The 71,003-nt window shown below is 39.6% G+C and overlaps 5 protein-coding genes across 7 annotated transcripts; 4 read left to right on the top strand and 1 right to left on the bottom strand.

Moving 5' to 3' along the window:
- The first annotated feature begins 5,395 nt into the window (after positions 1-5,395).
- agtr1b (angiotensin II receptor, type 1b) lies at positions 5,396-8,138 on the top strand. Its single transcript, XM_015009788.2, has one exon. The coding sequence runs from the start codon at positions 5,514-5,516 to the stop codon at positions 6,603-6,605; it is 1,092 nt and encodes a 363-aa protein (XP_014865274.2). The 5' UTR covers positions 5,396-5,513; the 3' UTR covers positions 6,606-8,138.
- Positions 8,139-13,587: 5,449 nt separating this feature from the next.
- Positions 13,588-19,250, top strand: cpb1 (carboxypeptidase B1 (tissue)). The gene is made up of 11 exons (XM_015009787.2): positions 13,588-13,690; positions 14,705-14,780; positions 15,036-15,160; positions 15,267-15,366; positions 15,459-15,560; positions 15,655-15,759; positions 15,858-15,968; positions 16,066-16,156; positions 16,765-16,967; positions 18,574-18,658; positions 18,887-19,250. Exons 1-11 carry the CDS (start codon positions 13,626-13,628, stop codon positions 19,072-19,074), a joined length of 1,251 nt encoding a protein of 416 aa, XP_014865273.2. The 5' UTR covers positions 13,588-13,625; the 3' UTR covers positions 19,075-19,250.
- Positions 19,251-20,852: 1,602 nt separating this feature from the next.
- Positions 20,853-31,277, top strand: gyg1b (glycogenin 1b). Of its 2 annotated transcripts, XM_015009784.2 has the most exons (8): positions 20,853-20,961; positions 22,195-22,330; positions 22,435-22,609; positions 22,702-22,864; positions 28,575-28,701; positions 29,466-29,682; positions 30,363-30,401; positions 30,623-31,277. In XM_015009784.2, exons 1-8 carry the CDS (start codon positions 20,955-20,957, stop codon positions 30,770-30,772), a joined length of 1,014 nt encoding a protein of 337 aa, XP_014865270.2. In that variant the 5' UTR covers positions 20,853-20,954; the 3' UTR covers positions 30,773-31,277. The 2 variants fall into 2 exon arrangements, with proteins under 2 accessions (XP_014865270.2, XP_014865271.2); XM_015009785.2 differs by lacking the exon at positions 30,363-30,401.
- A 793-nt stretch (positions 31,278-32,070) lies between these two features.
- Positions 32,071-35,596, top strand: bdh1 (3-hydroxybutyrate dehydrogenase 1). Its single transcript, XM_015009782.2, has 5 exons — positions 32,071-32,536; positions 32,773-32,883; positions 33,211-33,352; positions 33,433-33,585; positions 34,393-35,596. Exons 1-5 carry the CDS (start codon positions 32,324-32,326, stop codon positions 34,857-34,859), a joined length of 1,086 nt encoding a protein of 361 aa, XP_014865268.1. The 5' UTR covers positions 32,071-32,323; the 3' UTR covers positions 34,860-35,596.
- A 913-nt stretch (positions 35,597-36,509) lies between these two features.
- On the bottom strand, positions 36,510-57,870 carry nck1b (NCK adaptor protein 1b). 2 transcript variants are annotated; one of them, XM_015009779.2, is made up of 4 exons: positions 57,818-57,870; positions 55,629-55,869; positions 42,607-43,364; positions 36,510-41,027 (listed from the first exon to the last, which is right to left on the bottom strand). In XM_015009779.2, exons 2-4 carry the CDS (start codon positions 55,852-55,854, stop codon positions 40,827-40,829), a joined length of 1,185 nt encoding a protein of 394 aa, XP_014865265.1. In that variant the 5' UTR covers positions 55,855-55,869; positions 57,818-57,870; the 3' UTR covers positions 36,510-40,826. The 2 variants fall into 2 exon arrangements, with proteins under 2 accessions (XP_014865265.1, XP_014865266.1); XM_015009780.2 differs by lacking the exons at positions 55,629-55,869; positions 57,818-57,870 and adding an exon at positions 51,699-53,894.
- Between the last annotated feature and the right edge of the window lie 13,133 nt (positions 57,871-71,003).

Below are 71,003 nucleotides of genomic sequence, written 5' to 3'. Positions count from 1 at the left end.
ATGTGAAAGACCTGCAAAGTGTCTACTTTAGCCTTTGAAATGGCATGAAGGGAATTCTGCCATATTTTTCGCAACCTATGCAAAGTAGCGTGTTCATAGACACACTGGATTAGGTCTGCTTCCTGACAAAACAAGAAGATGCATTCCTGCTGAAATGCCCAATTCTTAAAGAATGCTATCTAAAGGTGAGCGGACATTGTTTGGGGAATAAAATCATGTGGGCCTGTGTGAATAAACAAGCATGAACTTCTTTCGGAAAGACTTTATTCTCGACTAGAACGTGAGATGTATCTAGGTCTAACTTTTCTAGATGATTCGTAAGCCTTTGATGGTTTTCATATTTATAACCAAGGCAGCGTCAAAGCTCCGCAGCAAAGTAATCCTCTAATGGACTAAAAATAAGTAGGTGAGAAAATGACTTCTTATCTGTTGTGTTGTAAATAGACATGTGAGTACAGTGCAGGAAATGAATGGAACTCCATGGGCAGAACCTTGTTCTGTTTAATTGTGCAGGCCACATGTGGACTCAGTTCTGTAAACAAACAACTGTTTGGACCTGACATTTGAAGTATGCAGTTTCCATTATCTGCTCTGCAGCAAACCGTAAGACATGACCCAGTTAGCTTATGGACACCAGGAGCGTTGCTAAACGAAAAGCCCAACGAGGGCACAAGATCTCAATACAAATAAAGTCTAGCTGTAACTATTTAACTTATCTCTATGTTTATTTCAAACTGCACAATACAATAATTACATTAGAGCAAAATTATTCTGTGCGATATCGCAATCCCAAAAAAGTTACTTGGTTGCAACATTTGGTTGGCATATATTATGTAAGATATTTAGAATAAAAAGAAACATGGTTTCTAAGGATACTTAAACTGGCTACTTGGAAAGACTTCCATTGTCCTTCATGCCTACAACTGGATGTAGATGTAGGGAGAACAGTGTAGAGAAAGAAAAAGAGGAATGATGAAAATATGGATTATTCACAATAGACAATGCAACAATCAACAATGTCACAATTCATTTTTATATCTTAAATCTTGCAGTTATTCACACCTTTGGCAAATATAGATTAAAAGTCATATCCATTCAAACATAGCGCTTGTTTTTCAGTGGGAATGAAACCGGTGTATCTGAAATAGTAAGAAATATATGTTATCTTCATTGGCAGTATAGTAAATATAGATATACATCCATGCATTTACTGACAGATCATGTTCAGCTCAACCCACATATATTATCTTCTTCTATTTCTCTTGATGAAAAATGCATCCCCACGTCACAATGCTGTCATTAGTCTTTGAGGTATGAATGAATACATACACATTTTTTTTAAAATAGTTTCAAAACACACATTTACTATGAAAAGCTGGAAATTAGAAGAAATCACTGCTTCAAGTTTTCTTCAGCATACCTAATCTTTTTCTAAAACTATTCCCACTTACAGTTGGGCAAATATTTTTAAACTTTTGTTGTGCAATTTTATTTGTACAATTTCGCAACAGTCAGTTTCTATACATAATCTTTTATATTACCCCTCCTTCCAGTCAGATTGTTTTTGTTTATTTCCTAAAACAGATCTTCAGTGGCTTTCGCTGAAATTTGATCAGGGGCACATGGATAAAATGTTCATGGTGGCGACTATGCTGTTACTTATTTATTCATTTTTCTGCACATGAAGATGCAAAATACTTTATATGCAACAATACAAACAGTAAGAGAAGCTTTGAACTTCATTTGACGTGCCGGCTTAATAATATTGAGGAAAGTGGTGACAGGGTATGGTTAGATCTAACTAATATTAATCCTCAGGGAGAAACTGATGAGTCATACTGTCTTGCCAGTTTTAATGCAGGCATGAATTAGTTGTGACAAACGGAGGTGAATGTGTGCTCTTCTAACTTGCTAAGATGTGCAGGATGTGAAGAGCTGAAAGCACCTATTGTTGAAGGAACTTCCTGTCGACCAAACGAGGCTGAAATGAGAGGACGATCAGGAGATGGCTAATGCATGCCTCCTAATGGCATGGTGAACCATGCATTCGGAAGCATGGTGAACCTTGCTTCCTAATGGGCTTTGTATAAATCATTAACTCCATCAGCCAGAGACTGTAGTTGCTTCTCGCTATGGCTGACCAGATGGTGGTGCTCATGTCAGAGCAGATTGGTGCTGCAGCTGCGGGCAGTTTCAAATAACTCGGTTGATGGGAACCTCATTTCTGTTTAGCCCGGGTTGCTTTCTCCAGCAGGATTCCCATGAGTTCATGCAGGAAGAGGCACATTTGAATGCCCCCAAAATAGGATTAGATGTGGGATGTTGCAACTACAGTGTCACTCAGAACTCAGTCAGCACGCCTTGGGTCGGAAAAGTCCACAAACGTTCTCAAAACTTTGATTTTTATCTTTCATTGTCAGCAGCTTTGTTTGTAGACGGGCACAGTGACACACGGACCTTTGTCTTGTCTTAGAGGATGCAGCTTGGTTGATGTTTACCTTCCTGAGTGTGGTCACCCAAGGTTTATGGCTACCGTTTAGTAATGTGCCATCTCACTCAGAGCTGAAGCTCACTGGACAGAGCGGCGTTTATTAACCTGTTGCAGATCAACCTTCTTTTGGTACCACCTTACAATTTTTATAGGATTCTCATACTTTCAGCTTTGCTTAAATAGCACTGCTCTAGCAATCACTATCCCCCCTCATGGAAAAATACCAGTGGTCAACTAATCGCATACTGGTATATAACCTGTACAGTCCGCATGTTGTCAGATTGTTTCCACTTGTGGTCATCAGAAATGTTTTGACCACCAAGAGATTCACTGTAACTCTAGAGCCTGAATTTTTTTTTTACCTTGTGTCTTACTATAACTCCAAATTCTATGCATTTCATTGGATTATGTTACAGACTAGCGTTAGCCATAGTTGTGACTTTTACTGGACATTTACTAAATCATTTAAATCATTTCATTGTAACCATGGTTGTAAATTTAGGGTCATCATCCTGCCGGAAGGGGAAACTTTACTCTAATCTAGGCATGGGCAGCTTCTAATAGGTTTTCTTTCAAGATAGCTTTACATAGAGCTCTATTCATCTTCCTCTCAACGGCGCAGTTTCTCTGTCCCTGCTGAAGAAAAGCATCCTCACAATCATGATGTTGTCAAAACCATGTTTGAGTGGTAAGAAAATCACAGCATGATCTGTGACTGAGCCATGGATCTCTGCAGATCCTCCAGAGTCACCATGATGGTGCCATTGTCTGGCCTGTCAGATTAGGAGGACAGCCATGTCTTTCTGGTTTTATAGTCTCCAGTTGATGAATTGAGCAGTGGTCTGAGAGATGTTCAAAGTTCTGGATATTACTTTGTAGCATTAAACTTTAAACTTCTCCACAGTCTTATCCTTGACCTGTCTGCTGTGTTTCTTGATCTTCACTGACGTTCTCTCACAGACCTCTGAGGCCTCCATTAAACGGCTGCATTTATTCTGACGCTAAATTACACACAGGAGGACTCCATCTACCAGTCAGATAACTTTTGATGGCTTCATTCAGTCTTGAGGTAGCAGACCAAAACGACTGAAGCAAAATGAATGGCATCAATTTGTATAAAATGCTTAAATCTATGCATCATTTTCCTTCCAATTCACAAATATGTGATGCTTTGTGTTATTATGTTACCTAGATTGCATTAAAGTTTATTAAACTATGGAAGCGGTCAATGATTTTGAATGCATTTGCTAGGCACTGTAATCTTAACCTCTAAAATAATGGCATGGTCCTGCTTTGAATAATATTTTGCTTCACAGACAAAAAAAAAAACCCAGAAAAGAATATGTTTAGGAAATCCCAGCAATGACATCTCTGGTCTCTCTTTGCTTTGTAACCATTACAGAGGAAGGTCTGTGCAGGAAACTCCGAGAGCTTTTCATTACGGTGTTGCCCTTGGCAGCCGTGCACCTTCCACACTGAAGACGCAGTGCCCACATCTGCAACCGATACCATTGTTGCTTTAGCACTCGGAAAATTCATCACCTAAAACCTGGTGGAAAATGAAGAGATCCTCCAATCTAAGATAAAAGAGTTTCACTTCACGGCTCAGACAAGCTTTAACCTCACTCCGACGGCAGCACGAAACGCAGTTTCTCAAAGAACAAAATTTAATTTTAATTTAACAAACACTTGCCTGTTATTTTTGCCTAAATCGTTCACACTTTTTTTTGCTCTCTACTGAGACGTAAAAGAACATTTGAGTGCAATCGTATTGCTAGAGTGCCATCTTGTGGCAAGACACACAGTTTTACCAAACTGGTACTTTAAGGACTTAATTTCTGCCTTTTGTCATTATCTCAACAAAACAGTCAACTTAATTTCCCTAAATCAGCCCATTTAATTTTTATAGCATCATCAAGCTATTTACCTGTTCTTGAGCTCAAAGCTCAGCACATGTCTCTCTGTGTGTCTGCCTGGTTTAATGAGTCCACAAACATCCTGTTTGCTCATAATTAGTAACAGAAAGTGTCTTTATGGCCTAAATGTTACATACACACGCCTTATGCTAATATTATTGCATCAGTTTCGCTAATGACACCACTAAGCTATTCTATTAAACATAAAGACTATCAGCAAATGGGAGGATTTTTTTATTTTTACAACCATCTCTCATTCTGCACATACAAATGAAGTTAAAAAAAAAAAAAAAAAAAACTAGCCCTGGGGCAAATTTTCTGTGGCACGCAGGTTTGATTTTCTCACAGAGTGAAGTTTCCACAGAGCCGAATCCCTGCTGTCCTGTTTGTTTAGGTGTGTGCTGATTAGAAGTTCTCAAGCTGGGTGCGACGTATCTCCGCTCGCCAAGGGTTTCGAACATGACAGGTCTTTTTGCGGCGCCCGGAGCCACGGAGCTCTTTAACTCTCTCCTCGCTGCTCCCTCTCGCACCTCTGCCTTTAACGCCATTGTCATCAGAGCTCGGAGCTGTGCCATGAAAGCCTTCAATTAGCACAGGTCATAATGCCGGGTGTAAACATTCATCTGGGCGCTGTCAGTCCACAAGTCTGATAAACACCCCCAGCTCCCTCACCCCCTTTTGCCCTTCATTAGCTGAGGGAGAAATTAGAGGAGGGAACAGAAAACAGACCGTCTGAATAATGATCTTTCAAAGGACATTTTTGGAATATTGAAAAACATGTGACATCTGTTTCTCATGGCTTCTTCATTTACAGAAATAACATAAAGCTTCAGGATGGCTTTAATGTTCAGGTCTTTAATGAGCTAGTGCAGGGCGGGCACTTTCATGGGTGCTCGTGTGGATTAGCGTTTATGGACCATGCCAGCAGTAATGACGGCTCCTCTCCCAGACTGTCTGTGACATTTCTGTTGTGTTTTCTTTTATAGGACGTGCCGAGGCCCTCGCCCAAGGCCTGTATCAGTCGCCACAGACGCACCCCCCACTGACACGGTTCCCTACTCTAAAGGATCTGGCACCGCAAAACAAAACAAAAAAGGGTGGGGGAAATGCCAAACCAAACGAGAGGCGAGCCAGCGGGGATAAACCTGACATGTGGCATGTCTGGAAGCCACGAGTTCATCTTCACCCTGGTGCCCATCGTCTACGCCTTCAACTTTGTCATCGGCATCATCGGAAACAGCATGGTGGTAGCGGTCATCTACTGCTACATGAAGCTCAAAACGGTGGCCAATATCTTTGTTCTCAACCTCGCCATGTCTGATCTCACCTTCGTCATCACTCTGCCCATGTGGGCGACCTTTGCAGCCATGGGTTACCACTGGCCTTTTGGAGGGTTTCTGTGCAAGACTGCCGCTGGACTGGTTATGTTCAACCTCTACACGAGCATCTTTTTCCTCACGGCACTCAGCATTGACCGTTACCTGGCCATTGTGCACCCGGTGCGCTCCCGGCAGTTTCGCACCGTGGTGTACGCACACATCACTTGTGTGATGATCTGGCTGTTTGCCTTTTTGCTTAGCGTTCCCATAGCCTTGACCAGGGATGTCCACTACATCGAAAACTCTAAAACCATAGTTTGTGGCACCCTGCACCCAAACGACAAAGACGTCAAAAGGCTAAACAATCTCCTCCTGTGCATCAGCCTCATGAAAAGCCTGCTGGGTTTTCTGATACCTTTCGTCATCATCATCACTTGCTACTGTCTTATTGGGCGGGCCCTGTTAAGGGTGAAGCATATCCAGAAAAGCTCCTGCTCCCGGGACGACGAGGTGCTGCGCATGCTCGCGGCAGCTGTCCTGGCCTTCTTCCTGTGCTGGGCACCCCACCAAGTATTTCACTTCATGCAGATGCTCACTCAGCTTATCTTGGCTAACAATTGCACCATCCTGGAAATCATTGACACTGCCATGCCGTTCACCATTTGCATTGCCTACTTCAACAGCTGCGTCAACCCCATCGTGTACAGCTTTGTAGGGCGCAACTTTCGCAAGAACTTACTGAGACTGCTGCGATGCTCTCCAGGCGGTGTTGCAAGGCCTCATCCCAGCATCAGCTCTAAGATGAGCGCGTTCTCGTTCCGTGCCTCTGAAGCGCTGAGCCTCACAGTCAAGAACAGCGTTTCCTGCGATGTCAAATGACAACGGCCAAAGACAGAAACTGTGAACAGATGAGTTGTCCTCCGTCTTGTGGACTGCGGTGAAGAGACTGAGAACTGAGATGTCTGAAGCTTTTAAACCTCAGCTGTAAAATATGAGCAGTGAAACATTTAAAAGAAAAAGACCAAAAAACAATCACTACCTTTTTATGTTGCAAATTCGGCATTACCTCATATTTTGTAAACCATAAACTTTAATACATTTTAGTAGAGTGACCCAAAGGAGTCCTTTATTGTGAAGTGGAAGGGAAATGATGCTTACATTTTTGTGATGAATGAAAATCTAAAACGAATGGCATGAATTTTGCATTCAACCTCCCTGATTGAGTTTTCAGTAGAACTAGCTTTTGCTGAAAACACAGCATGATGCTGCCGCCACAGTGTTTAAGCATGGCGCACGATGTGTCCAGTGTGACAGTTTCCACAAGTAGCCTTTTGCATGTTGGCCTTTTGACCAAAATGTTTAATCCTGGTCTCATTTTATTGGAGTGATACTTTCCACGTGATCTGCCTCCAACAGGACATGGGGAACACTACAAATTGGATTTCTTACTGCTTACATACCACCGTTCCCTAGTCTAAATGATGCTGTTTATGCATTAATGTTCTCTAACCAGCCTAGAATTATGTCGATGTGAAATTACCCACTGGTGGACTTCATTTAGTCATTAGATGGCTTTTGAAAGGAATTGTTGGAGCTGGATTTTATTTGGGGACATCAGAGTAAAGAAAGCTGAAAACATTTTTATGCCATACTTTCTAGGTTTTTATTTGCTTGTGTTATAATTTCCATTTTACAAGTATGCCTTACTTTGGTTTGCTCCGTCACATAAAATCACAAAATGTAAGTAAGTTACATTGAAGTTTAGTGCCTGTACTGTAATAAAATGTCAAAAGAAAATTGAAGGGATATTATTGCTTTTTTTGCAAGGTACTGTAATCATCCACCAACATTACGTTCCCAAATATAAACTTCAATTTGTATTTGGGAATTTGTATCACTTCTGAATAACTCCTGAAACTACTGTATCTACATGAGATAACATTGCTCTAATAGAAAGGTTTGTGACTAATTAAAGCTCACTTATCCCATTATTTATAAAAGATGTGCATGTTCTGCAGGATTTTGTCAGCGCTGCGTCCTAATGAAACAGCATAGTTATATATTGCAGAAACCTCGGTGTGCATTCTGTGTGCTCAGCAGGTTTTCCAAATGCTTTCATCAGTGATCAAGTGTTCTGATCCGACCCTGCATGCTCTGCCTCAAAATGTTCTGCACGTTGTCATGTACATTTAAAAATGTAATATATTAGGCTCAGATAATGTGATATTGCTTTGTAATGCTGACAATTTATGTAAAAATGTATATGTGTGTGGTAGAGTTCCATGTTGGGTGATATTTGTCTTTGTGGTAAATATGTACTATTATGTTTTTTTGTTTTTGTTATTTTACTCTGTAAGTGTAAAATTTGTGACTAAATATGAGAGCAGAAAAAAATTTAAAACATGTCTATGAGTTGTTGTTTTCTTTCTTTTTAGATTTTCTACAAAGATTAGTCAAATCATACATGAATAACATGAATTATGTTTTGGGGAGTAAATGAGGAGTCTCCAAAAAGACATATTAATTACAACAGTCCCATGAAGGCAGCTAATTCTTTGCTTTGCACACAAAAAAAACAAAAAACAAACAGGTATTGATAAATAGCAATAATAATAATTAAATTTAACAAATGCATATACTTTTGAAGGCCATACATGTTTATCTTCAGTGATAATGATATTTTATTAATTCTGATTAACCTTTCCATTACTACAAAAATCTAACTATGCTATTAAACTACGTTATGTTTGAGTTTTGCTTTTTTGTTTGTTTGTTTGTTTTTCTGGCCCATGGTCATTTTTAATTAGACAATGTTGGCATAATATTTGGACACTAATTTTTTTTTTTTTTTTTTTTTTTCAAGATTTTTCAGGTAGAAGGGTTTTGGACTGAAGTTGAGGCTGGATGAATATCTCATTCATTAGGGATGCGACTAAAATCACATAAGTATATTTTTACCATTTCTCAGATTTAAATATGTACTAATATTGAAAAGGCAAAAATTTGATCATTTTTATTTAGGAATAAACACAGATGATGCTGAGGTGTAATAAAGGTGTAAAACATTAAAGATCTGTTGATGATCAAATGTTAGAATTATTGAACTTTGGTGCCCTCTGCAGGTCAACCTTTGGATGCCAAACAGTTTGACGTTGGGGTTTGATGATCATCGCCATCAAGGTGTTCCTGCGATGTACGTTGTGTAAACAGTGTTTGGGTTGAGCATCAGTATGGAGTCAATGCAAACTTCAAACTTAGCGCATTATGTTCAAATGGAAAATTTAAACTGTAGCGGAAAGCATTGTAAAGCTGCGATGAATATTTAAAACCATTCACTCTTCAGTATTTTTATCAGAGATGTTCAGTGTGATTTAAACACGCAGCTGACGGTGACTCTTCTACCAGAACATCTGGAGCGAAGTAAGAGAGAAGATCAATGTCAATTGGTTGAGTCCATGCATTAAAGTACATAAGAAATTAAGTTTTATAGTCTAAACCTTAATTCACACAAACCAATAAACAAGAATCAACTATAAATCTGTTGTGTACCTGGTAGCTATTACCTAAAAGATCAAAAAATAATAATACATCAATTTAATCTACAAACTACTTATCATTGCAAAGGGGATAATCAATAAAGGAGCACTTAAGCTGACCAACTGAAGTAGGCAAAAGAACAGTGTTTATAAGTGAAAGCTCGAGTTAAAGAGATGTGTTTCAGTACAAATCCTGTTTTACTTCCAATCATAACATTAAATGTAGGTACCTTATATTATTTATTCCCATATAGGTCCGTTTTTGTTTTTTTGTTTTTACAGATAGAAGAATGAGCTAATTCCATTCCCTCTTCTAAACCCAATCGTATCAGCAAATGATTCAAAGGAACCGCAGCTTCATCACACCTGCAAAGAAAACGTCTCTGACCAATGAATGTTGTGGATTTTTATCCACACTAACAGGTCTGTCATTAAAGTCTTCATCTCCAATCACTCCCACACTCAGCTGCTGCTCTTCCACCAACCAATGAGGTTACTCCAGAGTGCAGCAGGCAACAGAGAATTACCATTGAAATAAACATGTGTGAGTCAGAGTGTAACTTTATGTACATTTCAAAGAACACTTATGGAGTCATAATATGAGGAATTGTTCTTTCGTTAGAGTTATTAATATTTTCTGTGTGTCAAGGCGTGATTTAGAGGGTGAGTTTTCAACTATTTATGTCTAACCTCAAATGTAGAAAAATAAACCCCAGCTTTCAAAATGTCAACATTTTTTTAAGCAACATCATCACAATTACAAATCTGTGAATGAAAAACTAAATATATCTTTGATGCTTCCACAAAATTTAACTGGAAAAATACTGATCAAAACAAACTGGTCATTAGCAAATGTCATTCCCAATCGTACTAGGAATGGGTGTTTCCACAAAAACACCCAAAGGCCAGATTATGCCTTTGGCTGTTTTTGAAAAATAAGATTCCAATGCAGACTATATCCTCAGTTATCTTTCAATGTTTAAGTTTGCAGCAGGGCAATTGCAAAATAAGGCAAAACAAGAATGACATTTTTGGATGATTTGCAAAGAATAAGCCACCTTCTCTCCTAAAATAATTCGTTTTCAAAAGTGTGAATGAACATTTGAAGAAATATCAGACAATTGTTCTTAAGGCAGATGAAGCTAAAGTACATTGAATGAAGAAAACAAACTAGCATCTTTAAAATATGTTAGCAGAATGGTGACGATTTTGTAACATCATTGAGTCAAGCTTTCAAGAGCTAGACAGCGCTCGCAGGTTACGAGTGCATAAAAACTTTTGGTAATGTCGTCTAATGCGTTTCTGAAAGCTTAACCATGAACTCACCCCATCACTGTGTGAGTCTTATCTACAGGCCACATTTAGCTGCAGCAAACCATTTACTCCCCACTCACATGCCTCATTCTCATGGCTCTTTCACCTCTCGCCGGGGCGTCCGAGGGGTGCACAGTTAGAGCCCACACCCCTGCTCTCCAGCTCTCACACTGACTGAACCTCATTGCACGGCTCTGCCCCCTCTGTTGCTCGCTTGTGATTTAGGCTCTCCGCCGATACTTTACCAAACAAAAGAGCTCCAGGGATCCTACATAACTCATGTGTTCCCTGGGAAATATAATTTCCTGCACATGCCTTTCTCTGGAGGGGCTGGAGGTTAATTTCCTTCTAGCAGCTCACGGAAGTCTACCGTTTCCTTTTTCGTTTGTTCTGTTTTGGTTTGGTTGTTTTGGTTTCATCATTTTGCTGAAAAAATGAGGACCAAAAACCGGTGGTAATACAGTGGAGCCCCCTTGTGTAGGCTCAGGGTTTATAGGCATGGTATGAATTAGGCTTGGGTTAAAGTTAGGGTTAGGAACATAGTAGTAACAGCAGATAGGGTTAGGGAAAATGTCTTCTCAGCATCAGAAGGTGACGCAGTCATCCTGTCCTGTCCTGATGTGTTCAAGATAAAAGTATTCCTACCCCTCCGACTGACAATTTTTCTGCCAAATCACACCGGAGGTGGGTCCACGGATGGAGCCATTGCAGTGGTGGAGGTCTGATGCCTGGGGGTGTTTGTCTTTAAGGCTCTTAGTCCAGCAGCACAGTAGGTGACAACCATAAAGCACCGTTTTGGCAGCATCTCTGCCCTGTGAAGCATCTGCCTCAGTCTGGAAAATGAGCCAGTGATCTGTAGGGAGTTCACATACGCTGCCGCAAATCACGCTGGCAGTAATGTGATCTATGTTTATCTATTTTAACAAAATGAAATATTCTAAGTTTTTAACAAGTCTTTGTATTTTTGTCGGCTGTGCTGTAAAATAACCACAGTTACATGCACTTGTTTGTTACAACTCAATTTATAAGCTATTGGTAAGAGCCATCTGTCAAAGCTCCATCAACTGTTATGCTGCTGCATTTGTTTTTGCCCACAAGATGGCAACAGAAGATTTTAGCCGAGCAATCTTGTTCCTGGCTTTATTAAATCTGTATAGCAGAATCAAATGTTACTCCTGGTATTAGCAGAAGGTCTGAGGGACCATACTGGCAGCAGGGGATGAAAGCAGAAAGCATCATGTGATCCGGCGGCTGTCCCAGTGGTATAAATTCCTCTTTTGTTTTTCCAGCTCTAAGCTAAAGCAGCGGCGACTTTGACTTTTTCTCCAGCTATGACAGGTATGTGAATTCTTCATATTGACATTTAATCATTGATTTGATTTTATTAATTCAGTTTTTGAATGCATTTTATTTTCATGATTATTTTTATTGTATATTTATTGTTGATTTACAAAGACTTGCATTTGCTACTCAAAGATTTGACACTGTGCATACATTACAACTGTGTTGTATGCGTAATACAATACAACACTTTGAAGATCCTGGGTTCATATCCTGGCCTGTTATAAAGTTTCCATATTCTACCTGTTCCTCTCTGGGTATTCCAGTTTCCTCTCACAGTCCAAAAATAAACAATAGGTCAACTGGTCTCTGTGTATTGAGTGTGGTGACCTGTTCAGGGTATACCAAGCCTCTCGCGCAATGACCTCTACAGATAACCACCAACACTGTCGGAATCAAGTTGCATTTCTGGCTGGGTTACTCCAAAATATTTGATATTACTGCATGTTAGGAAAAAACATATTGGCTAAATTAAAATATTACATTAAGCCTAAATCTGCCAGGAGTATGAATAACTTTGGGTTTAACAGAATATCATCAGGCTTAATTGTGACAGAAATTCAACCTTTGGTTAAGAGGAACATCAGCAGTGCATACATAAGCATGATTGACATTGCCAAGATCCTTCCATTGATTGTTTCTGGTTAGCACTGGGAGAATAGGAGAAGGCAGAGGAACCAGATTTCTGTTTTCCCCAAAATGATCTGTCTCATACTGTACTGATACAACATAGTGACAGTTTTAACAAATATGTAAAGTACATACTGCAGCTTTAATGAACTGCTGCTCTACGTTAGTTATTTAGCCTGTGGATGTTCATTCTTTTATTTTTTGTCTTTTAAATGGTGTCTAATTCCATTAATAGGTCACGTATCCACCACAGAACCAACCCAGACAAAACAAAGAGACAACCATCAACACACAGGAGGACAATCTCCAAATGTTCTAACATCCATGCCTGTGAACTGCGAGATTAACAAGAGCTCCTGGAGTAGACCTACACAGACATATCGCAGAGTTAAGAGCTTCCTCAAAACCACATGTCTCGTTTGGTGTGTATATTGGTGTATTTTACAACAAGGACCAAGTTCTGTGATCTATTCCTGCATGTTCTGTCAGCAGCTGGACAAAAAAATGGAGATCTATTGCATTTTTAGTGTAATTTTATCCATGATGTATGATTAACTAAGACTGTCTATAATGTGGCATTGACAAGTCTTGCTCTTCTTGTTAAAAAGTTGGGAGTTTTTTTTTTTATTATTATTATTTGCTGTCAACAACATAATCTAAAATGAAACGGTCATATAAATTCTCCATATTTAAATATAATCATATTTTCTTTTGTTTAATTCCTCAGAAGTAGATTTTCCAAGACCTAAGTGCTATCTTCAAATTTTACATTTCCTGGAAACAGACACCATTGATTACTCAGTGCTTACAATACTGAAGCAACTATTATTAGCATGAAATTAAGATATTGTTGCTATTTGGAGTAGACTATGTCAAGTGACCTTGGTTGAAGTTTCCATAAAGATCTATTAATCATTGACTAGGCGAATTGGCAAAAATAAGTCAACAGGTGCACGCAGTATGGGGACTTTCAGGGAGGATGTATGATAGGGACGCATCTTGGATTTGGATTGGTGGATGGGTGAACGGCTGAAGGCTATAAGTGCCGTCTGCAGGTAGGGTCAGCTTCATTGCCAATATGAAGCTCCTGTTGTTTTTCGGATTTGTGGCTGTCGCCTTGGCTGAAGTCACTCGCTTTGAGGGGTAAAGTTTTCATTTTATCAATGCAGATGCAAACACTTTGCTGTGAATTTTAGATGAATGTCAGAAGCCGTCGTGCTAATTATGCCGTTGCTGTGAGGTAAAGCATTGTAGAGTTAAATTTACAGTGTGTTAACAAGGAAGCCGTGAGAATCAGGTCCAAGTCTGCAATCTGTCTGCGTTCTCACATTAATGTTCGGCACCACACAAACGTTTTGAAACACATTTCTCTTAATATTTCTTTTCCTCATGCAGCCAGGTGTTACTGTAATATTCAGTCTTAAACAGTATTTCTCCATTTATACACTGATAATTTTGTACATTTTTTTAACTGATTTTTGCCATATACTCAGTTGTTTCTATTTGAAGAGTGTTTGGGTTTGCGTTTGTCAGTGGAATATTTTGATATAGAAATATGGCTCACTATCTAGGGAAGTAAGTCAAGGTAGGCTAAATGTCTATTTCAATGTATTTTAGCTTAAAGTCTAAAATACTTGGTTTAATTAAAACTTAACAGGATGAATCTACGATATACTGATGCCATAATAATACAAGTTGCTAACCTAATTTACTTAGTAGGTCCAACATTTCAGTAAGTCAATTACATTGGTATGTGTAATTAACTCAAAGTTTCATACTAAAAAACATCAGTTTTCGTAGAATTGGCTTTGCTGGGGTAGTGATTGTGTGTCTAGTGCTTTTTGTCAGAAGAAAGGAATAGCAAAAAACTCCTCTGGTATTTGTTTTGCAATTTCATATGGAGCATTGAATTTTTCAACCATCAATAATAATTAGAAAACATACTGTAAAAAGCCCCTGATTGTACTTTGTGCACTTAATTAATTGAAACTTGTCGCAAACACAATGTGCTTCAATTTCTTTGGCTCGGTCTACTGAAAATAGTAAAGATTGCTCAGCTTTACTTTAGCATCTTTCTACACGAGTACACAGAAGAAACTAACGACATCTGTCCATGATGTTTTCTTTATTTAAATCGCTTTCTTTGTTCTTTCTCAGAGACAAAGTCTTCCGCCTGAAGCCGACCCTCGATGCACACGTGACCCTCATTAAGCGTCTGGCTAAGAGCATTGAGGTCTACCACCATAGCCACTCACTCTACACTGCCGTTCTATTGCAAGGCTTCAGATTTGTTGATGCTGACAAGTGAAAAAAAGTGATACACGACCAATAATTTTAAAGCCTGTGTAGATATACTTCAAAGTGCTTTTTTGATTAAAATAAAAATGTACATTGACATTAGTGTTTTAGTCGATATTAAAAGCTTTTTTAAGGTGCTTGTGGTTGAACATTTCAATTGACAAATGTTGGACTCTGCTGCCACCTGCAGCTCGACTTCTGGAGCCCCGACAGTGAGGATCTGGTGACTATCGACATCGATGTGGACATCCATGTGCCTGCCAGGTACCTCGACATGGTGTACATCACGTTGGAGCAGGGTGACGTTGCATATGAGTAAGTCACTGATAGCGTTTTTACGTAAGTGCACATTTATGTAGGTGTAGTTTTGGAAACATGATTTTTATGATTCTACTTACGCTGTTCTATCAACGCTGCTCAGGATTCTCATCGATGACTTTCAGTCTGCCGTTGATGGCCAGGCTGACAGCGGTGCCTCTCCCAGAGCTCACAGCTACACCAAGTACAACACCTGGAGTGAAGTACGAGAGGAAAACGACATCCGTCACGAAAATAATACCAGCCTCTGGTTGTGAGTCAGACTTAATTTATGTTCTTGTCTTGTTTGTTTCAGATCGAGGCATGGACCAACACTATCACCTCCTCCAACCCCTCCCTGGTGAGCAAGCAGATCATCGGAAACACTTATGAGGGGCGTTCAATGGTTCTCCTCAAGGTATGTCGGCTTCACCCAGAAAGAGCAAATGATCCCACCTGTTCATGAATTTTACTTTACTGTTCAATATCTTAATCTAATCAAACAACCACAGATTGGCAAGTCATCCGCCTCACCTAAACCCGCTATCTTCATGGACTGTGGCATCCATGCTAGAGAGTGGATTTCCCCTGCTTTCTGTCAGTGGTTTGTCAATGAGGTAAGTAGGAAACCGACACGTAGATTACAAGCATTATTTTCTGTATGAACGTTGTCTGATTAAACTGTTTTGTTTTTTTTCCCTCAAAAATTCCTCAGGCCATCACTACCTACGGCAGTGATTCTGCCATGACCAGCCTGCTCAACGACATGGATGTCTACGTTCTGCCCGTCTTTAACGTCGATGGCTACGTGTACACGCACACGAGCGTAAGCTTTGGGATATTAAAACCTCACGTTTCAGTCAAACATAAATTAAGCCTCATGTTAGTTTTCGGATGTGCTTCTATCTTCTTGGGAATAACAGGACAGGATGTGGAGAAAGACTCGTTCCAGGAACTCTGGCTCATCTTGCGTCGGAACTGATCCCAACAGGAACTTTAACGCTGGCTGGTGCAGTAAGTGCAAAAATGCAGTTGAATCTTAATGGAAAACCTAACAATTTTATTTCACATCTAAAAGAAATAAATGTGTGAAGAAAATGTTAAAATCTTTGCAACAGATGCTGCAATATCCAGAGTTTTATTTTATTTGACGTGTCTGACAGACACCAAACTTCTATAAATTTGCATGCTACAAAAGAGGTCACATCTCTGCTCTTTACATTATTTCTCATCCAATTGCACACAACCTGAGCTAATGACTGCTTTTAAAAGAGAACAAACCTAAACCTTGTGCGATAAACTAAATTAAACAAACTGTAGGTTGGTGGCAATAAAACAAAATCATGACAGAAAGTATTAGAAATTAGACACTTACATACTAGTACAAAAGGTACGTTTATTTTATTAGCAGTCAATTAGACTAAATATTTCTTGCTGTAGGTTTGTTATGACCAAAAGTATTACAATCCTACCTAACCTAAAACTTGAACAGTATAGTCTAGTTTAGTGGTAGCAAGTGAGGGAAAAAAAAAGGTGTGTTTTTTTTTAGTGTTTGAAAATGTGTCATTTTAAATAAACTCTTTTGATGTCATAAATTGAAGGCTTTCCTCTATTTTTCTCAGCCATTGGCGCTTCCAGCAACCCTTGCAGTGAGACCTTCTGCGGCAGCACTCCTGAGTCAGAGATCGAAGCAAAGAATGTCGCCAACTTCATCCGCAACAACAAGTCCACCATCAAGGCCTACCTCACCATACACTCATACTCCCAGCTGCTGCTCTTCCCTTACTCCTACACCTACGACTTGGCTGCACACCACAGCGAGCTGGTGAGTCCGTGGAGACTAAACGTTACACTCTTAATCGTGGGGTGATGTGTGGAAGAGTCTGATTTTTATGAATAAAACAATCCGTGAAACATATATGAAAAAAAAAAAAAAACATTTTCAAGAGAAGTAGATGCAGCAAAACCTGAGTGGATAAAACTTCTCGTAATGTCTCCTAATGTGTTTCGGAAAAGCTTAACTGTGAACTCAACCCAGTGCCATCACAGTGTGACTCTTATCTACAGGCCACATTTAGCTGCTGAAAACCATTTACTCCCCACTCACATGCCTCATTCTCATGGCTCTTTCACCTCTCATCGGGGCATCCAGGGGCTGCACAGTTAGAGCTCACACCGCTGCTCTCCAGCTCTGCCCCCTCTTGTTGCTCACTTGTGATTTAGGCTTTCCGCAGACACTTTACCGAACAAAAGAGCTCCGGGGATCCACCATAACTCATGTGTTCCCTTGGAAATATCATTTCCTGCTCATGTATTTCTCTGAGGGGCTTTCATTTCCGTCAAGCAACTCACTTAAGCTTTTTGCAGTTTTTCAGAGAAACATTGCAAAACTGTTTTTGTTTAAACAAGTGCAGAGGATGTATGGATGCAACAAGGGGGTAAAGCTGTATATTTTGTAGGGGAATTGCTGTTTGGATCTTGTTCAAGGAAGACAAAATCCCCCAATTGCAAGAGGCAACTTATGGTGGTTAATGTCGGCAAAATGAAGGAAAATCCTGTGTTTCAAATGAATTCACATGCTGTCAGATGCCAAGAAAACATATGAGCAGATGTATCACACTATAAACAGACGCAGTCATAGAAAAAGATTAAGACACCTGCCTTAAAAACATCAAGTTCTTTTCATTAAGATGTTTAAATTTTTAGGACAATCTTTTTTATCCATCTCTGGAAAAACATTATGAGATGAGTGAGACATTTGAGGGGTTTCATGCATGAAAAGCCAATTTCAAGTAATCCCACTATTAATATTAATATCAAGATCATAACCTAGATTTTTATATCGACAGTAGCAAGAGCCTGCTGAAGATATTGTCATGTTGGCGCGTCTTTTAGCATCCACTAGCTGCTCAGACAGCCAGACTTGGGTGTCTTAGAAATCACTTTGAAAGTCCTGACTATTTTCTGGATGGTGGAATAACTAAATAAAAATATTTTGGGGGCCTCTTAATCTTTTTGAAGGCCTCAGAAAGATCTTTTAAGCTTACCATTATGTTCTTCAACAGCCACAGGCACACCAAACCAAATGTCTGAGATTCAAACAAAGCCTCAGTGGTGTTCTAATCAATTCCCTCTCTAAGGTGATGTTTGATTTTGTTGTAGACAAGAATAAATGAGGTGGTGTCCTGATTTATTATTAACCAGATATTATATATTATTTTTACAATTTGAAAGGTGTTCTGGCTGAGTTTTGCAATATTCTTTTTAATCTACCACAATGAAAATTGATATTAAGGATTCATAAGTTCAAACACGATTAGAAAAACCTATAGGGTTTCCCAGTTTTTAGCAATTGTAGATATTCATGTTTGCCTTTTATGACCAGATCTTTAAAAAAATCACCCTTTTGCCTTTTATTCCTTTCTCTATAGTTGAAGGTTGCTGAGGGAGCCAGTGCTGCTCTGACTAGCCTGTACGGTACCCGTTACACCAGCGGACCAGGAGCTGCCACTATCTGTGAGTATATACAGCCAACAAATATTTATTGGTCTCTTGAGGGAAATGGAGTATTTGATGAATGACTGATTGTTTACACCTCAGACAATCTGCATGATGACTTGGTCTGTAAGCCTGTATGTCATCTAAGAGGAGGGACCTTCCAGAGATAACAAATGATGACTACCTATCACTTTACATCAGCATATGTTGCGCTGTGTAACTTTCCCACTCTTTATTTACCCTCAGACCCCGCTGCAGGAGGCTCTGATGACTGGGCCTATGACCTGGGAGTAAAATATTCCTACACCTTTGAGCTGCGCGACACTGGTTATTATGGCTTCCTGCTGCCCGAGTCTCAGATCAAGCCCACATGTGAGGAGACCATGCTGGCCGTCAAGTACATCGCCGCCCACGTGCAGAAGAACCTCTATTAAAAAGTGCGGTAGCCAGGACCCCTACCCCCTGTAGCTCCACTACAGCAGCCCTTACAACCTCTAACCAATCTTCTGCCCTGTTTCCATGGATACAGCCATCTCCCGCCATGTTTTCTCACTGCATTTGACAGAATGTCGAGATGAGTGCAAACAATAAAATCAATGATCCATCCCAACATGCTGAATCAATTTTTTTGTATATATTTATCCTAAGCCCTTTTCAATGTTGAAAAATATAAACAACAGAACAACTCAATAAATTGTAGTGTGTGTAATATTGGCACATCAGAAAAACTATCATGTTTCGTTTTTTTTAGATTCAAACCGTCTTATACAGATGGCCTTGTTCCAATAGACGATGTGTATCTGTTCTTGAGGTTTTCAGTTCAGCAGCACAGTAGGTGACAAACGCAGAGCTGTCCGTGGCAGTGTCTCTGCTCTGCCAAGCATCTACCTGAACATAACCAATGCTCAATGGTAATTTTATCACCCCTATTGGGAAATCGATTTGGAGCGTACTTATTTATTTAAAAAAAAGAAAAAACACAATAGAAACGCCAACACATAACGCAACACATCCACTATTCAAGAAGAAAACAGATAACAGACCTGAGTTTTCTGAAATTGATCAGCCAGCATTAAAAGGGCACTAGAGAAGGACTTCATCCTATTAAGTACAACAGCTGCAGGCACTAAAGAAGTCACACAACAGGCCAAAATAATACAATGCGTACAAAATGTTTCATTGGTACACTTTACAACTAAATAAAGATGTATATGTAAGGAGTCTTAACAGAATACATAGTCTCTGACAATAGTGCATTCAGGGTAATGTTAATTTAATCCTACGAATAATTCATTTAGATCCAGTAATTCTCTTTATTTAGCCTCTAAATGAATCAAGCATTCAACTGAAAAGATTATTTTTGCTGAGTTACTGAGATGTGATGCTCAGAGTTTTCCACAATGTTTTTAACTTCATGGACAATCCACTCAAAAAAAGGCTGATAACAAAGGAGAAAAGCCTTCCTTGTCAGCTTGTTGCATTTTTTTATCACTGTTGCAGCTCTGACAGATGTCTGCAGATCAGATTTCCCTCTCTCCACATTGACGTATTGAATATCTGCCATGTTTTTCTGCAAACACTGAAGGACCTACATTTTATCAAGAAATAAAGTCTGTTCTGTCCTTTCTACAATATTGCTGTTCAGTCTCTTTTTCCCTCCGACATCCGATAAATGTCGAGTCATCATAGTATTTCTGCAGATGAAAGGATTCTGACTTTTAATGGAACATAGTGTCACACCAACCATGGGCCGTTTGTCAGCTAAGCCAAACTGTAAAGGTTTCTCCGTAATACTCGACATAAAAAAAGGTCTGTAGAAACCATTAAAAATTCGCCTCAACTGAAAATGCTTCGCGGCGGTATATGTTTTTTAACCACAAGATGGCGACAAAGATCTTCTTTTTGAGGGAGCCTGAATCAAATGTAAATTTAGTAAAGATAACAGTTGCTTACTTCAGTGATGCTTAGGGATTACCTTAGGGAGAAAAATCATGCTTCCATGTATGCAATTTCTAAACATTTTGAAAATAATCAGTTTAAAAGTGGAAAATATATGGGCAGAGTCCTCAAAAGTATCTGGTGCTTTAAAGTTGTGAATATACGAATCTGGATCGGTTGACACCCCTGAACTGTAGAGGCTGTGAAGGATCATATCGGCAGCAGATGGGTGTGCGGAGACGGCACCACGTGACCTGGCTGTCTCCGTGGTATAAATTCACCTCTGTCTGTTTAGTCAGCCCTTCTTTTTCCACGCAGAGCAGTGGTCTTTGAGTCTGAGCTACCCCAGCAGTAGCTTCGACTACTCCTCTCAGCCATGGCAGGTATGTAACATTTTAACACTTTCTAACGGTGTTGACGAACCAGCCGCTGCGGTTGTTAAAGTGACCCTCACGTCACGCGCAGGCATGTTTGCTGGAAAGTTTGTGTCGCAAACCAGTTTGTTTAATTTTTAGTTGGTTACTTGTTTGACTGTATGTATCCTGGTGTAAAACAATAAAGTGACTTGCGAGGAGTGAATTGTGTTTAAATTGTACGCCTTTCACGACAGGGATTTAACTAATCTGGTCCTAGTGAGTGGGAGAAATAAACCAGTTTGCTGAGCTCGGAGTTTAACTTAAAATAAACTTTTAAAATTGCATTTGTTTATATTTTTAACCGTTGAATTCGATTTTGTAAATTTCAGTACTTTAATATCCACATGTGCTGTAAATATTAAAGGACTTTCTATGCAGTCAGACACAACGCAACCTGGAATATTAAAACTTTTTTTTTTTTCCAGATGTATTAGGGCTACATCACTGCCTCTACCAATTGAAAAGGGGGTGTGATGTGAAAGGCGTGGTGCTGAGACATGGCATGCACAATTAATGGGAACCATTGTTCTCAAACTGGCCCAGATTTAGACGCTACATGCCTGTGCGCTACTTGGTGTTAAACATTAAGTTGCATAGCACCATGGGACTAACATAGTTCTTATGGGATTGCAGTTGGATGATGCACAAGTGCTGCAAAACCATCCCAGATCAAGTGATTAAATCATTCCAGTTTTTTATAAAGTCTCTTAACAAGCAAGTCCTTGTTTGAGGACATTGCTTGGCAGGTAGTTTTTTATTTTTTATTTTTTTTCCCCTTGTAATGTGATGCAGCAAAGCAGTGTTGGTGCCACACTGGTTATATAAACCTTTTTTACTTTTGAACTAGGTGAGTTGTTTTTTTGTTTTTGTTTTTTGTTTTTCTTTGTTCTTTAAGCACTAACATGGGATGATTTGCAAAAAATAGTTTTAAATATAACAACCAGTTTACTTCTAACTGTACCGAAGTCAAACTTGTACAGTCACATTGCTGTCTTAAATTGAGTTCAGTCTTAAATGTAATGCAACCTGGTAGATTATACCAGTTGATCTAAAATTGTTGCTACTATAATCTAAACTCGGGGACAATGAGTTTCCCCCACTTCAAATGTATATCATATCACTGACTGAAATTCTTGCAGTTTTCTTTTTGTATGTTTTAAGGTGAATTACTTGTGTGTGTGTTTTTTTCAAACCCCACAGATCAGGCTTTTGTGACACTGGCTACCAACGACAGCTATGCTCGAGGTGCCATGGTTCTGGGCAAGTCTCTTCGCAACCACAGCACATCCAAGAAATTGGTTGTACTTGTTGGCCCACAGGTGTCTAACCCTTGCCAGTAAGGAAAATTCAGTCCAGTGTCTGTTTTCTTCTGTTGGTATTCCTGTCAGCCCTTGGGTTCCGCTTGCATGATTGATGCATTACTCAGTTCTAACTCGATAGGTCTGTGCTGAAGAACATCTTTGACGAAGTGAAGGTTGTGGATGTGTTGGACAGCGGTGACACAGCTCACTTGGCTATGATGAAGAGGCCTGACCTGGGTGTCACGTTCACAAAGCTCCACTGCTGGACCCTCACACACTACTCCAAATGTGTTTTCATGGATGCGGACACTCTGGTGAGCTTGCATGTTGACTTATCCCCAGAAGCTTCAAGAAGCTGTGGAGACTTGTGTAAACATGTTTGCCTTATACTTGTTCTGCATCTTAGGTGCTGTCAAACATAGATGAGCTCTTTGAAAGAGAGGAATTGTCAGCTGCTCCAGATCCTGGCTGGCCTGACTGCTTCAACTCTGGTGTGTTTGTTTTCCGGCCCTCTGTGGAGACTCATGGCAAACTGCTTCAATATTGCACAGAACATGGCAGCTTTGATGGTAAGCTAAAATGGAGCATTACTGATTTTGCTACTTTTGTGCATTTTGTCAAGTAGCCCTGATTAACAGATTTTACATGAATCTTGCCTGCTGGAGTTTTAAGCGTGGCACGTGCGTGTCCAGACACTTGCTGTCTGGACAAGTGACTATATTTAACTGTAATTGACCCAACTGTAATTGGGTTGTTTTGAAAGTTCTGGACCTGCCATATTTTCTGAAATCATGTCTCTTGGGTATTCCATGATCTCATTAGTGTACATCCCAAACAGAGGGAGACGGAAACATGACTTTGTCCCTGATTTGCCTGGCTTTCAGCCCAGTGATCTTCAACACTTTAGCGTTAACCTGATTTGGGAAGTAAATTCTGAGGTGCATGATGTGAAGCTTGTTTATCTTTAGCTGTAAGTAGGGTCTTTATCTCACCTAGGTTCTGGACACAAGGCCTCCTGTCAGACTTTCTAACGCTGAGCTATTCTCGGGTGTTCACTTGAGGTGGAGTGGAGGTTGCGTCTGAGAGGCCCCGTCTTGCCCAGAGGCACTTGGCATGTGGACTGTTAAAAGCATGGTGCAATTAAACTTTGGATGTTTGCTCCAGATCTCAAATATTGGACATGGTTGGGTAGCCAAAAACAAATCAGTTTTGTTGTGAGATTTCAGAAAATCTTTGACAGGGTTTACACTGGAGTTGATTACACTCAATCATGATGATGTATTCAGACAGCATAGCTTGGTTGCAAGTCAAGACTGGCCATTTGAGCATGGCCCTCCAAGTAGGCACAATAAAACTTGTAGCATTGAAGCGCTATGTTGCCTGATCTACTGAATTTCTAAGTCTGGACACTGCAGAGATTAAACTGAGACAGTCTTAACAAGAGATGTTCTCTAAGTTTGCACTTGCATTCTGCATAGAAGGTGATATGCATATTGGACAGTTGTACTCAAATTGCAAAACTACGATTTTTGACTACTTGGACTTGTACTCTCATGAACTGACTTGGACTCCAGGTCTGAGGTTTGAGTGTAGGGTAACCGCTGACATGTAATGAAGATGAAGCTTCTATATACTTTCTACCATAAAAAGGATATGTGATTAGCCAGTAATAGTACATTATGGGCTGTGAAGAGCTCTTGATTAATGTTAACTGTAGCTTTATAATGAGACAAATGACTATTAAATGACTCAATCATTTCAGAACAAAAGAACATGACTCTGACATTCTCTAGCTGGAATGGAACCATTATTCATGTGTGGGCAAATGGGTAAAATTTAAAACTGCATTACTTTAACATCTCTGGCATATTGTCAAGGCAACTTTATTCTATTTGACCAAAGCAAAACCTTGTCTCAATTAAAATCTAACAGGACTCCCAGTAATGCTAAGCTCATACTAAATGATAAATGGACTGAACATTTCTGCATTAACCCTGTGATGCAGAAACGAGGTCATCTTTTTGCAATATCTTTGTAATGAAAAGTTTCATCACTTCATATTCCAGGTATTCCTTAACAAACATGTTATTGATATCATGCAATTCAAATTTTTAATTTACCTTTTAAACATTTTAAGAAATATCATGTTTTATATTGCTACCCCATTCTTCCATACGTGGGTCCAAAATGACCCACATTCATTTATTTCCTATGGAATTTATTGGGAATCTTTGTTTCTCACCAACTGTGACTGTCAGGAAAATGTTTTTTTGTGAACCAAACTCACTGAGTCCTATGTGTCACCCCTGAATAATATTTTACAAAGCAAGAACTCTTAAATATAAGTATTATCTTTATTTTTTTTACCTCACAAATGTGTTTGTGTGTCAATAATGAGTACTGTGACAGTGTTATTGTCACAAATCAACATATTAGCCTTCTTCAAAGTTAGCCAACACTAGTTATCTAACCAACTAGCTAACATTATTGCCTATACTTTACTGTGCATGTGTACTATTTGTGTGTGCTTGTCTGTGTGTGTGTCTCTGTGTGTCTGGCATCCTGGATGAGAAAACCAAAAGAGGGACAGAATGTGTTAAATGACATGCAAAACCTGTTGATTAATGTGTTGAAGGTTCTTTCTTTTATTATCTCAATAAATAAAATAAAAAATAATAGCTATATAAATAAATGCAAATGAGCCGGAAAAAGAATAGAGTGCCTTCTCCTGGTCAGGGGGCAGTGTCCTGCCCCAAGTGGAGCGGGAGATCGACAGCTGGATTGGTGCAGCATCTGTAGTGAAGTGGGCCTTGTACCAGTCTGTCATGGTGAAGAGAGAGCTAAGTTAAAAAGTGAAGCTCTCAATTTACCGGTTGATCTACGTTCCTACCCTCATCTATGGACACGAGCTTTGGGTCATGACCGAAAGAACGAGGTCACGGATACAAGTGGCCAAAATTAGTTTTCCCCATATGGTGTCTGGGCTCTCCCTTAGAGATAGGATGAGAAGCTCAGATGTCCAGGAGGGACTCAGAGTAGAGCCGCTGCTCCTTCACGTCGAGAGGAGCCAGTTGAGGTGGTTCGGGCATCTGATTAGGATACCACCAGGATATCTCCCTGGTGAGGTGTTCATGTCCCACCAGGAGGAGGCCCCAGGGAAGACCAAGGACATGCTGGAGGGACTATGTTTTTCGGCTAGCCTGGGAACGCCTTGGGATTCCCCTGGAGGAGTTGGAACAAGTGGCTGGGGAGAGGGAAGTCTGAGCCTCCCTTCTTGGAGGCCCAGACTGCTACCCCCGCAACCTGACCCCGGATTAACCGAAGAAGATGGATGGATGGATGGATGGACATGCATACACATACTCACGTGCATGATACACGCAGCACAATAGAATATCTAGGTTAGCTAGCTAGTCTCAAGAAACATGCTCTTTCTAACCCCCCCTTCACAACCTCCACATACCCACACACACACAATGGACCCTGACATTGTTCCAACATTGCTGTTGTAAAATTGCTGTTATTTCATTTTAAAAATGTTGTACCAATTGTTCTAAAAATGCTTAAAAAAGTGAAAAATGAAAATATTTCAAACACGAAATAATTCTTGTTTGAAATAAAACACAGCAGAAAGTATTCTAAACATTATTTTGAATCAAAATGACAAAAGTAGCATAGAAACACATTTAACATGGGTCCAAAAAGACCCACTCATGGAAGACTGTATAGTCAATATGTCATGCATCAGAGGGTTAACCAATCTGAACCCTTCAGCACTAAAAAATCTCTCATTCACCCAGTCGCACACACATTTATCACCAATGCACAGATCGGTAGACAACTTGGGGAAAAGGGCCTTGCCCAGGGGCACATCGACGCATAACAGGAGGAAGCTGAAATCAAACCTACAACCTTCCATTTATAAGATGACTACTTTACTCACAGTGCCAGTTGCCTAAACTAAAGGATGACCATGCAAAAGGAATGGTCTTCCTGTTTGTAAAGTATTGAAGTAAATGGTTTATGCAAGAAGGAATGCCGGTCATTCTACAACTTGTCATGTTAAAAGGTGATCCACTGTTGCCTTCTGGATTTTGCTGTGCTCTCGGTAAAGCAAGGCACCAATTTAATGTAAAACTCGTCTTGGAAGTGGTAGCATACCAGATTCAAAATGTGTCCCATTTAAGTCTTAAACGGTGAACTTGCAGTTTCTCAATTTGACATGATACTTACTATTCAACCTAAATGGCTCCCACATCTCCACCATATTGAGGGCTTCCATTAACCTTGTATGATGCTGGTATCTGCAACAAAGTTGAATCTTAACATGTCAATGCTGACAATGGGCACAAAACTGAGAAACTTGTAAAGGATTAGCGTGTAGACGGCAAATGACTTGCATCTTGTGTCTGTGTGAACGTTGTATTGTGCTCAAATTTAAAGAACCTTAAACTTGGTTTCAAAACTGTTGGATAAACATGCAATTGTTGACTGGAAGTGCTGACCCTTGTTCGTGGGCAGAAATGACTGGCTGCTTTTTTTTTTTTTTCTTTGTGATGCTATGAAAAAGATTCCAACAGGGGCTGTCTTTTTAGAGAAACCAATTAGATGGCCTTATGTAGGCCAGTGCTTTCAGCAACCGGAATGAGTCGGTGCTTGAAAGTTTTCTGGCAAGAAGTTTGCACATAACAACTTTATAAAAGGACTCCCCTTTTTCTACACTAATCCCATTAATAAAAAATAAAAAAAATCTGTCATTTTATTAATTGGGTTTATTTCAGTTTTTAAACTCATGCCAGCGTCTATCAATGGTGTGTTTTTTATTTATAGTCATGGAAGTTCCTATCATATGTGCTATGGCATGTGGTGAGGCTTCTTTGACCTTTAACATTCTACTTCTAGCACATTATATGTGCAGCATTTCTGAATATCAGAACATGTGGGGGGAAATTGCTGAGTATATGAGCAGTTGAACCCAGAGGCTAAATCTCAATCTGTGGCTTTAATGCTAACTGCTGCCAAGACAAACGGGCAAAGTTAGATGCACATTCTTTCTGTGCTCTGCTCATCCCTTCAAAATGAAGATTTTGTTCTATATTGAGTTCTGAGATCCTGAGATGATGGGTTCAAGCTCCAGTTTAAATTGCTGTGTTCACTTTAAACTGGAGCTTGTGGATTCATAGTTCATTGGTCAGGACTCTACAGGGGTTCTAACAGCTGTTAGTTAAGCAACTTGCTACTGAAGGTTAAGTCTGCTTCAGTGGTCAAACTCATGAAATGTTTGTTCACCCCAGCATCTTCATTTGAAAGGGAGAAAATGCCTGTGCAAATATTTGTCTAAACAGATTATTTAAAGTTGGCTGGCCTTGAATGGGACTTGGCATTGTTGGAGCTCTAATCTAGTGCACCTAATTTTAGTTTATGGACAAAGTTTGCTTTTTTTAAAAGGGGAAACAAATCACACATCTCCAGTGACATGTTCTAGTTTGCATGGCAACATGCTGGTGTCTGTAACCCTACTAAGAGTTGGGGGTTCTTCAACTTCTTGACTGCTTAAGAGCTCAAATCTTCCATACTCCACCTAATTGGACTACCTGTAGCATGCAGCAAATCAAATGGCTTTAATTCAAATATCCACAGCAGTCAGTCAAGTAGTTCAGACTTGTGGGAACATTTTTCTATAACTACATGCATCGAGTGGCGATGAATGGAAGTGGAAAGGCACATTCTCCAAGGCATGCTTTGCTTCACTGGTCACCTTCTACTTATGGCATTTTTTTAAGTGTTCCCAATTTTGAAAGTTCTCTTGGCTGGGCCCATTTTAATAAAAAAATCTAAGTTTGACTAAAGGGGAAAATGTTAGCACTGTACTAGCATGTGAGCAATAATGAGATGGATTTAAACTGAAGCTGCTTACTAGAGTCAAAATCTTGCCATGTAATGGTCTCCAAAGTAACTGTCCTATTTCTATGACTAACGTTAGTGTACTAAAGGTTCCTATACATCCATTCAGTTTATGGGTTGTAGTACCCCCACTCACCTGTCAGCTTTTATCATGCAGTTACTCAGTTTTGGCAAAGACTAACTTTCACTTGGCTCAATATCTTGACAACAAAACTCAGGTTGAATTACATTATGCTTTTTAGATGGTAACTTTGGGAATGAGGTTTATTTATGTAGACCGTTCGAAGCAAGAGGTTATTGTATATCATGGAATTTTTTCCAAAAGAGTTTGTTTGGTGTTGGGCAACCCATTAAGTCTTTATCTTGTCACTACAGGAGGAGACCAAGGTGTTTTGAATGGTTTCTTCAGTGACTGGGCAACAGCTGACATCTCAAAGCATCTCCCCTTCATTTACAACCTCAGCAGCATAGCCATCTACACTTACCTCCCAGCATTTAAGCAGTAAGTGTCTGCAGAACTCGTGGTAATGATGAGGGGGGGGGAATTCAACTGTAAATGTAATTTGAATAAACCAGTGCTTTCATTTGCCATTTCCTGTGTATAAAAAACACAATTGTTACAACCCATCAGTCTGTCAATGTAACTTTGAACTTGTCAAGACCAAAGACGTAAGTAGACCCCTGATAACATGAACATGTTGGAAAGTTATGACACGACCTCAAGTTACTGGGGAGATGAGCAGTGGCATTCCAGTCTCAGCTGAAGCGTCACCCAGCAGGCTTCAGCCTGGGTTGGATATCCATCCTGAGGTCACAGCAGCTGACACCCTCTCCTAAAATAGTGCAGATTATTAAAGGCCTTTTTATGTTTGCCTCCTGGATCGCTCATTGTGCACCATCTTAAGCTCCCCCACTCTTTCTAGCTGCATCTGTATGTCAACGCCAGTCTGGATTTAGAAGCAAACCTCTTCCAGAGGGTTTCAGTTTGGCACTTCCTTGTCCATAAATTAGTCTCTCGTGTTTGGTAGTTGTCAACAATGGAGCTTAATGGATTGGCAAAAGGAATGAAAACAAAGTCGGCCTTGGGTTTGCCAGCCTCAAACTGTTTTGAATCCATTTTTAGCTGTGGACTTCATTCATAATGTTCCTCAACACTGTTACATTATGTCTAGGAGACATTATCTTTCATCCCAATATAGCTCAAACTTGTAGATGCCAGGAATTTTGCTTCGTACAGTTTGTCACATCTTGCTTTGCCCTCTACAGGTATGGGGGAAATGCCAAGGTGGTCCACTTTCTTGGAAAGACCAAACCATGGAGTTATACTTTTGACCGCAAAACCAGACAGATTTCAGGAGGTGTACAGGAGCCTGCAATGCATCCCAGCTTCCTCCTGAATTGGTGGACTCTGTATGCCAGCACTGTGGTTCCAATGCTGCAGGAACAGTATGGCGACAAGCCGTTTCACTCTGGATGTGTGGAGGTGATAAAGATCAAACTTTAATTTATACACACTTCTACACAAACTTAATTTGGGTGTAGCTGATTGGGATCAGAGGTGCAGATGTTTAAGCTGATACTTTGTATTCACATTACAAAGAGGCTGATATTGACTGGTTTTTTTTATTTAATTAAAGCAAGTTTTCTTCAGCTTCCAAGGGCTTGAAGACATTTCAATGAAATTTCTGAAAGTCCTAGTGGCGTTTGGCTGTTTTAGTGAAGCGATGCATGTTCCGTCTGCCTCACCGGTTTCATCCTGCTGGCCATCTGGCTGAGGGACATTTTAGCCATATTTTTTACAATAGGGACCAATTAAAGTTTGGAAATTTCTGATCGAAAACTATAAAAGCCTGGTGAAACTGGAGTGTTCTTTAAATGCTTTTAAATTTTACAGTTGGCAAGTTGTGAGTAGGATATAGCGTTACAGTGAGAATCTTGTACCAGCTAATGTCTCGTAGCACTACCTTTCCTGAGTTGGCTCAAGGAGTTTGTAATAAACTTTATTACAGTTTCCAACTTGGCAGACTCCTTTGTGCCCTGAGCTCTTGAATACAAGAGACTGGCATTGTTGGTAGAAGTGCCTGGAAATGCTTTTGGCTACGTTTGCACTGCAAGTACATGATTTAATTCTGCCTCTTTTCTGTCTTTCCATCCATCTCAAAGTTCAAGCACAGTGACTTGGTCACTTGTGAGACTGTACAGGTATGGAGAGGATTTGGTTTAACTGTTGGCACCTGCCTGATTGCTGTTACTTATTCACTTGTTCTAAACTGAAAGGCTTGGTTTGTCTGCCTGTGCTCATTAACACAGATTCACATGGTGTGGTTATCACAATAGGTGTCAACCATTTTATTTATGTATTTTTTATTTATTTTTTTTTGTCTTGTCAAATTAAAGTTACTGATTTGGATCTTTTCTCCTAGGGGGAAGATGGCTCCTCACACGCACAGGCTTTCCAACCCATACCGACTTCAGAAGAACGCAAGGAGCAGTGGGAACAAGGCCAAGCAGACTACATGGGAATGGACTCATTTGATAACATAAAGAGGAAGCTCGACATTTTTCTCAAATGAAAAGTGAAGTGGGAAAAAAAAAAAAGTACCTGGAGTCCGAACAAATGGTCGCTGTGTCTCTAAAACTCTGTAAATGGGTTGCAGTCAAACTTTCTTTCCCTTCACCAGCACTGTCACCAATGTCCAAAGAAGATTAATCTCTGAGGAAAATGACTAACTGCTTTAAAAAAATCAATTTGCCCTGTTACACTGTGAAAACACGACACGTTTACAATGGCATGTACTCAAGGTAGACTCTTAGAATTATTGGCAGTGCTGTTTTTGTAACGCAGATTTTAAAGATCACTTTTTTTTTTAAACTTTCAAGTCAACATTAGTTCTGTGCTAGAGTTGGCTTTTTTTTTCTAGGATGTTTACAACGCTTAAAGGCAACTTCAGACTTGGTCACCTTGCTAGCTAGCTTCCTTTGTCTCTGATTGGGTTGTGCTAACAAGTTTTACTTGACGACCAGCATCGTGGGTGTGTAACTGTATTTCCTCAAACAATAAAAGCAATGGTCTATTTCTATGAGCTTTCTTTCCTTCCAAGCTGTCTTGTATCTTGGCTCAAGGATTTTAAACTAGTTCAGTTTTTCTGCTTCATAATCTAGCAAAAACCTAGGATATGCCACAAAAGATCTGGAGTGTTAACTACCCTAGAAAGTTTGTTTAGGGGAGATTAAAAGTGACTGGCTGGAGATTGTCATCTGCAAACATGAGCCCATTTAGGAACATGAGCTCCAGCTGTTAAGCCACTTCTGATGGCTAGATGATCCAAGAAGAAAAGACTGCTCACTGGTCCAAATCCACTTAAGTTAACTTGAGTCCAAATTCAACACTGTCTACCAAGATATTTAGGAGCACTTCATGCTTTCCTCAACACTTCATGAGGTAAATGTCCACCACAAAAGTGAAAAGTGGATTATTTGACAACTTCACATATTGCAAATTGAGGAACTACTGGATTCATATGAAACTTTTTTTTTTTGAGTAAAAATCTGAAATGTATTTAAATATATTAAGCCTCCACTGTTTCTGCCACAGTGGAGAGTTTTCAAGCAAAATCATCACACTAGCACCATGTCTGACTGCTGATGTGATCTTTTTCTAAAATATTTGGTTCAGGATACTCACCTTATAAAATGTCTCACTTGTGAGTATTTTCCCAACTGACTTGGGAACTGTGTGTGTATGTATATTCAGAGGTTTCTCCGAAGTGACGTTGTTGACCTTCCTATTCGGCCAAGTCCGCTATATTTTTTATTTTTTTTTTTTTAAGGCAAGGAAGTTTCCCATGGGTTACTTCCGCTTTTACCGTGTCCCGTTAGTCTGCGTCACAGTGACGCAAATAACAAAAAAAAACTAAACCTTTAATCTTAACACAGTCTATGGTTTTAACATTGCGGAACATCTGCAGCTGTTACAGGAGGAGATGCTTAAAAACATTTTATTTATTTATTTTTTTACCTTTATTCGACGTAAGGAAGGGGGCGTGTCGTACAGTGCCGTGACCCCACGCTGGTGGGTGATGTAGACAGCTTTTCCAGGAAAATAAACACACAGTCGCTCCAAGATGGCTCCTCAGTCCGCTTTCCGAGTGGCGCTCCTGGTGTCCTTCTCGGTTCTCCTCACCGTGGTGCTGGGCTTCGGGCTCCCCGCTCTCCTCAACGCCATCATGAGGTTGCTGGGACTGCCGGAAACGAGCGTGACCGAGTGCATCGTCGTGATCTACGCGGCTTTTGTGCTGTATGTCGCGACGCCTCGATTCCCCAGGGGGTCGGTTGAGGTAAGGGGACAAAGCAGTGATCCTGCTACACATTAAACCAGACTGTCTGAGGAATGTGTCAATATGCACAGCAACTTTCTGAGAGGAAACTTCAGGACTTTTAGATTGTCAGAAAAACTCCTTGAGTGCAAGGTGAAGGGTGCATGAGGATTAACCTTGCAAAGTCGGCTGCAGCTCTGTACCTGATAATCTTATTTACAGTGAAGTATTTAGTTTTTTTTCTTTCTGTTTTATAGGTTAAAGGGAAAGCCGTGCTTATTACGGGTTGTGACACTGGGTTCGGTCTTTCACTTGCGAAACATCTGCACATTCTCGGCTACACGGTCTTTGCTGGGTGTCTGCTGAAGGTAATAATCCAATCCTTTTCAGAACAATTGCAGTAAAATCATTTTTGGTGTTGTTTTTCAAAATGGAAACTAAAGTGTGGCGAGCCAATACTTTGCAGGAGCACTTTTTTGCTGCCACTGACGCTTTGGGGAATTTCTGTCAGTTTTGCACACAGTGACTAAAAAATCTCTGCAAAGTAAATAAAGCTCTATCAGAAAACAAAGTCTGATTCAGAAATGTTCATGAATTCCAGATTTGTGGAGTGCACGATTAGGTTTTTCCTTGTTAGATTTTCAATTTACTAAATGTTGTTTTATGAGCCTGACTATGTTCTTTACATCGTGCAGGACAAAGAGGGAGAGGGTGCCAAGGAGCTTGAGGAATTTCATTCAGATCGCATGAAGGTGGTGCAGCTTGACGTCTGCAGTGATGAGCAGGTGAAAAACGCCGTCGAATACATCAAAGGGAATCTGGAAGACTCACAAAGAGGTACTGTTAACAGTTTATTACCCCTAAATCCAGATAAATGAAACGTGTGCTGATTCATTACGATTCTGTAAATCCGTCAGGTCTGTGGGCCGTGGTGAACAACGCCGGGGTGTCGACCTTCGGAGAGGTGGAGTTCACCTCCATGGACACCTACAGGCAGGTGTCGGAGGTCAACCTATGGGGCACCATCAGGGTCACCAAAGCTGTACTGCCATTAATCCGCAGGGCGAAAGGTAAACCCTTGGAAGGTTTTTCTCTGTTTGTTACTTATTAACGCCCACCTTCATGTAAGCATGACATATCGAAAAAATGATGCGTCCAAAGTGCAAAAAATCTGAAAGAGAGCCATTGTGTGTGTACCGACACACACAATGGCTTTGATTGTGAACACACAATCAAAGCTGTTTTTTAGAGAGTTTAGGGAGCAAATGTAAAACATTTTTAACCAAAATTATTTTTATACACTGGTTTTTAACACAACACACTGTAAAGTACAGCTAAAAAGAAATTCATTTAGTTGACTGTAAAAACAAAAACACTGCATTGTAGTAAATATAATGCATTTGATTTCAAAATGAATTAAACATTTTTGCAAAAGTCTGGCATCTGTTTTTAGGCTGATCTGTTTAATTGGGTTTTTGACTTGGTGGAGGTGGGAAAAAATTCAGAGCACCTAATATTAATATCAAAGATAACCTGAGGAAACACACACAAAAAAAATCACGTTTTCATTTGTTAAAGGACAGAAGCTGTCCACACCAACATAGCCTCGTGTAAAAAAAAGTAATCACTCCCCTTTGATCGTATTTGTCTGAGTTCAAAACATCTGAAATCCTTTCCAAATCCAGAATGATAAAACTCCCAACATTCTCATATTAAATTCATTAGCTCATAGCAAAGTTCATTCACTGATTGGAAAAAAAAGTTACCATTTTTGATCTTCCGACCTGTTCAGCAAACTCACACCTAAACCCCCCACTTGAAAAAAACAAAACTCTGACCGATGAATATAAACGCGGTTGCGTCTTATCCGCTTGCAGGCCGCGTTGTGAACATCGCCAGCATGTACGGCAGGATGGGCAACCGGCTGCGATCTCCTTACTGCGTGTCGAAATACGGCGTGGAGGTCTTCTCCGACTGTCTGCGCTACGAGATGAAGACCTGGGGAGTGAAAGTGTCCATCATCGAGCCGGGGAACTACATCGTGGCCACCGGCATCCTCACCCGAGACATCGTGGCCACCACGGCCAACAAGCTGTGGGACGAGGCCCCCGCCGAGGTGAAGGAGGACTACGGGAAAAGCCACTTTGAGCAGTACATGGCGCTGATGCGCTCTTACTGCAACAGCGGCGAGAAGGACATGACTCCGGTTCTGGATGACATCGCAGACGCCATCGGGTCCAAGCGTCCGTACACGCGGTACAGCCCCATGGAGCCGCACTGGTGGATCAGGATGCAGGTGATGACCCACCTGCCTGGCGCCTTGTCCGACTTGCTCTACTTCTAAAAGTGAAGATTTGGCTTCCTCTGTGTCTCCTATTTCACAATAGATCAGTCGGAGTTCACCCGATGTAGGGTTTCTGATTCTTCAGCACTTGGAATCATTCACATGATTAAGCCTTAATACTTTTTAATATTTTAAACTGTAAGTAAATAGCTGCAGTTTATTTTTTTTAATATGTCTGCCTTAGACTATGTATTCAGATCTATTCTCTGATGAGTTTCCATTCTTTTTTTTTTTTTTTTTTGGTTTGTTTGTTTATTTGGCATCAACAGAGTTGCAGCATACTTATAGCTTACCAACGATGCACTTTTATTGCTTGCTGTGATATTATCTAAAACAACTTTGAGCTTGTTCCTTTTTATCTTTTATTTACCATGATATTTTGCAATGTTTTCCCTCAAGCAAATCGTTAGGGAGGTTGAGGGGGACGAGGGGGGGGGAGGGGTATGGCACGAAGACAAAACGAGCTTGAAAGGGCTCCTGCTGTTCTGTTGTCGGAACAGACCGGGGCCGGACTTTGAGGGCCGCTGTGATGTTTGCCCCAGAGTTATGTAACAGCCACACAAACTCACTTTGTCCCACATGCGCCAACGAAAAACCAGCATACTACTTCACACTGAAGGGATTAATGAGGGCACTTGGAAGAAGAGGAAATGTTGTTGGACTGCCCGTGTCTTTGTAAGCGGAATGTTATGTAATATATTGAATTATGCAAATAAACAGAGTGATTTATTTTAAAATACTACAGTCAGTGTCATTTTTTTTTATCAAAACCTGACTAAATAAACCAAAAGTCGTGAACAAGTTGTTTAAAGTCGTTCTGAATCATTGTAGATGTAGTTTTACTAATGGCCGCCAGGTGGCACACACGCATCACATATATAACTGCTGGAATTAAGACACTTCTCCGTGAATTAGAACATGATTCAGGATTCATTACACACACACAGAGATATAAACTGTCCTTTAATGAAGGTCTATGATTATTGCTTGGAGCTAATATAACAGAAACACTAAAGTATTGCATGAGGTCAATTACAAAAACATTATCTACCTCAAATGTTATGAATAATTCAGGAATCTCACCAAGTTGTCCCTCCATTAGTAGGAAATCTCACCAAGATGCTGAAGAGTCTGTGTGCTTAAGAGTGCTGTATCTAAGCATGCTGAAGGAAAGTCAAGTGAAAGGGAAAAACTCCAAAGTTTTCCACAGGCAACATGAATAACCACAATATTGACAGGACTGTTGAGCAAATCCCATCCAAAGGACTACTTCTGCATGGCCCAAACTTTTTTCCCAGTAGGCTGACACACTTGTGTTAAAAAAAAACGAGTCATTAGTCTAAATCTGACGGGCAGAAATTTGGATTTAAATTACCTGCGAGAGATAATCAGCAATAAATAACTGAACCGTGTGGTGAATCTGCATTGAGCTGAATAACAGAAAAGGGTTAACTTTATTGATCATCTAATATATTCAGAGCACATGTGCTCCTTTTTATATCAACATAAAAATATAACGTATTAAAAGACAAGCACAAAACTTTTTTTTTTTGCTTTTTATTACATCTTCAACACTCTAAATCTTCTAAATTATTACACCTGAAGACAGTCTCCCCTCCATAAAAACAGTATTAAGAGCATAACATTACATTTTTTTTTCACAGCACTGCCTTTTTTTTAATCATTCCACAGCATGAATCTGTTTCTTCACTCTCACTTACAGAAATAAAAGAAAAAAAACAAAAAAAGAAACAAAACAAAAAAAAAAGCTGTGAGACAAATATCACCACAGAAATGTAAGCAGCACGAAAGCACCAAAATCAAACACGGGCCACTTGTTTTTAATATTATCAAGACATCTGTGTGAAAGTTTAACAATATCTCAGGTTAATTTAGCGAGTTCAGACCGCAGGGTAGTTTACTCCCCCATCAGGACGAATAGTTTGACGAGCAGTCTTGATAATATCCGTCACAACTGACTTTTAATGTCTCTTTAAAGCAGATTTATTTTTTTTTATACAGCTACAAGGCTCTGCTCATGCAGCCTCCTTCTTATTGTAAAATGGAAGAAAAAAAAAAAGATCCCAGTTACAATATCTAAGCAGCGAGATACTGTAGTTCTGTTTTAATATCAAGCTAAATATTTAAATATTGAGTTTGTTCATATTCATGTGGCTAATCTGCAAACAAAACAAAAAAACAAAGTGAAATCTTACACTAGTTGTAGATAAAGATGTAAAAATGATAACTTAAGCTGTTGACGTTTTGAAACACAAGTTACTTGAGGTGCTCATACAGATTTAGGTCATGATTACATCACACCTGGAGTTATGTTTATCACTCAACATCCGCACATGTGTTTATCACTTACGTGTAGGCATTCACTGTTCATCTAATACTTGATGAAGTCAGCTATGGTAAGGTCACTTGAAATGGAACACACCAACTGAAAAAGGGCATATTATGCATGACCAAGAAAAGAGAGGGAGGGGTTAAGTCCATGACATTTGGTGAGCGCTAAAGGAGGAAATGCTCTTTTCCTATGAGGATGTGTCCGGCCGTCCCGACGCATCTGCTAATCGCTCCGCTGATGCACATGCAAAGCTTTAAGCAGATAGCAGTGATAAGTGAAGAGGGAAGTACGGGTTCTAAAGAGAAAAAGTGGGAAGAACAAAAAAAAAAAAAAATGCAAAATACAAAATCGGGGAGCTAAAGCTTTGGTTGCCGGAAAGCTGTGAAGGCACGTTAAATTCTCCCAAAGCCTTTAAAGTGGGGCAGAATGTGTTGGCGGATTCACTTTAATGCTTTGTGGCATCACAGATGCTGCAGAAACTGGGGGCTGGGGAGGAAGTACCGGCATGAGCAGAAAAGTTTTTTTCTTGCAACAAATGAATCCAGCAGATAGCTGCAGATTGGGTATTTTCAAAACCCTGGAATTGAGAGGGGAGGGTGGGGGGCGTAATTCTTCAACTTCAAAACCAGTGTGGTTACTGAAATCCACATAGCTGCAAATGGGAATGCTAATTAATTGCCAAGTTTAATTATAAATCAACAGTTATCTCCAAAAGCTTAATAATCCTGTTTTGTTTTATGCATGCTCCATATTAAGACAAACTGTTCAAGAAACTGTAAAATTAGCACTTTAAACACATTAATCTGAATGAACCTGTGAACGCACTGCACCTCAGTACCTCCAGTTCACACCGACAACAGTCCTCAACGTGGACGCAACTACTGAGCAAAGAAGACTCATAGCAAGCCATTTTCAGTGTCAGAGATCTGAGAAGTTATTTTAAAGTAAACAATTGCATTTGATGACATGTCAGTGGTTTATTTGGGCTGCGGGAGAAAGCGAGACTTTCAGCAGATAACAGGAGGGTTAAACAGTGTAGCAGATTTCCTGTTTTGTTATTCTAAGCTTTTTAAAATCAGTTTTGAAAATGCTGGATGATGAAATGTTTGACTTTTCTGTGAGATAAGGTACAGAGCTACATTCTCCAGAAACTACGCACGGAAGCTGGCGTTTCATCAACGCCAGCTCTGCTAAAAGCCAACATAAGATGCTGGATTTCAAAGTGTACTTTAATTCCTTTGTGTTTGTTTTGGAAAAACTAAGACTCTCACACACTGTGCGACATCACCACTACACATCAAATAACGACGTAGATGTTTAAATCTTCCTGTAACAAGGTTCTGAAAGAAAACAATTGGGGGGAAAAATTGATATTGATAGGTAGAAGATCGATCATTCTGATTGGTCCATCTCTACTTCTGCCAATCACCTCAGATCCTTCTATCAAAAACCTTACACCCAATCAGCTGCATGGTAGATGATGGACTGGGCGTGGCTGTTACAGTGGAACATGCTCTCCAATTCCTTAGTCTATTTTTCCTTCCCTCATCCTCTTCTCCTTTTGTGCCCGGGTCCAACCAGCTGCAGCTGGAGAACTCATCATCGCAGGCTTTGTGATGATGATGATGATCATCATCATCATCATCCCCCTGCTGGAGCTGCTCCCTGCCAGCACTCCGTCTGCTGCAGCTTTGATTGCTAACCTTCCACATTCAGACTCTACCTAGTCCCCTTTCAGTGAAAAAAAACCCCCCAAAAAAACACTCACTCTAAACCTTCGCTGTACATTAGAAACTTGGATCTTTTCTGCCTCCGCAAGGAATAGGTCGTTTTTTGTTTTTTTTTCGTATGACATCCATGCTTTGCAAGTACGCACACTTGACCTCCCGGTGACCCTCTATTCCCTTTAGCAATCACTAATTTAGGAGCGGTGAGATCACCCTGTTGGCTGCCTGAGCCAGTCCTCCACTTCCCCTCTCTGTTCCAGAGAACTAGATTTATACATTTTCTTTTCCTGATGACAAAAAAAAAACAAACAAAACAAAAAGAAAAGGACTCCATGACTCCAACGGTGAGCTTTAGACAAAAATACTCCCAAAACCTAGAGGCGCACTAACCAATCGACCGGAGATCAGGGTAGACCAATTTGGTCAGCTTTAATTTGTGAAAAATATGATTTCTCCTCCCACTGTCATTAAGCACACTTAAGCTATAAACTTTCTACCTAAACCCATCAAAAAGCAGCATGTGTCATTAAAAAAAACAAGACAAATATGTTTGCAGAGATGAACCAATCAACCAGCTGGAGATCAAAATCTGCCTTTTTTTTTGCTTTCAGCAGATCCAGGATAAAAAGATAGATTTTTCAACAAGACTAGTAGCTCCCACCATTTTAATTCTACAGATTGCAGTAAAATGTATTTTGATGCCATTTTCTAATTTAGAAAAGGGGGAATCAGATAACAGCTAGGGGCATGGACTTTGGTCCATTAATGTGGATAATCTTGTAATTCCTTCATAAGCTGTTGGATTCCAAACCTGAAACACATTTGTTCTCATGTTTTATAATCCTTTTGGGGGCACGGGAGAGAAATCAATCGAAATCAGAAATGACAGATCCGCAAAAGTTGGTATTAGTTAAAAAAAAAAAAAAGTCCATTTCTACCAGCTGGGATTCTTAACAAAAGATAAAAGGGAGTTTGGTTTGACACTATTCTACTTATTTGCATCATGGGATTCGCAGAGTAATTTCCCTCCTCTTTGTAACATTCACATGATGTGGATACAGCAAAAATGTGGCACAAGCAGTTCTACTGTACAAAAAAAACAACAAAAAAAAGCCTACTTTGCACAAGAAATGGAGGAAAACAACAAAAACGAAAAAAAAAAAAAGCAGATGCATTGTAACATTTCAATCTCAACAACACGGATCCTAACAAATCTAAATAAATATAGTTTGGTCACTTGATTATTTTTTATCAATGATTAGCTGACGTCGCGGATTAATGTGTCCACAACCACAAAGAAAGAAAGAAACAAAAAAAAAAAAAAAAAAAAAAAAAGCTTTAAGACAAACATTAAAGTGAGTCAACGTGTAAGACTTGTAGGCATGGCTCTGAGTAAGTCGTCATCTAAAAATATCTCAGTCGTGTAGTTTAAAAAAAAAAAAAATCACATCTTTAAAGGAAATTGTTAAAAAAAAAAAAAAGATTATATATTATCAACATAAAGAAATCTAAATGAAACCCTAATAGATACCAAGGGTGAAATACATGCCGTTGCCTATGACCTAACGTGGATAATTTAAAATGCGACCAAGAGGCCTGTAGTCATCTCTCGGGGTCTGTAAAGTCTTTTCTTCAGCCCTCTCTCAAAGTCTCTCCCATGCTTTTTCCATATCTCCTCTTGGAATGCTCACAAAGTGGCCATTTAAGTCCTGATGATGTGCTAAGTCTTCAGGCTTGGAGCAGAAATGTTAGTGTGTGTTCTGGTGTAAGGATCTGTTTTATATATGGAAGCCATTAATCTCTGTGCATGTGTGTGTGCTTGCACACGTGCATGTATGCGTGTGTGTGTGTGTGTGTGTGTGTGTGTATGTGTGTGTGAGGATCGGATCAGGATGCGGCCAGGGCTTTGATCAGGTACAGTTTGTCTCCCTGCTCACTGGTGAAGATGGGAGCCTTTTTGTAGTGTTCGACAAGCTCTTCCATAGAGTTGAATTTGCGCTGTCCGATGCAGTAAAGGTTCTCCTTCAGCTGCACTTTGAAATGCTTGTTCTTGCTCTGCGCCTTTAGGGAGATGGAGAAGTCATTTGGCTGAAAAAGTAGAAGGAAAAACTCAGATTAGCGACCACGGACAACAGGAACGATTAGAAGGAAAAGGAAAAATCCAGAATTTTTAAAGAGAAGGTCTGTTAAAAGTTTAGCAGCAGATGATACGTATTCAGACTGGCTGGTTCCGGAGGCTGAGGCTAATGGCTGCATTGGAAGGGCCCCAAAACCAAAGCGGACTTAAACCGTAAAGTACCTCTAATCTTAAAAATGTCAGAGGGTTTATGTTAATGCGTAGCAATGAGTATATTTAAGCCATTGCTACGCATTCATTGGACGGTTATTAATACTGATGATTATTTACACAAAAGACGGAGAAAGGAGATCGTGCAAACCCGGTAATATTCCTGTGTGAAACGCAAACTGAGAACTGAGCATTAGAAAACGTTCATAGTCAAAGTTAACATGGTTTGAAAAACAAAAAATACGTATATATAACTAGAATTTTGTTAACTTGAACTGCTGTAATAGGTTTACTTTCAAATATTTTTTTTACCAGTTAATGCTAGTTGTAATCTGTACAAATAACACATGAAATATTGTTCTTATAAATCATGATGATCAGAGTCTTAAAATGCTGAAAATCTGCTTCAGTCTTGGCTCTGCAGAGACTAGCCCTTAGCTGTAGTCTTCTGGGTACAATTTACTTGCATTTATACTAGACAAAGATAGCAAGAACTTTACAGCAGAAAAAAAAAAAGAATAGAATCTATCAAAAACTTTTAGGGTAACAACACCTTCAAGACACCTAAAGTGTTCACATGTATTTTTCAGGTGCCCTTAAACAGTTCTGGGAAAAAGATGTTGACAGAAACTATAAGTAGGACCCAAGTCAGCTAACTAAGTGGGTAAATAACGTAGATTTATTTTTGTATACATTGTCTTGCTGAAAAATCCACCCTCATTTCTTGTTTAGATTCTTATCAAGAATGCCTCTGGCACTGTTCTCCATTCTTCCTTCCGACACTGACGTGAAATCTGCCACAACTGAATCATCAAAGACGGCCCAATACCATGTTTTCAACCATCTGATCGCAGTAAACTCTCCCTGTAGCGAACTGACTTGTCGTAGTCTTAAACCAACTTCAAAGACATTGAAAATCTTTTTACTTCAACAGTGGAGTCTTGTGCAGTAGACATTTCTAAAAGGAACTGTGGTTTTCACGAAAATTCAGGGCTTTTTTGAAGCTCTCTGTAAGTGATCTGAAAATCAAATTATTCTTTTCACACTGCTGGCAACCTTATTCGTGAGATTTTTTGACATCGTCTTGGGAGAGGGCTGGGCTTTTATTCTTCTAACATGTCTCTTGTGGGTTTCATTGGTAACAAGAAATCTTGCATCATCCTCTAATATTAACACACACCTGAATTTACTGACTAATTGGAGTTGATTTCTTTGTAGGCTTGGATTACTTGGATTGGTACTGATGTTGGTGTGCTCAATAATTAATCCTCTCTGCTGTATCAACTAGAGGTAAGATAGTAGCTGCTTATAAACTTTTAACAGAACATAATTTCAGAAATTCTGAACAACTCCTTGAATGAACAGATCTTCGTGACTGACCGATGACTCGCTATCTCGGATGAGGAAGTCTCCCTCCGTGCCTCTTTGATTTAGCGCCACCTCTGCCTGGTGGCGCGTCACTTTTCCGTAGTACCACTCCTTCCCGGCAAAGCGCCCGCTGCCTGAGGGCGAGATGTAGTCACAGTCAGGCGTTGGAGGCCCGGCTGGCCCTGCTGTGGATTTATGGGAGCTGGAGTCAAGAACAGTAACGTAGTTCTTAGGCACCAGGCCCAACTGTCCGTCTGCTTTGCGGCACTTCCACCACTCTGGGTCGTTCTCTGGTTTCTCTATGACCTCCATCACCTCGCCCCGCTCAAAGTTCAGTTCCTCGTCGTTGCCAGTGCTGAAGGGGTAAAGCGCCTGAACCGTGTGCAACACTCTGTTCCCGTTCGTGCTGCTTCTTACCACGTCAACCAGCTTCTCAGTCAGCGATCCGGCAGCCGGATCGCCCAGGCCGCCCATGCCCCCTACCCCCGCCGTCCCATCCACATCCTCCGTCACATAGTTGGATGGGAACCAGCCAGACCGTCCGTTGTAGCTGCCGCGCCACCAGCCGTCGCTGCACTTCTCCATCACCACCACCCGCGTGCCCTTCACCAAAGAGAGCTCGTCCTCGCGCTCCGCAGAGTAACTGAACTTGACCAAAGCGGGCACGTTGAGGTCGTACAGCCTCTCGCCGTTATCGGTGCTCATATCCGTGTCGGCGTTGGAAGCGGTGTCTCTCATCCCTCCCTTCCTGCTCTTTACCTTCCCAATTCCTAGGAGTAAAAAGAACAAAAAGATGATTAGCAGTGAGATCTACAAATGCAGATGGTGGTGGCCCCTTATAACGGTGGTAAATACTTACTCACCTATACCCATTTCAAAGAAATAAAATGAATTTATATTTTTACAGTTTAGCCTGAATTTACAGATATAGTGGTTTCTTCATTCAAGTCAACAATCTCAGAAAATTAAACAAATTTGGGGTCTTGGGATCCTCTTCAGAAATCAAACCAAATACAACTGGCAACAGTAAAGTACAGTAATTATTTTAATGTCAGAACAGATTAAAAAAAAAACAGGGGATAAAAGATATATTGGCTTTTGGCATTGTTATGCCCTGCTTAACATTAATTGACATCTAACGTTTATATGCAATAGCCACATGTCATGTACACAGCAGGGGTATCCCCACTTGTGGCAACAGTAATTTTGTTAATTGTTTCCCCCTTCCCCCTTGATTGAAAAACTTGAAATCATATTAAATATATGAATGCAGTAGAATAATCAGAGTGAGATTATTCTACTGCATAAAAAAAAAACATTGAGGCTACTGACTTTTTTTTTTTTTGCAGAGGTCTCAATAAATTTGCCCACACCTGTGTATCAAAATAGTTTTTCCCACTCCCACCCCACTAACTTTCTAATGGTGTGGGACAAGTCTCAACAAGAAATGAAAAGGAAAACAAAAAGAAAATGAAGCACTAATTAGCATTACAGGCTTTCTAAATATCCTTTCCTTTTCACATCAGAGCCCAAACCCCCCACGCTCTAAATCTAAATACATTCTTGAGGATTAGGTCTAGGTGCTGAGGAAACAACAAAAAACTATGCTGGTATGGTGGAATAAAAACTGAATGGGACGAAAACTTGTTTTGACATGGGCCTACAAATCCTGTAGAAACTGTTTTCTTTGTGTACTGTCACCTAATACTAAAATCAGACACCTCACCCCCACTCCGGTCGGCCTGAACTCCCTGGAACAGAACAGTTCACCCAGCTACAGCCTCATTGCTGCTAATCACATTGCAATAATCACCTTGGCCGGCGCTGCATCCTGATTTCAAACTCTTCTACTTCTCTCCAACTCTATGGCGTTACTGTAGTTTCATTGTTGAAGAGCCGTGACCATTTTATAACGTTTTAAACAACTCCAGCTCAGCCCAACCAGACGCTGATATCACAGACGGTGACAGATTTAGGCTCATTTCTGATTACGTTTGCAAGGCTATTGCTTGCATAATCAAAAGACAGCTGGGTGAAATTACACGGTGGAGCAGGGTGGAGTCTCCGGGACTGCGCTGGGAGGACGGCGTGCGTCGTCTGTTATCCCAGCCGCTGGGGAAACGCGAGTGTCCTTTACCGCAGATGGATTGTTACTGAAAGGTGCCTCTGACTCAAGGGGAGCAGACAAATTTCACAGTAGGGCTCAGAGTCCAACGTTAAATTGCTTCCAGGTAGAGCCTGTTATTAGTCCCACCACTGTGCATAAGTACAGAGTGCAGACAGGGTGTTAAGAGCTGATGTCTAGAGGCGGAGGTTACGTGCTGCACACATGCCAGTTAGGCATCTTTGTACCAACTCAAACAAGACAAAAAGAGATATCGGAGGACAGATCGGAAGCTTCCGTCACAAAAAGGAACATTATCAGATAAATTCCTGACACGCGCAATTTAAACAGAGATACTGCAGTTGGAACCTTTATGGTTGGAAGTGACCTAATTTAGCCCAAATGAAGGTTGGAGGCCATCAACTACTGATAGAGACATCTTTAACCTCCAAATGAGAGCAGAGAGATAACAACGTTTATATTTTATCTAAGGAAGGGCTTATCGCTGGCCTTCTCACTGGTGTCCATTTACTGCTTTTGTCTGCTTTGGTTCCCTGAATGCTTTGCATTAAAAAAGAAGAGCCACAGCATTTGCATAGATGCTCAATCTGCAGCCAGGTAAGTAATGGGGAGTTTGGATTTGCCTGCACAGCTAACAGATACAGGGCTGCTACTGAGAGCAATGCTTCTCCTAAAGCTTCATCTATCATGGTGTTCTGGAGTTACGCAGAATAATTCACTTGTCGGCTGCGTGGGAGAGCTTCCTTTACAGGTTAGCAGAGATAATATCTTTTCACATCAAACGCACGAAATGGAAACGCTTCTCCAGAGAAGGCCACAGATGCACTGAGCTCAGGTGGCGCTAACAGATACTAGCTAGTGCTTTCCTTGATAATCAGCCAGGCTTGTGTGTTCAGTTGAGTTTTGGACATTTGTGTACAAATGGCTGGAAATATGCAACAGTAATGTCACAGAAGTAATGCAGGAAGGAATCTTGCAGAGCCTTCCAAAACCACAGACTGAAGGGAATTTGTTTTTGGAACTGGATTTTGTTTAGACAAATAAGAATAAAAAAAAGGGGGCTGAAACAATTGCGCACCACAAGTTTCTGATTATTTGTGGGACATTCCAAGAACTACATATTATTTATCTTGCACTTCACAATTATCCACACTTTTTGTAGGTCCATCACAGAAAATCCTAGCAAAATCCAACTAAAGCACAGCAAAAATCAGGGTCCAACCATTACAGATTTCTGCCTTTCTTTGGGTTCTGATCTCCAAGAAAGCAAAACGTATTTTTACTTAGGATTGTAAAATAGAAAAGTGTTACTGATTCCTAATTAAACAGAAAATGAAGGACCTGCATGATTTTTTACCATGTTACCATTATCAGACTTTTAGTAAACAAAACCACTTCATAGTCAATCCTTGATACCATGAAGGTGGATGTGCTTGTAAACTCTCAATAGAGGAGGTTCTTTTCATTTTACATTTTGAGGTGCTTGTCGCCACAATTCACATTATGGCAGGAATTGGGCAGAGAGAGAAAGGGAAAAGCTGGAGATATGCAGCAAAACTCCAGAAAGTTGGGAGTGGAACCCCAGACGGCTGAGTTCAGGACTAATAGCCGCCGTGGGACCGCTCTACACTGAAACCCTCCAGAACCCAATTATGGTTTTGACGCAGTTAAAGAAAGGGGGTGGGTTTCAGTATCTGACCTACTGGTCAAGAGAAGCATTGTTACAACTACAAACAGACTGTATTTACTGTGATAAGGTGTCTTCAAAATGTGCTTGGTTGCACTCAATCTTATTTAAGTGTTTTAGAGTTAAACAGGGATGAATAAACGCACAACATGTTTCAGATTATATGTAAAAAAAATAAAAAAATAATGTTTAATAGTTCTCAAATTCATATTTACATATTAGTATTTAGTTGTCTATTACATCTTATCCTAATAAACAGAGTGAAGACGGTGGTAGGAATCACCCGTACCGAGGCATACTGAGGATTTAAAAAGTTCTGCTTTCATTTATCCTTCTATACTGTTCCCAGTGTAGGGGAGCCAAATGTTTCCTCTAGGTATATGAAAGTACAGTTAACGGTGCTGCTGATGCACGCTGCCGGTCAGCTGGATGAAAGGAGGCTATCACACTTAACACTTGCTAGAAGGACAAATTCCACTATTTGTAAAGAAAAATCTTTAATCCATCACTCAATGAGTCAACTTTTTTTTTAAACTACACTTGCTAAGCACCTACCTGCAGATGGCATGGTATAATTCAATAAATACTTGAAAATTTCAACCAAATTTGGGCATTCATTGTGTATTTTTTCTTTTGCTTTAGATGTATCCAAATCAAAATATTATCTTATTGGTATTTACAATATTATTAGAACTGTAATACAACGCTTGTTATTTCTGCTTTAAATTTTATTGTGATTACTGTGATAAAGAGCCAGCCCATAAAAAGTCACAGAAAATAGAAAAGTTCAAAGGTCATGACACTGTATCCTATAGCTGGAGATGCCAAATTAAATTTCCCAATTTCCAGCTCAAGGGAAAAATTTACTGTCATAAAATGTTGCAAATATTTTAATTTCTTTTCCTACTTGGTGACATGTCGCAGTTCTTTCTCTGTATGTCACACAAAACATATACAAATATTTTATGTCACTGGGTTATTTAAAATATGTATTTGTGATGACTGGAAAGTGTTATTTGAAAGAGGAAGCAGACACCGCTCGGAGATCTAAAAATATCCCCTCTCCCGATTTTGCCTCATTTTCGACACCTGACAGTAATCCTAAGCAAAGTCAACCACTTGAACTTTGTGAACACATACGGCGTGGGACGTTCAGCTTCCCCTGAAAGCCACAAACCTTGTTGCGGCTCTGCTGCAAGCTGGGAAAACCTTATGAGAGAAATTAAAAACACGGTGCACTGGAAACTTCTCTCGTACGACATCACATGCCTCTTTTTTTTGTTTGTTTTTATGTTTTTTTGCGCGCTTCCTGAGAGAGGGATGTGGGGGAAGGAAATTACACAGAATCAGATGGCTGTAAATCACTGCAAACAATGACGAAGAGCACAACACGCACATGTTGGGTTCCTCCAAAATAAAATCAAAAAAAAAGAAAGAAAGAAAAAAGAGAAAAAAAAACAAGTTTGTTTACAGATGAATCGCAACAGCACAAAGAGAAGAAAGTGCCGGGAAGTCTGTCCAGCTACCGGTGACATACAGGAATGAGGATTTTTTTTTTCTTTCTTTTTTTCTGTCCAAACTCTGGCCTGCCTACGCTAGTTGGCTGTCCATTGTCTGCAAGGGCCCTTTCGACCTCCTGGCTTCCCTCCATTCCAGGGCTCTTCCTCTGTGGACGACAACACCCCGCGTCAGCCTGTCTGACAGGCCTTTAACATCCCTTTGCTTTGACATGGACGCTTTTTCCAACCAGTCAGGTCAGAGCAAACCGGCCTGCTGCCTCTTCTGCGGCAAGTTGCCGTCACATCCTACTTCGCAATTCCAGTCAAGTTGCTTAAAATTACTGTGCAGCAAAGTCTGTCGTCTGATTGCAGACACTCAGTAGGAGCTTTGCAAGTTCATGACAACAATATGTCTTCGGACATGTAGTGGAAAACAGCAGTCCTCAGCCATATGGTTTGCTCAGAGACGTACGCATTAAGTGTAATGACAGCATGTTGAGCCAGAAGCTGCGTGAGTCAATCAAAAGGAGGGGGGACAGCGCGCACACGAGTGAGTCGGCGTATTTGCGGTCGGGGCTGCCTTTTAGAGGCTGTGGCTTCAATCGGGTCTGCCAACATGGCTGACGGATACACAGGAAGCGTGCAGAGCTCTTGCAACTTTCAACTACAAATGCAGGCAGCCACCGATCTCTGTGATGGGGCAGAGTTCAAGGAGAGGTGCCGCCGAGCAAAGCTGCTGTCAGAAGCTACGGTGCGTTTGAGGTTGCGATCTGTCAGGTTGAATCAAATCAACCAGTTAGGAAACGACTTCCCATACTCCACCTGATGGTAATCCACGCTCACCTTCATCGTTACAACAGCGCTGGAATCATGAGTGCAAATTAAAGGGCGGAGACATAATTTTTTTAAGTCTGTTTTCATCCCATTATCTTTCAGCTAATCAGAAAGACATGAATAAAGCAGGGCTGCTCAATTTCAGCAAAACATCCATTTGTATCCATTATAATAAATCTTGTGACAGTAACTAACCCACATTTCTCCCATCTTCTACAGTCAAGATGTCTTTACTAACAGTGTACCCAAGCAACTCAATCTCTCAAACCTTTACCCAAAGTGTACGGATTGACTTTGGATAGAAAGTTAATTCAACTTGCCAAACAACATTATTGGCGTTATTGTCGATATACATGCATGCATGGACTCACTAATAAATGTTTAGGATTCTGTGGATTCCTTTATAATAAACAGTTAAGAGCATAAAATCGGTGGTATGTTAATGAATAAACATTTGTGTAAGTGAGAGAACCAAATATAACTTTTACACTTAAAGAGAGACACTTTTAATGCACAGACAGCTTTAATAATGAGATTACATTTGAAGAAGTTAATCTATCTCTACACCCTTCAATAAGTGGGTTAGATTAAGTTTATTTTGCACAACTAAGTTCCTCTGTTTTATTCGTATGTACTCTGTGTAACAAGCTGGACTTAGAAAGGACACTTTGAGTTCTTAAAAGTTAAAGAAAGGATGCAAATCTTCACACACACAAGCTGCTATTTTAATAATGCTAGCAGCGCTACCCAAACCAGATAACAGTAGTAAGACACTTTAAGGGCTTGGTTCAATTCAGTCACGTTATTATCCATAATAATTCCACTGCCTGTAGTAGAAAAGATTTAAACTTTTCAGATATTAAATTATTATGTAATGTTGGTCATATGCAAACCACCTGTTTTAACTGCCTTTAGTCATTTGAAAATGACTCAGTATGAAAGCTATTGTTAGCGGTTATTAACAGTCTGTTAGTGTTTTGTTTAGTTGAAAGTCCATGTTTCTAAGATATGCATATCTCTGACTAACTTGTCCACCTCCTGCAATGGTGAACTCAATTTCCCAACAAGCTCTTAACGGAACATCTTTCTGTGACGTTACCAATAGATTCACAGGAATCTATTGGTAATCTACTGGATGATGAAGACATCTGAAAATGTCTTCATCATCCTTCAGTGTATAGCAAAAATAAAATCCTGTTGAACGAAGATTGCTCTGTTTACAGCTTAAGGGCTAGAAAAATATTTAACATTCAAAACTGATCTTTGTTTCTCCAATGTTTATTAGTGCATTTTAAGCAAATCCAGCTGTGGTGTCATTTAAGCAAAAAAAATATATTAACATTTAAACGCAGTAAGATGTGCTCAGGATTTGAACTAATACTCAAATGAGTTACTATGTGTAAATTCCTGCAGTGACTGTAACCAAATTCAACACACAGGAAACAAGACAAACAGCAACAGGACGACTGTCCTAATAAAAACACGTATTTCAGATGTCATATATGACTATTACATTATGGCCAATCAGAAAGTCGGCAATCTCTAGTATTCTTACTGTTTTGGCTTTGTGAAGACCACTACTCACTTTCTCTGATGTAAACAGAAAACAGGAAAAGCAATGTGTGGTGGTACAGCTTTACAGCAGAACAAAAACATCTCAGGGATGAATGACTTGGACTACTCACACTAATCTTGGCCTAGCTATGACAAGAAGTTTTTATTTTTTTTCCTTTCTTTGGTCTCTTAAGTCAGGAAACAGGAGTGAGCAATGTGGAGAAAATAAGCGGGGATTTTGGAGCGAGCCATCCAACAGACAATCCCAAACGATATGATTCAACTTCCCTCTGACTTCTCACTTCCTCTTTGGCTCGCACTGAGCTAAGAGAGAAATGTGGCTCAAATTAGAGTTTCCGCTTGCTGGGGAGGCTGAGAAACAGGAAAAAGGAGGGAGGGGAGCCAGAGAGAAACAGAAGGAGGGAGAGAGAGAGAGAGAAAGCAGCAGCTTACAGAGTTTACACAAGCAAAATGTCTGTTAGCTCATCTCTATCTTCTTCACCTCCCGCTAGAGAACAAGCAGAGCAGTCAATGAGATTCCTGCAGACAGAGCCAGGATATATCAAGGTGAGATTACGGCCTTGTTAAAAATATATATATACATTAAAAAAAAGTGTGTCAGTGTGGCTGTAAACCATTGACATTCCTCTGATAACCATGAGAGGTGCATAAGATGGGAACCCGAGTCCCATCAATCATCAAGGACCCCCTTCCTCCTCTTTGCACAATGACTACAGTGTTCTTACATGAGAACCCTTCAACTGTAGCTCATGATCGGCGGCAGGGGGACCCTCCCAGAACCAGGGAGCTCGCCCTGAGGGAAACATAAAAGAAAACAGCCATCTGCGATGTCGTGAGATACTCCTGAACCGTGTGGAGAGAATGACAGTGTAATCCACTAAGATGTAGCCCACCTCAATGAGGTAAACGCTGGAAGAAAACAATGAAGCAAGATCCCGGCCTGTGTGTGAGTTTTGTGCCTGCGTGAATTCAAAGAAAGAAGGATTGCCGGGGCAATTACAGGCTTGGGCTCAGCAGCAGGCTTTTCAAAAGCATATCCACCCAGTGTCTGCAGCCGCTCACACACACTGGGACAGCCTCTCTTTGTCAGACCAAATGGCTTCACACTAAAATCTGTTGCTGCCCGCTCTGATCCCGACACTTTCATTTGGTTAGCTTGAAACAGACATTCAGACAAAGCAAAAAAAAATCTGATATTTTAAGTTTAAAAACAAACAGCAAAAAAAAAAAAAAGACCCGACATCTTTTTCCTGAGTCGTTCAAAGAAACCAAACTGCTCCGAGAAGTTCAGAGGGATAAATAAATACAAATCAGATAACTGGAAACAAAACAAGTCAAAACAACTTTATGGAGCAACTAAGGGTGAGAAAAGTTTAAAACTCACGAAAGAAATGTTTGAATAGGTTAGCCATGTCCATTTTGGGCTCGCTCTCAGTCTCCTTCGCAGTCCCTGTTCTCTTCCCACTGCAGCTGTGGAGTTATTCCATGTGAACACCCTGAGAGCTGGGCGGACTGCAGAGAAGGGCAGCCCACTTGCAGGCCATGTGATCAGGGGTTAGCCAATGAGGGCACAGGTTAGAAAGGCCTCCAGTTCAGCTCTAGAAGGCAGACTGCAAGAGGCCTCAAGAAGTAGGAGAGAATGGGGAGTAAGGAGAGGGTGGGGGTGAAGCTGAGAGACAGAGCACAAGAGCTCCATGCTGCATAAAAAGTAAGAAGCTGATTTTCTAAACATATATACAGCAGATTTAAATGAAAAGGATTTTGATAAATTAAAAAAAAGGGGAAAAAAAAAAAGAGGAATCTCTGGGGAAGCAGCAGAGTGACTCAGTGAAGTCTCACATGACAACAGCTGTTGAGAAACACTCATAAGTTTACAACAAACCAGGGGAACAGAAGCCGTTAAACCCAGAAACACTCCCAAACAGTAAGAGAGCCGTCTCCAGACACATCATGCCCTCTTACGCGATGACACAACTTCACGCCCAGCAACAAAAAGATCAACTTTTCCACCCACACAACATATCAGAGTGTGAGCCCGGAGTTGCTCCTCTTACTCGCCCACGTGTGACCCAACCGCCCACAGCACAGATTAGGAAAGAGGCATATTTAATCAGAGATTACACAATGCCTGGTGTTTTTCTTTTTACATTTTCTTTCTGTATTACAAAAAAAACTGTAGTGTAACTATTTAGGATGATGTTGTGTGACCTACAAAGTAGTTTATTATTTGAAGTGGAGAGAAAAAAAAAGATACAACCAAATATCTGAAAATGTGGAGTGCATTTTAGGCATCTTTTTAAAGTTTGATACCCCGACATAAAATAATGTACAACCACCAATCGCATCTGTAAACCTTCCAAGGGACTGCTACCCATCAAAACTAAGAGGTTGGGAAAGGCGAGCATTGATCAAAGAAGCACCCAGAAGGCACATGGGAACTCTGGAGGAGCTGCAGAGAGTTACCTTGTATTTGTTTACAAGGTAACTGTTAGGCCTGTTTTACATGACAAAGCTTCCAAAAACGTTTTCAGTTACGCATCTGCAAAAACTGCAATTGCACAACAGCAAAGTGAAAATACTCTGCATGCAGATGAAAACACAAACTATGTAGTGGGTATGCCAGGCCGGTAAGAGGCGTTGAACCTTCGTTCTCAGACCAACTTCTGGCTGGTCTGAGCCAGAGGTCTGTTTTCATAACCCCTTTCATTGTACAGAGTTGAACGCATGACCTGGAGTAGGTAACCTGTGCGTCTTCGCTGTTGGCGTAAAGTTTAGCTTTAACACTGCAAATAATCTGAAACGGTGCAGCAGCAAATTGAGCCCGAGTGGACAACCGCAGGATAACATGACTGCCAAGTGTTTTGTGCTTGCGTTTACACGGACACGATCTGCGTTGCATCAATATAAAGTTTCATTCTGGAGCCACTTGTCAAACCTTTGCGATTTTCTCAACAACAATTTGCGTTGTCATGTAAATGTAAATGGGGCCTTAGTCGTTCACTCCAATAGTCTGGGGTTAATAAAATGACAGCAAAAATGAATGTTGCTGTTGACAGTTTATCAGGGTTTGAGATACTTTGCAAAGAAGAAGGGGCAAAACTTTCAGTCTCTAAGATGTGCAAAGCAGGTAGAGGATTACCACAACAGACAGGCATCTGTAATTGTGGTGGAAAATGGCTGTACAAAACAGTGACTCAGAGATGAACGTACATTCAGACTTATGAACTAATGGGATAATAATGTGTTGCTCCATTAGATACAATCTCAATGAAATACATTCACGTTTATGGTTGTACGGGGGTGAGAAAACTTTTTAGAAAACAAAACAAAAGCCCCTTTTAGGATTATGTTACCATTTTAACAAGATTGCTGCAAGTTTGTGTTTAATTTCGAGTGTACGGTTAAGTTAGACATGACTTGTGTTTGTGCCAGCCAGGCAGCTGTTCTTAAAAATGGAAAGATCGAATATGGTGACAGCTGGGATGTTGTTAAGAGGCCATGGGCTTTTGTTTATGGCAACATAACCTCCTACTCACACACACACACAAAACCAGAGGCAAAAAAAAAAATCACGTCATATAAATCTAGATACCTCTGAGTAACGCATGCGGAACAGACTTGACCTACAACAGTCGTAGAAAATCTTTGCTCAAGTCACTGAGCTGAATTATTTTAAAACAATTCAATTCCTCTTTCACCCACACTTTTCAAAAAATATTATCACACACTACCCACAACTGCTGTGCACACACTCAGACACAAACACAAGAGAAAACGGGAAGCTGCAGTCCAACAGATAAGTGTTTTGCAAACACTGGTGAATGTGTGATAATTGTGAAATTATGACACATGACGAGGAGCACCCAAAACCGCACTTTTATTTTCCTTTTTTTAATATTTTCATCATTTGTTCATGTAAAAAAAAACTAATTTGGAGCTACAGTATGACCGTTAGCATAGACTGGCAATAGCTTCTTCGGAGCACATCATCTTCACGCCACATCAACGAGTAACGGACTTGTAGGCAACTTTGTTGTTAGCTTACAAGTTTAAAAAAAATGTCTTGTTTTAATAGTTAATTATTAAAAGACAGATAAAGCTCCGCTGCAGAGTTGGTAGTGTGTAAAGAATCACCAACCACCCAAATTAAATTCTACAATAATACATGAGAAATAATGATACTTGGCAGATCTAATGCCAGGACTGACACTGATTCAAAATAAATAGCAGAGAAGAAGAACTCAGTTAAGACAGACTATAACTTTCTCATTCATGCTTAGCTTCAGCTTATAAATATTCTCTACTTTTAAAAATCAAACTGCACACTTGCGAGTTTAGTTTTGGAACTTTGCAAAATAAAATGGCTGAGAATTTATGTTTCAATAAATGTGCAGGTAACATTTTTTTTTTAATCCATGCTATACAAATGCTGTGCTTGTAAATCAGGATGTAGCTGTACATAAATTGTCACCTTGTAAACCAAATAGACAATTTCATCTCTGTGGATCCAAAATTAAGATTTGTGTTGGTAAAGAATAATGACATCTACACATGCACAAAGCAGAAATTCTGAGCCATTTTATTTTTTTACAAGGTTATAAAACTCAACTCACAACTATGCAGTTTGATTTACAAGTACAAAATATTTATGACTGAAATTTATGCCCATACTGGTCTTACATGGTTTGCAATAGCTACAAATTTAACTATTTTGCTAAAGGAAACAAAACAGCCAGGATAGAAGGTCTACGAAGTATGTATTCTGAGAAAAAGCTGTGCAAGAAAACCAACACTGATTTTTACTTGTTACAAAGCCGGAAAGATAAAAATATCTATAACTCCCTTACCTGAGTAAATGCTTCAAAGTTGCACTTAAAGCCTTTAATGTTAGGCAAGACGATCAAAAGCGGAAGTCCAATTCTTAGGTGCGTGCAAACAATAACCTGAGAATAATATGTCTGCCCTCTGAACAAACACCCTCACTGTGGTGAAAAACGTGCAACAGGTTATATATGCCACAGTTGTGGTCCAAAACAATATGAAAGTTGGCCTAGATAGAAGCAGCGCTGCTTCAGTTAATAATTAAAAGAAAATCTACGTGCGAGAGAGGAACCCCACCAAGATGCTGAAGATATGTAAATATTTGCAAAAGTATTATCTATGCAGCTTAGCTGAAATATTATGAGCTAGTCGAAAAAATAAATAAGCTTGTAGGGAATTCAAACCAGCATGCTTTCTCAGGATTACTGAGAGCCAACCTACTGTAGAAATAAACGGAAGCGAAAGCAAAGGAACAAAAAGGAAATTCTCTTACCGAGTGTGTCTTTGAGGTTCTTGACAATCGAAGCTTTTCTAGCGCTGTTTTTCCTCTCCACGTAGTTGGACGGGACGAAGCCAGTTTTGTTGGTGGCGTTCCGGACCCTCCACCAGGACTTGGAGTCGTCCAGCAGCCAGAGGCGCTCGTTCTTCTTGATGTCCAGCTCCTGGTCCTGCTGGGCCATGTAGTCGAACTTGGCGATGACAATCACCTCTTCAGTCATCTTGACCTAGGGAGACTGACACGTCACAAAACCGTTAAGAAAAAAAAAGCATGGTCGTCATAGTTTGCCTTTAAACTTTAAGTGTTTAGATTCACATCAAAGATAGAGCCCGGAGAGGTATAGTCCAGGTAGGAAAACCGAAAAACAGTTATTTCCAAACAGCTCTTTGCAGTATTGATCTTGCACACACTGACTTTGCAATGGCAAAAATCATTGATACATTATGCAGCCTTATTGCAAACTAAATGAACTCCTACATGTTTTTGGTTTCAGTTGCAGATCCAGCTGGCTACACAGAAGGATTGCAGAATAACTAAGAAATCTGTTAATGTTTGAAAATCCCCTGTATGAAATATCAAAACTGCAAAACACTGCTTGGACTAATATTAGCTATCCAAGAACTTTACATTCATGCTCTTTATGCAAGCAACATTTTTGAGACGGTTGTTGTTTAATGCAGCACAGAAATGTTTTAGAAAGTAAAGTGGTGGTAAAGTGATTAAGATTATCCATGTTTCCAAAGAACTGAAAGCATAATGTCACTAACTGATATTTTATTATTACTTTTGGAAAGTCATGTCATTACCACAACATTCATCCATCTTATCGCCATGTCATTGTAACTCTACCGTGAAGTTGCATTTTGGGAGGCCACTTTAAAAAAAATTGTAAAAAATCAGTATGTTATGAGATTGGCTGCCAAAACTGCATTTTATACAGTGAACATAATGTGGCTGATCAGACAGATCTGGATTTTCCCAATCAATCTGTTTGTACCCTTAATGATCTGAATGCTGAAACACTGCAGCTTCGAGTCTATCATGTGATCTGTTCTGCTGTGTTCTGATATCCTCAGCTGATCTCAGAGAGCCACGCTGAGAGCAGCTGAAACTCCAGTCACTAAAAATGAAGACATTCAAAGTACAGTATTATATTTCTAGGACAGAAAAAAAAAATTTCTGAAGTTTTGTATGGAAATGACAAGCTGAAACTGCAATGTAATATTTTAGGAACCAAGCTAATACAGCAGAAAACAGAGTAAATATGCTAACATAAGGCTTGCACTAACTATTAAAACATCTGCAGCAAATATTTCTTTGGAAAGGAAGCTATGCACCTTAAAACCTAAACATTATTAACACTATAGATGACTTTCTTAACCAAGTCAACCCTCTGTTGGAGCTGAGGAAGCAAACTTAATGGAAAACTACAGACAGGGCAACAGCTCTGCTGCTCTAAACTTTAAGAAAAACGAAGGAGACGGCAGGATACTGATCATAATTGGTAAATAAGTAGTTGACAATCCTCATCATCATCATTATGACATGACACTGTGAGATCTAGTGTTTAACTTTTTTGCATGGCACTGACTTCAGAGAATTGACCTAGAACTAATTCCTATGTATTTTTCATACATATATTACAGACTGTTGCAGTCTGTTGCAGTCAAGAAAAAATGGAAGGAAAGGAAACTTGGTAACAAAGAAGAAAAAAGGGAGTTAGAATGACAGAAGATAGGAAAGAACGGGAGGAAAGGGAGGAATAAGAAAGAAGATAAAAAGAAGGACCAATGAAAGAAGAAATAGGACATCAAGAATGAAGAAAAGGAGAAAAAGGACACAAGGAACTAAAGAGGTAGGAAACAAGAAAGGAACTAAGACAGGGAGAGAGGAAAGGAGGACAAAATAGAGAAAAGATGAACAAAAAGAGGGAAAAAAAGGCAACATTTAGACAAGAATGATAGGAAAAAGAGTCTGGAAAAGCCTTTGCTGTTTCACACTTCAGCACACCTGGAAAATACTGAAATCAATTTCCAGACTTTTCCAAACTGTTTAGGATACGGTGGTTAAACTTCTCTGATCTGTGTCCGAGATTTTCAATCTCGACCAAAATATCCATAGCTGATAAGTGTTACGACAAATGAAAAGGAGTACGTTTGGAGACTGACGCGGGACAGCCATACCTGTTCTGCATCAAAGCTGAGAACAAGCCGTTCTGATACTTCTGCTGACCTAGAACAAGAAAAAGAAACGATACAAGGAAGTTACAAATTAACTCCTCAAACTCTTTTGTTTGAAATACATAATTATGTGCTACACTCTTATACAAGCAGGCTTCAGATGACATAATAGCACGCAGCAAACCTATGCCAAGAAGGTGTGAACCTGGGTTATCCAAATATACCACAACAACTGGGCAGAAATTCCAGCACCCATTTCGACAGTTTAGTCTTGTCGAGCAGAATTTCCCTCCACCAATTGTATTATTGAAATAACAGACAAATTGCTATGATCCTCAGTCTTTAAAGCCAAGAGCTGTCAGAGAGTCTTCAGAATTACACAGGGGACGATTTCCTTTGACGAGCTGACACACACGAAAAAATTGCCTTTCTTTGCCTGCCGTCAACTTACACCAACAGGATGGTAAAGATTACTGTAATGGTGCAACTGGAATCTCTTTCTGAGCCGCGACGATGAAGAAAATTGTTTTAAATTTAGATCTGGCCTAGATAGGTCCACATATGCAAAACGCAATGCCAGTGTGAGCTAAGTTATTAAATACACAGGGCTCTGTTATCCACAGTGCTCCTTAGCTTCCCTCAACACATCTAAATTTATGATTTTGGAGGACTGAGAACCACTGTGAAAGTTTGTTCACGTTGAACAATGCGCACATTCACAACAACCAGTCTTATGACCCGAACAGCCACAAGCAGAGATAAGCTACGCTTAGTTTAACATTGCAGATCCTTGGGTCAGCTATGGTGGGGAGCAAGGCCCTGACTGAAGTGGCTGCTCTGATGTCATGGGAGTGGATGAAGTTTCACCTCTCCCCCACCCAGACTGACTACAGGGAACAGACACTGACTTTACTGAATGAGAGAGGCTCTTAAATTTATTTGAAGCAGCAGTGCTGTCTAGGTTTCAGCCACAGAGCCTTGAGATGGGCGTACAACATGATCTTGGGCAAACAAGAGTGGAGGGAGCGAAGCAGACTTTAGGCATGGTTAACCAAGACATGGATAAGATGTCGATCGGGTTTAAATCAGCTCGAATACCGACAAAAAATAAATAGTAAACAATCAGGGGGAGGTGGGTTACTTAATGTACCAAAGAGCAATTGGGTGTACACTGTGGTTAAATCTCATGGCATGTTATTGCCTGCTTCTTTTCCATTAATTACATTAGTGAACACTGCAAGAAATGCAAGGGAGCGGCACACAAAAACAAAGAGCTGATTTACTCTCCTCGAGTGCCTCGTTCACTCAGACAAAAGGCAACAATCTCTCCACTCCCTGGGCTGGATGAAGGAGCTGTGTGCGCAGGCTCCGTCTGCCTTCACAATAACCTTCCGTTACTTTAATTTCTCCATGACATGCTTTTGTTTTTTAACACCATGTAATGCTAGAGCCATCGGTACTCCGTTTCTTGCCTATCTTGCACTTCAGGTCGAATCTAGAATCTATTCTTTTAGCATCCACCTAAAAAGCCAAGTGTAAAAGTCCACGTTAATTTTTCGGTGACTTTTAGAGTAGATATGAGGGAGGATCAGAAACGATGGGTGACAGATGCTCTGAGATAATCGTGCAGCTGTAGACTGAGCAGAGACCAGTCGCCACACAGAAGCACTAAACACCAGGTCAGACAGGTCAAACTGCTCATATGGTGGCACTACGGATATTCATTTACACTGATCCCAACCAGCAGCATACGTATCGTCGCATTCAGAGTGTGGTAGCTCTGAATTGGTGCTTAATGCCCTTTGTTCTTTAGATTTAACTAAAGACTTTCTCTGTGAGATGTGCCACGAAATTGGTTTGTGATCAGTCGGCCAATTTTCAGCAGAAAAAAAAATGTTCTCATCACTGAATGAGTGAAACCTAGGCACTACCAGCACATGTAAATGACAAAACTCATCCGTGTGTAAGTTTTTATGTATTTCTGTCGGTAAGGTGTTTTGACAAAGTAAAGGAAAGCATAAAAGTTTGAAGAAGTACTTCAAAGGAATCCATTTTCACCAGCACGTCACAGCATGTCAAGACATGTCTGCCGTGCATTTAGGCTGCTACTTTAAGAGACAGCAAGATGTTAGCAGATAGCAGTGACTGAATGTGCGACATCAAAGTTGCTCTGTTTTATCCTTTGAGTTTTAACTTTGGTCCGTCAACTTGGGATAACTCCTGGTATAAAGGTATGCCAAGTTATCATTCCTTAACCAGTAAGAGTTTCACTCAGATGACTCTGATGAGATGCCAGAGAAACTGTTGGAGTGACAGGATTTTTCACCAGCTCTATAGAGTATTACGAAACCACAGCAGTCTTTCTCCCAGCTGTTGCTGCACACTGCTGGCCAACTGGCTGATCGAAGTTGCTAATACTTTTTCCATCTCACTTACAAAACTACACAAATCAAGTCTTCAAAAACAGAATCATTCATGATATGGAAACTAAAGGAACTTCTCCCACAACTCAAATTATTTTAACATTGTTTCAAGCAACATTTGTTAGGCTGAGTGGCCAGATTGCTAAGCAGATGACTGCAGGCCGGATACTGTGGCAGAAAAACTGACCAACTTTCAAGGTAAAATCAGCCTGTAATACTCCCAGATTTGCTCTGTAAACAGAGCTGTTACCTTGAAGAAATACATTCTGTACAGAGTTTTGTCTCTGTGCATGCGTGAGTTATCCAGGTTCCTCCAACTAGCCAAAAACGTGCAGGTAAAATGACTTCTCTATATTGCTCTGACCTATCCAGCAAGTGAAGGAGTTAGCTTACTCTTTAGTAACTTTTGTTACCCATCATTATCAATTCTGTCCCTCAAAATGAGTTTTATTTTATTTTATTTTTTCATTAGAGGATAATTTGATTCTAAAATGTGGTAATGATTCTATTGCAAAAGATCTGCTGTGTATCTTCTTCAGAGGTTTCTTCAGTACCGCTGTAATACAGACAGCTAATGGAAATCATTCCTGCTCACAGCCAATAGCATCTGCAACTCTTTGAAAACACCCAGATAGTGTGAGTTACAACATTAAAATTTCATGTTGGATTAACAAACAACTTTGGAACTGAACTATTTGATGATGTGTTGAAGTAAGAGGGGAAAAAATAAACTGGGTCAAAAAATAAAATATCTGACCTTTTTTTGCACTTGTATTCAAATTAAACCAGGAGCAGAAATGCAAGCCACAACTTCAGCAAGCCATTTGCCTTCTTGGTGCTAACCACTAAAACTAAACAACAGTTCTCTGAGGTAAGATGTAACCAAGCGTGATCTCAGGTCATCTGATAGGAGAAAATTAAAGTTCAGAGCAGATCTGTTTTAACTTAAATCATTATGCAGGGCTTTAAACTGGGCATGGGATGAGCCCAATTTAAGACTTTATACTCATGAACTGTTCTAGAAACAAAAACAAATTTAACAAAATATATATATTTTTTTCCCCTTTACACATGTAGAACAGAATAGAATGTATGGGTAACCACTTCCTATATTTTGACAATAAGGGGTTAAATGTCCAGTCAGTGAATGACAGAGAACATCATTACAGAACAATTGAGCCTGTCTCTACAATGCAAATGGACACAGTTTTGTAAACTATGAGGAAACAAACCATGTCTTATCTGGGGAATAAGCCGAACCAAGGACTAATGTCAATTCAACAAGTGATCCTCTCATGTTCACACTTCAAGCACAAATAACTTCTCTCACATTCATATAATACTAATAAAAGTATTGTAATACTTTGTATTTGCAATACAAAGTATTATGTTTTCTATTTATAATACAAATAAATACTTTGTATTTATTAGTATTTGTATAAACACAATACAAAGTATTAATACTTTGTATTTATTAGTAATATGTGAATACTAATAGACACAAAGTATTTATTAGTATTAAATAAATACTGATCCCTGTATGTAATTGTAGCCACATGGACCAGCCTGTAGATACAATTTTGTGAAGATGTTATCACAAACAAGTCTTTACAATGAAATCTAGAAAGTTTTTTTGACGTTCAAAACCACAAATACTCCTCATCAGTGGTGAAAAAGCAGATGCAGGGTGCAACTTTGTGAATTCTCTTCTCATGGTGAAACACCAGTGACATAAATTCACCACATCCTGTACGCTACAGCTGCTGCGAAAACCTCTGCTGTGTGTCTCGGCAGACGGAGGAGAAAGAAACCCCCGAAAAGAGAGCCAGTCAAAGAGCACACCTAGTGGTCGGTTTCTGCTACAATCCTGTTGGCACACACAGAAGTAATGTCAAGCTGACTTTAGACGACTTTAGGAAAAGTCAATTTAGATCAGATAGTCAAAGTTTAGTAGCCAGGTAGAGGAGAATGAATATGTATCCCAGTTTTACTCGCACTGGGAGCAAACCGTTTGCTGCTGCTCAGGAGGATTGCTGCGGCACTGAGACGGCAACGGCATGAGCTCACAGAAGCAGACAGGGTAACCTAATCCCTGTGACAGCCCGCTAAAATCACAGAGCTCTGCTGCCTTCAGGAATGTGCTCTATGTGTTCAGTGCTAACTCAGCCCCCTCTGGCGCTGCAGCTCTTCCTCCAGCACGCACCAAAAGTTGCATTTTAGCCACAGGGACCCAGCCTGTTTCACAAAGCGACAGGCAGAGGACAGCAATGGACCAATAAACACAAGCTTGGGTTTGCTTTTTCTTTTCTTTTTTTTTTTTTTTTTCCACCCTGAAGTGCATCAGTGAAAGCTCATGAGACTGAAGCTCATCCCGGCTGTCCTGGATTCTCTCAAAACAAAACAGCAGCACCGCAGCAAAGGGTCATGGGAGACTTGGCAGGCCAGCTGTGAGACAGGAAGTGTGGACACAAGAGTGACCGGATGATGGGAAAGTGATGCTATCTGACAGAGCGTGGACTCGACCCCTGGGCTGAGAGTAGTAAAGATAGCTTATCTTTGAATCAATGTGCGTAATGCAACTTGTTAAAGAGATGAAAGTGTTAACTTAAACACCAGCGGTGCTGAGAGAAGGAATTCCTCATTGGAAAATTGTCCTGATTTGGGATCACAATAAGAGGGAGCTGATGGCCTTACCGCTGTGATTGTTTGAAAGAAGTCGGTTATTCATCCCTTGGGATTCCCCCCTAGCAGTTGGGAATATCCTAAAATAGATTGTGGCTCGTGTCCTTTGGGAATAGACAGATTTACTCTCACAGCAACAACCAACGGCAAAAGTTTTTAGTTTTCTGTCGGAGCCACTTCACATCAAAGGGCCCATTCTCTCCAAACAGAACTGTGTATAATGTCACAGATAAGCCACTGTTTGGAGACGGTTGCCTGGCAATTCCCCCCCCCCCCCCAAAAAACTGCTCAGGCTGGAAGCACTGGAGTTCTAACACAATAATTAAGACAGAAACTGGGCTTGTTGGAATTAAGAAAACCACATTTTAAAAACTGCAGCCTGCTGAGCAACATCTAATTAGAGAAAACTTACTGCTAGCATGTAGAATGTCTGCTTAAAGCCTTAACATTTAGCAACTTAGAAAGCTATTCAGACTGTAGAAACATTCTTGATGGACACCCTGTATAGTCAAATGCTGACAAAGAGGCTGATAAGCCACACTGGCAGGCCAAACATGAGCTAATGCAAAAAGCCTTTTCACAGTTTTTAAAGGACTTTGGATTGAACCAAACATCTCGTTTAAAATCTAAATATGTAGATATACTCAGACTTGATTTGAACCTATTTTGACAACAAATTGAGATTTGCTTTTTATGACTTTTTTGTTGCATTAGAGACACAGATGAGCTCTAACTTACTACAAAAATGTATAGTTTTGTAGAAGTTACACTGACAAATTGTCTAAATGTTCAACCAATGTTGTAAGTCGAGAATGCAGAAAATCTTGATTCCTGACTAAACTGAACTCCCGATTTCTGTTGTTATATTTTATGTCACAGAGTTATATATTTAACACAGCTAATTTAATAATAATAATAATAGAGAGCACAACCTATCTTTGCATGAATAGCCTCCAAATCTAGACAGGTTACATCATTTACTTGGTCTAACAAATCTGATTTTTATCAAAATGTTTTCAATCTTTTACGGTTAAAGAGAAACTGCATTGGGTGGCTGACAGTCAGTCTGTGTCATGTGACTGATTGGTTTCCAACCCTGTGTTGGAGAAACATCTTAGGATTGGTCAGCAAAAATTGAAGTGAAGACAAAATTCAAGCATGTGTATGGTATTGATTTCATTTATTATGTAATTTTGATAAAAATGCACAAAAAAGACATCCCTATCATATACATCCACAGTTTTTAAAAAATACTAAAAAAAAAAAATAAAAAAAAGTTTAAATACTTCAAGAAGTTCAAACTGTGAATTAGATCTACCAGAGCAGACATAATACAAGGACTTCCTTTAAACCAAGATGCTGTATTTGAAGTAGCTAATAGAATGTAAATAACAAATACATCTCTTAAGGCGCAGAGATTGTACCTGGAAGTTGAAAGATCTATTTCAAATATTTTTATTTGAAATGGGTCTTTCCATAGATCACCAAGAAATAGATCTTGGTGTTCAGAAGATGCTCACAGTCAACCTCTAAACATATCTTGATGCTAGCCCTTCGTTATTAGAAAATACATGTTGCTTAATGTCAGAAATAACCGATCGTAAGACACTGGAGAAAGATTAGGCCACTTCATAGTGCTTTCACTTCCCCGTTTCACTTTATGCTTCATTCCAGCTTCAAAATCCCCAGTCTGGTTGTTACGGTCTGGCCAACAGAGACGCTGTCACAGTTGAAGTAACGTTTATTTTTAAATGGAAAATTGACAAAAGAGATGATCAGGTGATGCAATCATAGTTACCACCCAGGAAGGTTTTAAGTGGTTTACCCTTTCTGTATAAGGAATTGCAATTCCATTAGTTAAACTAACAATTACAAAAATACATTTTTAACTTGAATCTAAACAAACTCATGAATGCTATTGAAACTTGCTATTAATTTATGAACTAAGAAGTGTTTGCTCTGCCATACTTAAGTTGCTATACTTTTTTTTAAGATGGTTTTACATGTAGATAGGTTGATGGTTTCATTGATGTTTAAGCTATGACAACTGCAGTTTATAAGCTTGATTTATGAGGCATTATATTTTAATTTCAGATTCAACTATAAATAGATGCAGCAAATCACTACCTAGAATTATAATCATCCTGTTTTCTTGTGAAAACAAAAGATGAGTCCTTTTTAATTCTTTACAAGTCAACACCAATTTTCCAACAGTCTGCTGGAAGCTAAATCCTGATCAAAGCGCTCAACATACAAATGCACACTTCTGATCAGAGCCATCAGATTAAACAGAGAGCCAAAGCAGGATAAAGCTGATGTGATATCCAAAGTACAAAAGTAGAGCTATAAATAAAACTGTTTTTTTTCCCCCCAAAGATAAATGAAGCACTCTAAATGACTTCTTATAAAGGTTAAAGTGGATCACGCTGTAAGAAAATATTCACCATTTTAGAAGTAGAAATCAGCTAAGCAGAGTGAGAAAAAAAAAGTGACAATAACATTCAAAGGGTCTCTTCTTGTGGGTGCACACATTGAAAAAAAAAATACTTAGATGAACCAAATCAGTGATCTATATCAGCACTACACAGCCAGATCAAAGCCGGCTTATCATTTACTCACGCTGCTTCTAAGCAGCTTTTGACTTTTCAAGATAAACTATAGAAATAGTAGCACAGCAGAACAATTTTCAAGAACCCTAAATATGAGCCAGACTTTCACACAGAAAACACAGAAAAAATAGAAACTGTCAGATGGCTCCAACAATTCTGTTGCCAAAATGAATCACTGGAGGAGGTCATCTGTATGGAAAACTGATCTAAAAAACAGATTTTCCCTGAAGATGCTCTCTAAAGTCTGAACAATCTATTAACTTTATTGTTGAAGCTAAATTAGCTTCAATGCCTTTCAGACTAGAAGATTAACATTACAGACCTCTGCCAAAGAAATCTCAGCTCTGCACACATCAGCATCAACCAGATCTTTGATAGGAGTTGGGGAAGAAAGAAAACATTTTCCTCAGAAAGACTTTGAACTTGTGTGCATGACTTGGACGGCCTACACAGACTCCAAACAGCAGTGAATATTGTTCTTAAAAATGGGCTCCTTTACGCTATTCAAGAAAAACTGAATTCCTGTTTTTAAACTAGTTTATATAGAGCAAGAAATGCTTAACATTTTAAATGATTCACCCAGAACCAACAGTTATTATGTGAGAGATGATTTGAGTAATTTATGTCAGCAGTTTTGCTCAGCAGTCTTGCAGTATGGCATTTTCACTTCCCACATAAAGAAAAACAAAAGATTAGAAACTAGAACTAAGCACTTAATTATTTTTTTTATAATGCCAGACATTTAGAAGTGATTCTGAACGTGGTGTTGCATAAGCAAATACAAATAAACCTCAGGCACTACATTAAAAGAATGAAGAATTTTTCCCACACTTAGAAATGGATTTATATTAAGATTGCTAAATAACAGAACAAGCATCAATGATATTGTATGTCTATATTTATTTTCTAGCTAGCTGCTAAACCTGAACATCCAGACAGCAGGGAGGCGAACTTTCCCAGAAGTTACCATTAATTAAAAAAAAAAGTAAAGAAATAAAATTTCTCATGTCAACTCTGGCTTTTCTTAGAGAAAGACATTGCTAAATAATCAACAGCTAAGAAGTGAGCATAACATCAGCCTCTCTGTGTATTTTTAAGATAATAATTAATCCATACAAAATTATCATCACTTCCAAGAAACACAAAGATAGAGGCTAAAAGTTCAAAGGACAACAAAAACCGTAATCCTGCTTGCTTTTGCTTAGGATACTTTGACTGTTCTAGTAAACTCAATGACGCTGCTCAGGGACCTGCCCCATTTTTTCGTTGTTTTTTTGGGGAGGATTGGATTTAAGATGGTTTTAGTAAATGTGTACCTAACTTCTCCAGGGTATCTTTTCACAGTGGGACAGTAATAGTAGTAATTCACCTCTTAGTTTTTTTTTTTTTTTCTCTTTCCCATAAATTGCGTGTGAATAAAACTTTTACAAATCTGTTTTCCTGCCTTATGGGTTCATGAGCGTTTTTGTTTTATAGTAGCCTGCAGTGTTGTGTTCAGGTCTCTCCAAAGTGGTTATCGCTTGAGTCAGTCACATCAAACACACAGGGAGCCAAAAGTGCCTGACTTTTACTGTAAGAATCGATGTAAAGGTTGAGCTTCAGAGTCAGTCAGATAGACAAAGTTAATTATATTTAGCTCTCTATTAAGTGGATTTAATTTTAATTGCTGAATTTTGCAATGCCGTTAATGTTTTCTGCATCACAGAAACCAGAAGGTCTTATAAATGGCACAGTATCAACTTAAGTTTTCTCCCCAGTTATTTGCACTACACCAATCCAGCATCTCCCTCTTCAAATGTTTGCATGAAACACTTAACAAATCCCCACCTTGTTTTTTATCCTACTAAACACCAAAATATCTCCATAGATGGCCATGCTGAGTAAGTAGACGGTCCACTGGCTTGTAGAAAGTTTAAGTAATCCGTGCAATCCCAAAAACATAGACACATTTTATATGTCTGTGTCGCCCTCTCAACGACATGCCTACAAGCTTACACCTCTGATGTAAAAACAGCATAAATACAAACAACAACTCATCAAAACGGTTTCTGGATTGGTGGTCTCAACCCAAGAGCCGACCCAAGAATGATGCCAGCGTTGGTATCATTATTGGATCAAATCAGTCCAAAAAATAAACTGCTTTTAGGTTGGACAGTTATTATGCACTCCAGTATATTCTTGTTTTACAGGGATCACCCTCATGTACAAATGAATTTGGCAAAAAAAAAAAAGCAAATTACAGAAATTTAAAATTATAAGGTGGATTCACTTTTTTACAGCAAAGAATTTATAAAGAAAACCAAGCAATCGAAAATAACAACTTCAGGGCCTGATTGGTTCTACCCACGAGACGGTGTGTGTACAACAGTGCACTGTGTAACTGTGGTGCAAACTTCACACAGCACTGGTGTGCTAGTGACACTATGCAGCCGCCTAAGAAAAAGTCTTTTAATCTGAAAGCAAATCTGCATTTCTAATAAGAATATTACGACAGACGTGCCTTCTTGCTTTTGTCATGAATACAGAACTAGAGTTAATATAACATTGTGGTTACATAAATGCACACATCCTCATTTTCATTCTGCCAAACCCACTGAAAGAAAACCCCTAACCCTAATGAACTAAGACAGAAACAAAAAGCTGAAACTGCATACTTCTTTTACCCTAAAGAGGAAGTCTCATCACTGACTCTAAGTGTAAAATGATTGCAAATCTCTCACCACACACACTCCACACACAATGACATTTTGCAGTAGTGGGGAGAAGAAATGTGAACAGTGCTTTATAACTTTGCCTCAGTATTCACTTAAAGATACACAAAAGTACTTCTCAGTGGCATCAGAGAATCAAATGCAGTAAGGCTGAGTGAAGTGTTAAATCGCTCACTCCGTTTCCTAGATTTCTGATATTGTTTGGCGTTTCTCAACTAATTAAGTAGCAGTCACTTGCGTGATAAAACACAAACGTGATAAAATACATGTGTAAAACATAAGTATTTGCATGTAGAACATCTATGTAGCCTGCAGCTAACCTTCCAGAACCAATAAATTTAAGGAGGAAAATCAAGAGCTACTCACTGGACTTTTCTGGCAAGTCCCTTCACCATGATGTTATATCTCATACCAGCGGTGAGAAAGTAGCTACGTTAGCAACAACCCAGATAATTCTAAGGAGTCTGCAGCTCACAAACACAGAGGCGGAGCTTTGTCATGGGAGATGAGAAATAAGACTTTTTTTTTTTTTTTTTTACATGGTTAGCCAGCAAGGATACAAATGCTTCTAAATTAATTTCACACCTCATGTACAACAATACTGTTTCAAAACAAATAGCATTGGCTTCCTCTTCTGGAGAAAAGACACAAGAGTTAAGAACTTATGATCTGCAAGGCAAACCCCCACAATTTTGTTTGACACTATCCGCTCAATTGTTTTATCAGCAACCCTACAATACACCTAGTTTAATCCAAAGCAAACGGTAAAAATTTTTATATTTTTTTTCGTTGGGTAACTCAACAGTCCTCTTTTCATGTTCTCTCTTGTGACTTGTCTCCTTCACATACTTGGTTCTCTTTCAGTCTTGTGACCTTACATGATGTCTCCGATTTGCTCAACACAATAAGACCCTCATCTTTCCCTACTGACATAACATTTAAAAAAAACAACAACAAAAAAAAAACATTTGAGTCCATTGTCTCTTTAATACATCACTTTCATCTGAGAAATGCATCTTTTTTTAAAGCACAGTAGCACTTTAGTTGAACGATACCTTAGTCCAGATGCAACTTTACCTCAGAATTACAGGTCAATTTCTAAATTCGAACTCAAGTCAAAATGCTAGAAAATGTGGTAGCAGATAAAGTCATGACTATTCTGAATAATCAGAATTTTTTTTTTAAATTTCAATTAGGTTTACTTAAAAAGTACTCTAAGGAAAACGCATTACTCAAAAACTCTAGTAACATGATGTCAGCAGACTCAGGGGAATACTAATTTTGTTTTGGTTAGAGCCTTTATCTTTGTTCGGCACTGTTGATTTTAATGACGTGGTTAATAGGAGCAGAAGCTTCAGTGTTTGTGTCAATCAGCTAATGGGAGATTCCACTGAACTGAGGTGGAGTACCTCAGGGCTTTGTTCTGGGACCCATCTTGTTTCTCTTGTATATTCACCCTCTGGGTTCCATGATACAATTCAGTAGTACCAGTTCTAGATGGCATGCAAGATATACTGGCATCAACATCAAAATCGGCCAATGGTAGACATGTTTTTAACTTATCTGTATTAGTTCAGTGAGTAAAACTGAGTCAATATTAACAAACAATTTTCATTTTCATCTTGTTGTTTGCATATGTGGTTCAAGAGGGGGAGGGGGTTGGCAATGTGGTAATTGTTCAGTCGTGACAGTGAAGGTGATGCAGCGCAGGATTGTGGGGTGCTTAACTTGAACAGAGATGAAACGTACATGATGTGGTTGCTTTTACAAAGTGTAAATAGTGTTGGGAAATATATCTAAAAACATTTGTAGTTATAGGTCCTAAAAACAGTATTAAAAATTGGATATCGGCTCAAATTTTCATATTGGTGACATTTTGCAGTACTGTTCATTCAAAACATATGGGTGCTATAAACCTCCTTAATTTGTTTTTTTTTATGTTAGATCAGGACTCAAGGCTGAGACACTAATTAGTGCAAAGGAATGATAAAACCACTTAGTCACATTAAATAAATTAGAATATGCATTCCAACGAAGCTTTTTTCTCACATTAGAAGTATAACCTTTAAACAGAGATTAAACATACTTTTTATTAAGCTCCAATTTTTGTAGTAAAAATATTTTTATTGGTCTGATGTAATATTCTTAGATGTGTTTTCATTAGCTGTAATAGCATTAGCTGAAATATAGTGTTTGAAATAGTTGTTAATGTTTTGACTGTTTCTTGCTTAGAAAACTGCTACGGCCTTTTATTTTTTGTCTGCAGGCAATTCAGAATACTGCTTTTAACCAACTACCTGAGATATCCCTTTCCTCCTGATTAGGTATCAAACACTGCACTGATTACCTGTTTATGTTACTGTAGTCCCATCTTACATCTTTGACATTTTCTACCTCCCATTTCTGCCCACGTATTCATATCCACAGGCCAGAAGCTGTTAGTTGTTCACCACAGGGAGGACGAGAAGGGTTTAAGCTTATCATAACAAACAAGTGGAACAAGTTGACTCTGTCCATACTACCTCTCCTTTTGATTCTACACACTTCGATAAATAGAAAGCGTTAAAATAGACAGCATTAAGGTGATGTGCTTTACTGTGTTTGCATGTATTTACATGCATCTTTAATTGTTCTTTATTGAAAGCACTTTGTGATTTTATATCTATGAAAGTGCTACAAGAATTAATCTGAGTTTACTTGAGAAACAAGGTTTGTGTTTAGTCCTTCAAAAAGCCATCATGCATGAGCAGTCATTAGATAAGAT

The sequence above is a fragment of the Poecilia mexicana genome, unplaced genomic scaffold (assembly GCF_051168715.1).
Source record: "Poecilia mexicana isolate PSO_F unplaced genomic scaffold, ASM5116871v1 scaffold_20, whole genome shotgun sequence".
In the NCBI taxonomy this organism is placed as follows: Eukaryota; Metazoa; Chordata; class Actinopteri; order Cyprinodontiformes; family Poeciliidae; genus Poecilia; species Poecilia mexicana.
This window is presented reverse-complemented; position numbering and strand designations above follow the sequence as displayed.

Excerpts from the sequence above, each read along its gene's own strand:
- gyg1b (XM_015009784.2), top strand. Across the intron at positions 22,331-22,434 it reads CAGGTGTCTAACCCTTGCCA|GTCTGTGCTGAAGAACATCT; the intron begins GTAAGGAAAATT and ends CTAACTCGATAG. Across the intron at positions 28,702-29,465 it reads TACCTCCCAGCATTTAAGCA|GTATGGGGGAAATGCCAAGG; the intron begins GTAAGTGTCTGC and ends TGCCCTCTACAG.
- cpb1 (XM_015009787.2), top strand. The coding sequence starts at position 13,626 with ATGAAGCTCCTGTTGTTTTTCGGATTTGTGGCTGTCGCCTTGGCTGAA. Across the intron at positions 15,367-15,458 it reads AGTACAACACCTGGAGTGAA|ATCGAGGCATGGACCAACAC; the intron begins GTACGAGAGGAA and ends TGTTTGTTTCAG. Across the intron at positions 15,760-15,857 it reads GTCAGTGGTTTGTCAATGAG|GCCATCACTACCTACGGCAG; the intron begins GTAAGTAGGAAA and ends AAAATTCCTCAG.
- nck1b (XM_015009779.2), bottom strand. The coding sequence starts at position 55,854 with ATGACTGAAGAGGTGATTGTCATCGCCAAGTTCGACTACATGGCCCAG. Across the intron at positions 43,365-55,628 it reads GAACCTCAAAGACACACTCG|GAATTGGGAAGGTAAAGAGC; the intron begins GTAAGAGAATTT and ends TTTTACTCCTAG. Across the intron at positions 41,028-42,606 it reads TCCGAGATAGCGAGTCATCG|CCAAATGACTTCTCCATCTC; the intron begins GTCAGTCACGAA and ends CTACTTTTTCAG.
- bdh1 (XM_015009782.2), top strand. The coding sequence starts at position 32,324 with ATGGCTCCTCAGTCCGCTTTCCGAGTGGCGCTCCTGGTGTCCTTCTCG. Across the intron at positions 33,353-33,432 it reads TCTGGAAGACTCACAAAGAG|GTCTGTGGGCCGTGGTGAAC; the intron begins GTACTGTTAACA and ends TAAATCCGTCAG. Across the intron at positions 33,586-34,392 it reads ATTAATCCGCAGGGCGAAAG|GCCGCGTTGTGAACATCGCC; the intron begins GTAAACCCTTGG and ends ATCCGCTTGCAG.
- agtr1b (XM_015009788.2), top strand. The coding sequence starts at position 5,514 with ATGCCAAACCAAACGAGAGGCGAGCCAGCGGGGATAAACCTGACATGT.